This window comes from Bufo gargarizans, chromosome 6, assembly GCF_014858855.1.
Source record: "Bufo gargarizans isolate SCDJY-AF-19 chromosome 6, ASM1485885v1, whole genome shotgun sequence".
Taxonomy (NCBI): domain Eukaryota; kingdom Metazoa; phylum Chordata; class Amphibia; order Anura; family Bufonidae; genus Bufo; species Bufo gargarizans.
This window is the reverse complement of record NC_058085.1, coordinates 257201289-257267460: the sequence shown is the minus strand read 5'-3', so window position 1 is coordinate 257267460 and position 66172 is coordinate 257201289. Positions and strand designations below refer to the sequence as shown.

Sequence of the window (66172 nt, the reverse complement as noted above, 5' to 3'; positions counted from 1 at the left end):
CACTCTCACAGTATTCGGTGTTAGGTGGGTTATTGCGCACTCGCTTAATGGTAAGATAACCCCGTGCATGTCCCCCTTTCTCTGGGCGGACCTCCTGCGTTCCCGCTGGGTACTGTGCGGCCATGTGATTAGTCACCTTCTGGGCAAACTATGGTATGTTCTACTTCTCTGAAGTTGTTACTGGCCTTGGGCATCCCCCCTTTGGGACGGGCCTTTGCATTCTTACCAGCTGCAGTGTTGCCAGGTACATTTCCCCCTTTTCTGGGGGGCCTGCCTGCGTTTCCATCGCATGCCATACTGATGTCTTGTGCATCACTCCCTTTCAGGTTGCACTTTGCACTTCCGTTGATACTGTTGGGCTCTGTGGCTGATCCCCTTCACTGGGTGACTATTTTTTTGCAGTGAGCGGAATTTTCTGGTGCGCTCTGTCCGTTGTTTGGGCCGTGTATGCCTTCTCCTCCCATAGGTGGGTTGGCCTTCTCACTGCTTGCGGGGCTGCTCGTACGTATGCCTCACTTCCTCCTGCGACATACCCTTTTTTCTCTTGGGATGTGGTGCTGTCACGGGCCTTGCACTCTTCTCTAAAGAGATCATTCTGTCCACCTGTATAACCCTTGGGTGCTGTCATACAAGCATTACAAGTATGCCGTTGTATTCAAAGGTGTATTCTTTAGATATGAGTAGATGGGCTCTACTTGCTCTCTACTTCGCCGAGCTGGGTGGTGCTCGTTTTCTGGTTTGGCCTGTATATTGTGGTCCCGTTGTGTCGGCATCCACCATGTCCGTTGGCCTTTCCACCTGGGGAGTGTTCGTGGTTCTTTGATACGTACCCTTTCGTTCTCCCGTGCACTCGCTTCCCGGCGCAAGTGGTCACTGGGTCGAGAGTGCCGTTTGCAGTGCCACTCGATTTCTGCGTTGGCTCTGGCGGGACTGCTGTTCCCTCGCCTGCTACTGTTTTCCTCCTCTTCGGGTGTCGTGCAGTATGAGTTTTTTCTTTTGGCGCCCCCTCTGCGCTTCAGGCTGGTCCGCTACCGGGTTCGGGCCGCTTTTCTCGGGATGGTCACCCAGCTGCTCTTGGGTGCTCACTTACCCAGGTCCGTAGGACCTCCACCTTGGGTTCTTCAGGGTACTCGCCTTCTGCGTGGCAGTGAACCGGGCGTCTCGGTGAGCGGGGTTCTGCCTTTGAGCTGTCCTATGGCTTCCCTGTTGCCCACTCCTCCTTTCGGTTGAAGGGTGTTATGCCGGCCTCTGTCTCGACTGCCTTTTTTCGCCGGCTCTGCTTGGCTCCCACTCGGTTTGGCTCGGCTCCCTCCGATGTGGCTTTTGCCCCGGCCGCGCTTCAGTGGCTGTTCCTTCGCTGCCCTCCCCTCTGGGGAGAGCTTGGTTGTTCATGTGGATGGTTCTGATGTTCCTCTTGGCCTCGTACTGTCTCCCTTGTTCACTCTGGCTGTAACTTGGGAGGACCCCCATTCGGTCGAGATTGTCATTAGATCTCCCACACCGGGACTGTAGGACGTCTTCCTGTGGTGGCTACATCGGCATGGACTTTAGCCTGTCTTGTCCTGGCGGTTGCTGGGCGGACCCTTCGGTTCCTTTCCGTCTGTCCTTCTGCTCCCCCACTCCGGGTGGTTACAGGACTACGTTGCTCGGGGGCCGACGGGACCAGTTTTGCCGACCGTTCTGCCCGTGTTACTGGTCTGCGCCTGTTCGCATTGGGTTTCACCCGCTTGCCCAGGCGACTCTAGCGGGCTCGCTAGTGTTCGCTCCTGGCCGTGTTTTGTCCAGGATCTGTTGTAGGACTTAGGGGTTTTACCGGGGGTTCTGTGGGAAGCTGGGCGTTCCCCCACTCTGCCTTTCTCTCTCCATGGTTCTGTCTTTCTCCAGTCCGACCTGGATCTGGGACTGGGACTCTGTTGCTTGAAGTGTCAAGTGTCAGCGCTGTCCTTCCCCTTTCGGCGTTCCCCGGCCCTCTGGGCCTGTCAGGACCCTTTTCCGTGGAGCGGCTTTGGGGTTCCCTCGTACTGCCCCTGGGTACCGCCCTGGGCATTGCATACTGGGCTCTTGGCGCTCCAATCTTTCCCTTGGAGCCGTTACAGAAGTTCTCTCTACTCCTTCTGTCCTGTACGGTTATGTTTCCGTAGCCGTCGTGTCTCTGGCGGGTGCCTGGGTGGCGGCCCTTCTTGTTCCGAGCCTTCTCTTTCCTCGGGACAGGGCTGTTCTCCATCCCGTCTCTTCCTTCCTTCTGAAGGTGGTGTTTGTCTTTCATTTTAACGGGGCTTTCGTCCTCCCCTTCCCACCCCCGGGAACGGACACTTCACCGATTTGGGAGTTGTTTGGGCCTTGCGGTTTTTACTTGGAGATCTCCGACTCTTGTCGACGTTCGGTCTCTTGGTTTTCCAGGAGGTCCGCGCAACGGGTTGGTGGCCTCCGGGGTGGCTTTCCTCCGCCTTCCTCCGCTTTCTCACAGTGGTTGTTGCTGTGGTTACCGCACCAAGGGCAGGGTTCTGCTTTTGGTGTCACCGTTCGTTTCACCGGAGCGGTCGGTGCCTCCTGGGCCGGTGGCATTTGGCTTCGGCCATGCGTCTGTGCGCGGCGGTCACTGGTCTGCCTTACAGCGTTCTACAGGGTGCATACTCTGGCTTCGGCAGATGCTGCCTTGGGCCGCCTGGTCTGCGGGCGGCGGTTTCTTGATGCCTTCGGGTGCTTCGCCTTGGTGCTGTGGTCCCTCCCCCTTTTGGACTGCTTTTGAACGTCCCAAGGTCTTCTGTGTCCCCCAAGGAAACTGGGCGAGAAAACGAGATTTTTGTATAACTTACCAGTAAAATCTCTTTCTCGCTCTTTCCTTGGGGGACACAGCACCCACCCATTCTTTGTTTTTTCTCTACACGGTTTCCGAGTTGTTTTACCCGTTGGGTAGTTGGCTTGTTGGTTCCACTTTTGGACTTTGCCTTTTTTTCACTACTTGGACACGCAACTGGCAGCCTCTCTCTCCAGGCTGAGGGTATAGCTGTGGAGGAGGGGCTTAACAGTTTTCACTTAGTGTCACGCCTCCTATGGAGATGAGCTATACCCAAGGTCTTCTGTGTCCCCCAAGGAAAGAGCGAGAAAGAGATTTTACTGGTAAGTTATACAAAAATCTCGTTTTTTCAGTGTGTCCCCGTTTTTGTGCAATTATAACTTTTATAACATGCTAATTAGCCACTTGCACCTGCTCCTAGAGGCTCTGTTCGCCCACCTCCTTCCACTCCCTTCTACTCTTGATTGACAGGGCAAGGCCAGCTTTGGTCTCCTCCTGCTGGCCCTGTCTGCCGGGGAAATCTCGCTCCTGTGCCGTCCCGTTCAGTATTTGGCGCAATGAGGGAAGGACACTCGCCAGCTTCCTCACTGTGACGTATTCAGAGCAGGCACAGTGAGGCAGCTGTTGAGCGTCCTTCCCTCATTGCTCCCCGAATACTGAATGGGACGGAGCAGGCGCAAGATTTCCCTGGCAGACAGGGCCAGCAGGAGGAGACCAACGCTGGCCTGGCTCTGTCAATCAAGAGTAGAAGGGAGTGGAAATAGGAGGGTGAATGGAGCATCTAGGAGCTGGTGACATTTGCACACGTATAATGTCAGCCTGTTTAATAGTGAAAAGTGTGGTGACAGAAACCACTGCTATAGAGCTGCGGACATGCACGGCTAGATCGCCGCTAGCATGTCCGCAATATATCTGTCCTATAGGGCTGTGTGGTTTTAATTTCTTTATAAAAGGATTTTATAGATATGTAAATGAGTCTTGTATGTGTCCAAGGGGCTGTACTAACCTTCCTGGAGCCCAGCCGTGCCCAGCTACACCCGCCTGTGAAGGAGCCCAGCACCGCCTATGTCCTCCGAATCTCCTCCTTTCATCAACTATAGATTGCTGTAATCTCGCGATGCGCGAGCTCGCGCATGCGCAGTTCTTTCCCTGAGGCTGATGCCAGCACAGGGAAGGAACACTATACCGGCACTGCGCATGTGCGAGCTCACGCATCGCGAGATTACGGCAATCTATAGTTGATGAAAGGAGGAGATTCGGAGGACATAGGCGGTGCTGGGCTCCTTCACAAGCAGGCGTGGCTGTACAGCCCCTTGGACACATACAAGACTCATTTACACCACACTTTAAGCTTAGAGTGCCAGTCCAGTAGATGCCAGTTTATCAGAATTGCCGAGCTTTTGCAATCTTTATACCACTAGAACATGCTATGAATCGCATTCCTCCTTCTCCTCCTGGAAAACAGTGGAAAAATCTATAAACTTGTCTTGCGCTATGTGACGCTGAGGTGCCACCCACTTATTCATCACTTCACAGCAGTTTCATAAGTATGGCTCTCGGCCCGAACATAAAATCTGGCATCATTACCTTGATTAGTCTGTCCCAGTGCTGCTTGGTGAGCTGGGAATTGGAGGGGGTAGCACACATGATGCACCCAGGGTGCTGAATCATTTTCTATAAACTATAAAAATAAATCTGTTGTCGGGGGATAAGTCATTGGGTCTTTTATTTACTCCTAAAAAACCAACAATTGTTTCCCTTTAACTTACTATATCAGTGATCCAATATCACCATTAACGGAACAAATACTTAGGCCTCTTTCACACTTGCGTTGTCCGGATCCGGCGTGTACTCCACTTGCCGGAATTACACGCCGGATCCGGAAAAACGCGAGTGTACTGAAAGCATTTGAAGATGGATCCGTCTTCAAAATGCTTTCAGTGTTACTATGGCAGCCAGGACGCTATTAAAGTCCTGGTTGCCATAGTAGTAGTGGGGAGCGGGCGAGCGGTATACTTACAGTCCGTGCGGCTCCCGGGGCGCTCCAGAGTGACGTCAGGGCGCCCCAGGCGCATGGATGACGTGATCGCATGGATCACATGATCCATGCGATCACGTCATCCATGCGCCTGGGGCGCCCTGACGTCACTCTGGAGCGCCCCGGGAGCCGCACGGATGGTAAGTATGCTGCTCCCCACTACACTTTACCATGGCTGCCAGGACTTTAGCGTCCCGGCAGCCATGGTAACCATTGAGAAAAAGCTAAACGTCGCATCCGGCAATGCGCCGAAACGACGTTTAGCTTAAGGCCGGATCCGGATCAATGCCTTTCAATGGGCATTCATTCCGGATCCGGCCTTGCGGCAAGTGTTCCGGATTTTTGGCCGGAGCAAAAAGCGCAGCATGCTGCGCTATTTGCTGCGGCCAAAAAACTTTCCGTTCTGGAACGGAAGACATCCTGATGCATCCTGAAGGACGGACTGTCCATTCAGAATGCATTAGGATAATCCTGATCAGTATTCTTCCGGCATAGAGCCCCGACGACGGAACTCTATGCCGGAAGACAATAACGCAGATGTGAAAGAGCCCTTAGATATATAGATCAAAACTAGTCACAAATCATAACTCCATCAACAATTATATTTAAATAATCCTCAATTTTATGAGGTACTTCTGGAGTACCTAATAAAGTTGAGGATTATTTTAATATAAGTTATGAGTTATGATTTGTGACTAGTTTTTATTTACTCCTCTCCCATAATGTCCTAATTCCTTCTAAAGGACTGTATACGGTTTTGTCTTTCAGAACGCCGAGCTACAACTACGCCCCAAATCCAGACAAGCACTGGATCATGAGGTACACAGGCCCCATGATGCCCATCCACATGGAGTTCACCAACATGCTGCAGCGCCGGCGACTACAGACCCTGATGTCCGTGGAAGACTCTATGGAGAAGGTGTGGTGACAGCAGATGACCCACAGCTGCTGACCTCATCCTACTCACACAGCTGAGTGTTTGTTACAATGTATCCGGTCACTTAAGATGCATCAGCCTGGAGTCCAGCACAGGAAAGAAATTTGTGCTGCTGCCTTGTCTATACTGATACATAGTAACAAAACAGGCACGTACAAATAAACATATTAACCGTCGGGTAACCACATTTGTATTCAGAGTCAAGTGTAGTCTCTATGGGTTCATCTTTTGTTCCATGCTGGAGTAATGTCGATACATGAACGCAAGGTCTCACCACCACATACCTTACATGATGCTTTGGGGAGCTCTTTTGTGAGTAACGGGAGCTCTCTAAAATGTAATGTAGTGAGGTGTGAAGTGGAGAGACATTCTGGTGCAGTAGAGTGAAGCTCTCTAAGTGCTCATTCAGACGGCCGTATGCTGTCCGCAAAAATGCGCATCTGTTTTTTGTGGACAGTTCAACATATCTGCAAAAGAAAACGGATTGCATTCCGTTTTTTTACTGATCCATAGACTTCAATAGGGCCATGTCCTGATTTTCACGGACAAAGTATAGGACATGTTTAATTTTTTTGCTGAGCCGTGCAGTGGAAGAAAAGGGCCCCATAGAACTGAATGAGACAGCATCTAATCCGCAAAAAAACAGATCCGCATTTTTGCTGACAGCATACAGCCGTCTGAATAGCATGAGCCCTAATAGTGGGTTTTCTCTTACATGTTCTGTGTTGGAGGTTCAATTAGGAGCCTCCATCACAGATTCCATTAAAAATACCACGAGAAATCCAGTTATTGTAAGAGAGGTCACTTGGGCTCCATTTTGTTTCCGTCAAGTAACAGATCCGGCTCTTATTTTAGTTATTCGACACCTACAATGGAATAGAACAATGCAAAAAAACAATGCAGATGTGAAAGAAGCCTTAAAGACTGTATTAGACTGGCAGTGTAATCAGGCTTAAAAATCATTGTTTGCTGGCAGCAGATTGTGCTGTCTAATTACGATCTGCTGCCGGCAAACAAGAAGTCAGTATGGAGACGAGTGATTGCATAATCGATTGCACCACTGCATGTAATAGCAGTGGTCTCCTCCACTAACGAGCAGGCTATTGCTGGGAAGAAGCACTTCCCTTCTGACAATCTCCTGCAAATCTTTTAAAGTAATACAGCCCTTAGATCTATTAGCTGCTGCACTGGGGTATTTGTTTTTTTAGCCTCAGATTGTCAGTAACAATCTTTTCATTAGCCAACATCAGAGTTCTTTAAAAGGATGAGAACTTGTAGCACAGAGTCCAGATTGTTTTTTTTTTTCTGCTCTGTAATCTGTGTGCTATTGTTTTCAACAGGAATCCATGCTGACGCTCATACAGCTGTGGATTATTTCACATGGTTTGAAATCCTTGTTAAGAAGGAACATGCCCATTCTTGACCGGGAAACCCTATCTGGTATCAACACAGACTAGCCCCATTGAATTGGGCTGATCCATGTGCGGCAGTGCAAACTGGAAATCCACAGCAGAAATCAAAGTGTCAGCCGTGGCTTTCTGTCATGGATTTCCTGTCTGAGTCCTCCACACAATCTTAGAGGCGTGGAGACATACCCGAAGGGTGTCATGTTCATGTGGTTTCTATCTCCTCTGTACTGATATTCACCTGGACACCTATTCCTGTTTATCAATCTCTAGATCACTGATCCCTAGGATCTCAGAGATCCCACACTAGGAATACTGTGACCGTTTGGGCCACTTACAATGATCCCACTATTACTGGATGGTGGGAGGTGCCATTGTCTCTTAGTGTTTAAAACCTCCAATCCCGGAGCATTCACTATAGCATTGCATTTATTTACCTCTTACTGATCTGAGGAGGCATGTCTCCAATCACTTACAAAGCTGTCTGCTCTTACATACTATCTTGTACTCCAGCCACATCCAGAGCTGCACTCACAGTTCTAGTTACATTATCTCTTATATGCCAGTCATATACAGAGATTCAGTTCAGTCAGTCTGCTGTTACATCATTTCTTATACACTTACAGTTGTGTCATTACATTATGTCTTATACTCTTTATATCCAGAACTGTGTTTACAGTGTTGCTAGTTGCTCTTGGAATTAGCAAGCAGTTTATCTGCACTTTATTCTCGGTTGTGTGACCTTATAGCTTCATTATGAATGTGTAATTATCTGAGCTGCTGCCCTGCTCTTTGGTAACAGCAATCCAGAAGAATTGTGGTATAAGACATAATGTAACAGCAGAATTAAGATTGCAGCTCTGGATGTGACTTATAATCAGTTCAAGATAATTTACTTATTTAATGTTACATGCAGACTTATTTTTTGAAGCGTGTATAATTCAGTGTATTTAACTCATTATTTCATGAATGCTGCATGTTTAAGATTTTACTCTGATTTCTCCATTTCTATTGCTACAGCTCTGGATGTGACTGGAGGTGGATGAGGGGAGGGGTGTATGTGGAGATAACTGTGATTGTGGTCTTCTAGATCTATGACCTGCTGGTGGAGCTGGGTGAGCTGGACAACACGTACATCATTTACACGGCTGACCATGGCTACCACATTGGCCAGTTTGGCCTTGTGAAGGGAAAGTCCATGCCGTACGAGTTTGACATCCGGGTGCCATTTTATATCCGTGGACCAAATGTGGATGCAGGTTCCCTGTGAGTCCTTCTCTTCTTCATAGCCTGACATAAACCCCACAATTCCAACAGAGCGCCATAGCAGACACTTTCCTCCACAGACACTGAACCAGCAGGGGGCAGCAGTCTGACAGATGTGACAGGAGTATAGGATAATGAACAGCAGAATTGTGACTCCATCTCTGGATATAACTGAAGTATAAGGCTTGATGTAACCGCAGAATTGTCATTGGAATATAGGACATGATGTCACAGCAGATTAGTGAATGCAGATTTGGATGTAACGGCAGCATAATAAAGCCCCTGATCTTTCCTGTCTTTGCATTCATCTGTAGGAACCCACACATTGTGCTTAATATTGATCTCGCCCCAACCATCATGGACATTGCTGGACTGGACATTCCTGCAGACATGGATGGGAAGTCAATACTGAAGCTACTAGACACGGAGAAACCTGTGAATAGGTGAGGGCTACATGAGATGCCGAATATTCAGACATGACATATTTTACAAGATAAATGTTCATGGTGAGCGGCACCGGAGAACACACAATATAATCAGTAATCCCAGTTACATTTCCATGTCTTGTGCGAGGACACAGATCCGCCTGGATCAAAGGTTCATATGATTCATGCGATGATAGTAACCATGACAACGCACTGAGGAACCTGCACAAGCGGCACAGGAGATGTTAATTAGCCTCTTTTCTGGCGCCGCTGCTCCCTCTGAGTGACTGGTTCTCCCTTAAGGTCCCCTTTCTGAGTCGATCTTTGGGCTGGATGTCACGGGTGCCCCGGCAGCAAGCTCTACCATTAGAATCTTCTGTATAAATGCCGTCCATCGCGGCTGCACATGTTCCTCTCTTGGCGTCTGCTCTTTGTTTATTTGGGTGTAGTTTTTTTTTTTTTCTTATGAAAAAGATGTCAGCACTGCCAGGCAGCTACAGCTCACACTCTTAAACCAGAAACAGAAAATCAAGGTGGTGCTCTACACTGAATAGACATCCAGTATTCTGGTTTTTTTATTTTTTTATTTTTTCTCTTCCAGGTTCCAAGTTCAGAAAAAAGTTAAAGTCTGGAGAGATTCGTTTCTTGTGGAGCGCGGGTGAGTGCTGCTGCATTCCATAAGTGAGAGTAACACTGATTCTGTAGAGGGGAATATACAAAGTCATTTTTTTTTTTTTACACAGATCATATAGAATCTGCACATGTTCTTATGTTATCTCTTGGGACCTGGATCTATGTGCCGTCCTCATCAATCATTGTATAAATACTGATTATTAACGTCCACTGTCCATATTGTAGGAAATTGCTTCATAAGAGAGAACCCGATAAGATGGATGCTCAGGAGGAGAACTTTCTGCCAAAGTATGAGCGCGTCAAAGACTTGTGTCAGCGAGCGGAGTATCAGACAGCCTGCGAGCAGCTGGGGCAGGTGAGTACAAACCAAGAGCAGTGCCAGCTCAGCAGCGGCATCTAGTGGTTGCTGCTCACATTACCCAGCCCAGATCTCTGTGTAAAAGCAGGATGGATAAAAATAAGTCTTAAATCTTCTACATAGCTCCCAGCTGTATAAAAACTGCAAAATATGAGCCAACCCCCAAACACTGATTCTTGTGTATATATAGAGGGACCTGATTGATATATGCTGCTTCCTGTACCTACAAATATTTAGCACTCAATTGCTGATCATTTCCTACTGACATGGGAGAACACTGCTAACCTCCTAAAGAGCAGAGCTCATTTATGTATGCAGTTACTACACCAGCAGAATAGTGAATGCAGCTCTGGGGTATAATACAGGATGTAACTCGCGATCGGTACAGGATAAGTAATGTATGTACACAGTGACTCCACCAGCAGAACAGTGAGTGCAGCTCTGGAGTATAATATACATGGGATCATTCAAATATAAGTTATGTATATGGAGGTTGTATCTGTAGGTCAGACCCGTCATACAGGTAAACATCTTATTAGTCATGTGATGTTATAACACTGACAGAGCCTGGCTTCTGCCTCATGCTCTTTAAGGTTACTCCTGTCTATTGACTTTTTTTCTTGTTCTTGTTTGTACTGTCCTCAGAAATGGCAGTGCGTGGAGGATCCCACCGGAAAGCTTCGGCTGCATAAGTGTAAGCGGCTGGCTGGTCTGTCTGCAGCCCCTGACAGCAAGAAGATCTCCCCGAATCTTATGAGCAGTTATTACAATGCGGACAGTGATGAATGCGACTGTGATGCCATCAGCTACAAGATCTCTCCACTTGGCCGCCGCAAGAAGCTGATGTCCAAGAAAAGTGAGTTGTCGAGCAGCAGATTGTGTCTGTCATTTTTATGGGGGAACCAATAAGCATGGGATTTCCATGTCACATTTGAGGCCTGTGCTACTTCCAGGTTTTACTCTTGTGCATGAAAAATCCAAACAAGTAATATTACTCAGAATCCTCTGCATCTGGAGGAGACTTCAAAGCTAATTAGTCCTCTTCCTTAATACCCATTTTTTGGACTGAGATAATAAAACAAAGTAACTAATTTGGATAGTGGAGCAGAGGACGTTCAAATCTGGTTTGCCCTAACACATACAGTGCACATCATGGACAATCACAGGAAGCTTCCTGTATGTGTCACACAGGTTGGAGATGAAGACAGTGGTGCTGTGCTGTGTCCTTGCACCATCTAGTGGCCATTTTTTTATATTACAGAAGATGAACATGACTCATACAGTACATGCTCCTCTGACTGCACAGGGAGCAGTCTTACTTCATTACATTCCTTATTAACCTTATTCCCTCCTTGTTCTTGCAGAATACAAGACCAGTTATCTGAGGAACCGTTCCGTCCGCTCTGTGTCTGGTGATGTCCTTAGTATGTACATAGAGCAGGAATACGAGCCGGTTCTAAGAAATAATTTAACCAAGTGGCAGCTGCCTGAGCTGGACAATGAGGATGAGGAGGATAAGGACACTGACAACTTCAGTGGGACTGGAGAGATCACAAATGAACTGTTTGTGCCCAGTGCGGTTAAAGTGACTCATAGGTGAGAGGTTAGGGGCCAGTGAGGCGGCAGCTGTAGTTATTGTTGGGTGGTCCCTCTGTAAAATGTCCTGTCCCATACACAGGTGCCACATTCTTCCTAATGACACCGTGCAGTGCGACCTGGACCTCTACAAGTCTCTGCAGGCTTGGAAGGATCACAAGCTGCACGTTGATCATGAGGTAAGAACAGCAATAATTCATAGACTACAGTCTCCGGCCAGTTAGCTGTGGTGCCTTGCAGCACTAGGGTCCTGGATTCGAATCTGACCAGGGACAACATATATAACTCAGGATCAGTACAGGCTAAGTAATGTGTGTACACAGTGATTCTACCAGCAGAATAGCGGGTGCAGCTCTGGAGTATAATACAGGTTGTAACTCTGGATCAATACAGGATAAGTAATGTATGTACACCACCAGCAGAATAGTGAGTACATATTTTGGAGTTTAATACAGGTTGTAACTAAGGATCATTGCAGGTTAAGTAATCTATGTACACAGTGACACCACCAGCTGAATAGTGAGTGCAGCTCTGGGGTATAATACAGTATATAAGATCAGTACAGGATAAGTAATGTAAATAGACATGAAATATATTTCTCTTATGGGTGAACATGCGTGTGACATTAAGGGATTCAGAACATGGGCATTCCGGATGGTGTTTAGCTGTGTAGCGATCAGCACCCTCCCCTACAGCAGTAATGACCGTCTCATGATTATGTTATAGATTGAAACATTACAGAATAAGATCAAGAACCTGAGAGAGGTCAGAGGTCATCTGAAAAAAAGGCGACCAGAGGACTGTGACTGCAGCAAGATAAGGTATCTCCTTCTGGCAGAGCAGACTTAACGTGTAGTGTTACCTGAGGTCCTGAATTCTTCTGAGCATGTGTATATGATTGTTTATAGCCACGTTTCTATCTCTTCCAGTTATCACTTCAAACATAAGAAGGGGAAGCTAAAGAGCGGGGGAACCCTCATGCATCCCTACAAGTGAGTGCACACAAAGACTGCCTGTAAGGTATGTAGTTGGTGAATCATGGATCCTGACATGAAGTTTGTACCCAGGAAATCGCTGAACGAACATGACAAGATATGGCTCCTGCGGGAACAGAGACGCAAGAAGAAGCTGCGCAAACTGCTGAAGAGGCTGAGGAACAATGACACATGCAGCATGCCAGGCCTCACCTGCTTCACCCATGACAACCAGCACTGGCAGACTGCCCCCTTCTGGACATGTAAGGTTTCATTACCAGGTGTAGGCAGTAAGGTATGAGCCATCAGTATGGAGTCCAGAACAGGAGAGAAATTTGTGCTGCTGTTGTGTTTAACTGATGATCAGGAACATCCTGCACTCCATACTGTGGTATAAAATATAAAAGCTTCAGTCCTCACTTCATTACATCAGCAGGGATACAGTCTTCAATACAGGCTGACGCGTTTCGATCAAAAAGATCTTAGTCATAGCAATAGCATAGTTCCTGATCATCTATCATTGAGTTCTCCAGCTTGTTCCCATGCACCTAACTGATGGCTGTCTGAGAACCAGGTGAGCTGACTATATTTTTATTTATTTATTCATCTATGTTGTGTTTAAGACTGGGATAACATCACGTTTTTGCCATCCATTTAACGTATACAAAAAACATCTGCGTTAACAGATGCCTAAGTTCCATTATAAAATAAATAAATGAAAGTATACATTAATGTATGTAATGTTTTTTTTAACAGAATCTGAAAGATAGAAAATAGAAAAATGTGGTATGCTACGCTTTTGTATCCTTCACCTCCCCCTCCCAATGTATATGTTAAACGGATGGCAAAAACATGTTAACCCAACCCTTAATCACCAAGAATTGTCTCCATTGATACATTGCAACAAACCCACAGCTGTAAGGGCTGGACTAGATTAGGTTACTTTTTTCATCCTCTGATTGTAAACAATTGTTCCCTCACCTCACCACTGTCCCACTTTTGGTGTCAAATCCTCTATGTAGGAAGTACAACATGCCCCTTAAAATTTTTATTTTGGAACACTTATCTGATGTCACCAACCCGAACTACAGGAATATTTCTAGTGCATCTAAACAGTTCATAACAGCGCACACCAGCTCAGTTAATTATTTTGAGAGATTTGCTACTGATTCATGGTAGATAACAGAGCACGCCTGTCACATCACACAGAGGCGTTCTAGATTTTCCAACTGAATACTGGATCACTCCATGGGCTTAACCTTAAAAGGGAGATTATAAAAGTTTATAGGTTTTCTTATATAGGGTAAGACTGACATCCATATGACCACTGCTACTTAATAGTGAAGATATGTTGTATAATCTAGGTCCACATTCACACGTGACATCTGAACTGTGATTTTTACTTTATTTCACTGCCAACTAACAGTTTAGATATGTTGCATTATCTAACCCTATGTTCACATGTGATTTATATAGGTTAGGATTGATACCTATCTGATCATTGCCAATTAATAGCTAAGGCTTATATTACAGGCGTAGATCAGGCAGGCGATTGTCGGTAGGGAAGCGTTCCTTCCCGGCAATCGCCTGCTGATTAGTGGAGGAGAGAGCTACTATTACATGCAGTAATAGTAGCACTTCACTAATGCCATCACTCTTTCCTATACTAAATTGTTGTTTGCTGGCAACAGATCATGAATAGACGGCACGATCTGCTGCCGGCAAGAAATTATTTTTAAACCTGCTGAAAAATCTCTATTGCCGGATGAACGAGCATTTACTCCTTCATCAGGTAATTGGTGGCAGGATTACACTGCCAGATCATCACTAACGAGCTTGCCACTCAATAGCTAAGATGTGTTGTATAACCTAAGTGCATGTTCACACGACACCTGAACTATGATTTCTACTTGATGATATTTTCATGTTATATAGGTTAGGACTGATGTCTATCTGACCACTGCCCTGAATTGTGATTTACGCTTAGTTCTACTGCCACCTAAAAGTAAAGAAATATTGTTTTAACCTTTTTTCTACCGCCACACAACTAATGTTGTGGCAGTAGGCTCTTAACCGTAACCTAATGTATAAAAGCGTTGGGTTAGATTGCGATATGCCAACATTGCAGATCGTTGTAACCGTGCTGTCATTTGACAGCTCCACTCACAGTGAGGATCTTGGAGACCAACAGAAGCGGTCTCTCTGCATGGCATCGTTGTAGCAGGGGAGCACACTTCTTGATGTGACAGCGACCCCTGCTGGCTCTAAAATTAACTGTGATCCAGCAGTCTGTGAAATGACTCCTTCCTGCTTGTGTTTAATGGAAGTTAATAATATCAACATACTTCAGTGTTAGGCTACATGCACACAACCGTTCCGTTTTTTGCGGATCCACAAAAAATGGAAGCTGCCGGTGTGCCTTCCGCAATTTGTGGAACGTAACTGGCCTCCCATTGTAGAAATGCCTATTTTTGTCCGCAAAACGGACAAGAATAGGACATGTTATATTTTTTTCTGTATTCAGAATGCTATTATTTTCCCTTATAATCTACAGAACACTGATCCCAAGCCCGAACTTCTGTGAAGAAGTTCGGGTTTGGGTACTAAACATGCATGATTTCTCGCCCATTTTCCTTGGGGGACACAGACCTTGGGTATAGCTCAGCTCCCTAGGAGGCGTGACACTAAGTAAAACTGTTAAGCCCCTCCTCCATCAGCTATACCCTCAGCCTGGAGATAGAGGCTACCAGTTTTAGCTTGGTGTCCAAGGAGGCAAGACACTCCCTGCTACTGCAGGGCTGTTTTCTCCTTGTTATTTTTACTTTTTCTTCTAATTTTGTTATTTTATTTTTTCCTAGGGATACCAGAGACGCATTAGACCTCTCTGCTCTCCCGGGGTTGAGCTGCGCCAGTGCCAACTTATCTGCACTGCTGCCTCCCCCACAGAAGCAATAGGAGGATCTGGGCAGCAATGACTCCCCTACATCCCGCCAGCTAGGGGGTCGCCCGCACGCCAAGCCCCTCTTCCAGCTTCCTGCCACTGCGGTGCCAGTGGCTGAAGGGGCGACCCTGCTGGAAAGGACTGAGGGTGAAGACGTCGGACGGTGAGATGGCTATTCCAGCCCATACCCCGTCCCTATCTGCAGCATCTACCCCTCTGGGTAAGGGGGGCACCCGTGGTCGCTCATTCTGAGCGCTCATCTGCAGGACAATGCAGCACAGCAGCATCCTCAGCACCCCCACGCCGTTCCCCCCCACGCTGCTATCTTTCTCCCCCCCCCAGTGGCGACTCTAGGAACAATATATAGGGGGGGCACAAAGATACCACAGTCAAAAATGGGGGGGCAAAAACAAAATAAGTATATAGAAATAAGATTACAAAATACTAGAGAGTTGCGGTATGCAGGGATACATTTATAATAAAACAATTTACTTACAAAAGAAGCTATTCAGTCGTCTGCTGTGCCGTCCTCTGCTTGCTTCCGCGGATTCTTTCCCCTTCTTTCTGTCTCTCGTCAGTGCACAGGCGCACTGTTATGGTGGATCTGTGGAAGACACACTGTTATGGGGGCATCTGTGGATGACACATTATGCCTCTCATTAGCCCTCATTATGCCTCTCATTAGCCCCCATATCAGCCCTTATGCCTCATTAGCCCCCATTATTCTTCATATTAGCCCCATTATGCCTCATTAGCCCACATTATGCCTCATTAGCCCACATTATGCCTCTAATTAGCCCCCATTATGCCTCTTATTAGCCCCCATATGCCTTCAATTAGCCCCCATATGCCTCCTATTAGCCCCCATATGCCTCCTATTAGCCCCCAATTAGCCCCCATATGCCTCCAATTAACCCCATATGCCTCCAATTAGCCCCATAGACCCCATATGCCTCCAATTAGCCCCCATATGGCTCCAATTAGCCCCCATATGCCTCCAATTAGCCCCCATATGCCTCCTATTAGCCCCCAATTAGCCCCTATATGCCTCCAATTAGCCCCTATATGCCTCCAATTAGCCCCCATATGCCTCCAATTAGCCCCCATATGCCTCCAATTAGCCCCCATATGCCTCCAATTAGCCCCATAGACCCCATATGCCTCCAATTAGCCCCCATATGCCTCCAATTAGCCACCAATTAGCCCCCATATGCCTCCTATTAGCCCCCAATTAGCCCCTATATGCCTCCAATTAGCCCCTATATGCCTCCAATTAGCCCCCATATGCCTCCAATTAGCCCCATAGACCCCATATGCCTCCAATTAGCCCCCATATGCCTCCTATTAGCCCCCATATGCCTCCTATTAGCCCCATATGCCTCCTTTTAGCCCCCAAATATGCCTCCTATTAGCCCCCAAATATGCCTCCAATTAGCCCCCAAATATGCCTCCAAATGCCCCCATATGCCTCCAATTAGCCCCCAAATATGCTTCCAATTAGCCCCCAAATATGCCTCCAATTAGCCCCATATGCGTCTAAATGCCCCCATATGCCTCCTATTAGCCCCCAGCAGCCACATTTTTTATAAAATAAAATAAAAAAACACTTACCTCTCCTGCTCCTGGACGGACGCCGCCTGCCATTTTCTCCCTCCTCAGTCGACTGTGCTCTAAACTGGCGCGCACAGCGTGAGGTCACAGAGCGACCTCACGCTGTGCGCAGCCCTGCACAGCCGACAGCCGAGGACCAGGAAGTGGTGAGTACAGAGCGTTCACCACTTCCTGGTTCTTCGGTACTAATGAGCGCTTCCATAATGGAAGCGCTCATTAGTATTCACTCAGGGGAATCAGCGGGGGGGCACCCGGGGGGGCAAGGAACAACATAGGGGGGGCAATTGCCCCCCCTCGCCCCCCTCTAGCGACGCCACTACCCCCCCCCCCCTCATTCAGGGCTGACTCCATTTTTCTCTTCTCTCTCTCCCCCTTCCCGCCGAGAACGGGGGGCGGGGCTTAGCGGGGCCGGTAGGGGGCGGGGCTTACGCGCGCGTCATTTTGGGGGCGGAGCTACGTTCTCCTTCACAGGAGACATTTCAAGCGCTGGAGGGGGCGGAGCTTGTTCCCCGTGCTTTCTGCTGAGGTTTCCCGCGCTTCCTCACTCCTGACAGGAAGCTGGGACACGGTGGGGGACTCTAACCTCCTGTGTACATCGCTCGGCTTCTGTGGGTGCTCTCTGCTGCTCACTGCTGTTCACTGCTTCTCTGCTGCTGCTGATCTGGGCCATCTCCTGACGTTCTTCTGAGGCACTGGTAGGACAGTTAACCCTCTCCTAACCCTCCTGGTCATAGCTGCTATAACCCTTTGTGGTCTCTATATTAGAGTACAACCACACTTCAGCATGTCAGATCCCACAGGTGCCCCCAAACCCTGGTACCATGCCTGTACCGCCTGTAAGGAACTTTTTCCGCGTGGGCAATCTGAGCCGCATTGCCTTGCATGTCAGGCCCCGGTGCAGGGCCCGCTTCCCGCTGCGCCCCCCGGTGCCTCTGAACCCCCTGACTGGGCTAGGTCTCTGTCTCAGGCGGTGGAAAGCCTTACACACGTAGTGGGCCGTCTCGTGGATAGACCGCCTCTCCCGCAGGCTGCCACAATCCCTGTCGCACCCGCTGGGACTACCGTTTCTGCCGCCCCCACTGGTTCCCTGCCTCGCAGCGAATCTTCCAGGGCCCGGCATACTCAGAAACGTTCAAGGGTTGAGCGCACATCTTCTCCAGATGCTTCGCTCTCTCCGCCATGCGTGCGAGCTCAGTCAAGTCTATCCTCTCAAAGGGATACGCTTTCTCAGGGAGAACTGGCGGATTCGGACGTGGACATGGACTCAGAGCTTCCGTCCAAATTGGCGTCCGCGGTGGGGCATCTTGTCACTAGCATCCGTGATACCTTTCAGCTACACGATGACCCCCCCAGCTCTGAACAGGCCGGCGTGTCCTTTCTCCGCCCCAAACAGGCCTCCAAGGTTTTTCCCATACTCGCTGATTTTTCTTCTGTGGTATCCAAGGCTTGGACTCGGCCTAACGTCCGCTTTATTACACCCAAAAAGCTGGACATTTGTTATCCCTTTCCAGCGGATTCTGTGACCACGTGGACATCCCCGCCTAAGGTTGATCCTCCCGTGGCTCGCCTGTCCAAAAGCACTACTATTCCTGTACAGGACGGATCTTCCCTCCAGTCTGTTGAGGACCGTCGTACGGAATCCCTCTCCAAGGCCATATTTACTGCCTCTGGTTCGGCCCTTAGACCGGTCTTTGCCTCCGCCTGGGTTGGCAAAGCGGTCTCTGAATGGGGTTTGCAACTGGAACGGGAGTTAGGGTCGGACGTCCCTGTTCAGGACCTCCGTTCCTTAGCCCAACTAATTGTTCAGGCCGGAAAATTCGTCTGTGAGGCCTCCCTTGATGCGGGTGCCCTCATTGCCCGTTCCTCTGCCCTGGCAGTTTCTGTCAGGAGGGAACTCTGGCTGAAGGTTTGGGCGGCGGACGCCGCTTCCAAACGCTCTTTGGCCGGCCTACCATTCACGGGTTCCCGCCTGTTCGGAACCCGTCTGGACGAACTTATATCAGAGGCCACGGGTGGGAAGAGTACTCACCTCCCCCAGTCCAGGCCAATGGGCGCCCCCCGTGGTCGCGCTGGTTCGTCCCGTTTTCGGTCCTTTCGCAAGCCCACCGGGTCTAGACCCGCGGCCAGTTCTTCTTCCTCTGGCCCAGCCCAGAATAGACGCAAGAAGCCGTTTTTTCGGACGCAACCTACCTGGCGCAAGTCCCAGCCTGCACGGGCTCCCACAGGCCAGCAGCCCTCTGCCTGAAGGTGCGCCCCCACCCACCCGGGTGGGGGGCCGCCTTCTCCTATTCAGGAACGTATGGCGGGCCCACATCTCAGACGCATGGGCGCTCGAGATTGTATCTTGCGGATACAAAATCGAATTTGCGTCCATTCCGCCAGACCGTTTCTTCCGATCCCGTCCTCCGTGAGATCCCGTACGAGTGGCCGCCTTCTTCGCGGCCATTCACTCTCTAATGGACAAGGGTGTCGTCGCCCCCGTGCCTCCGACGGAAAGGTTCAGGGGGTTCTACTCGAACCTCTTTGTGGTTCCCAAGAAGGAAGGCTCAGTGCGTCCGATCTTGGACCTAAAACGCCTGAACCGTTTTCTCCGACTGCAGAGATTCCGGATGGAGTCTCTCAGGTCCGCAGTGGCCTCCCTGGAAAGAGGGGATTTCATGGCCTCAATCGACATTCAGGATGCATACCTCCACGTTCCGGTTGCTCCATGTCATCACCGCTTCCTGCGCTTCGCGGTGGGGGACGATCACTTCCAATTCGTTGCCCTTCCCTTTGGTCTGGCGACGGCTCCTCGAGTGTTCACCAAGGTCCTGGCCCCTGTCTTGGCCCTTCTACGTTCAAGAAGTGTTTTTCTTCTCCCATACTTGGACGACATCCTGGTCAAGGCACCCTCCTTCTCTCAGACATCCCGCAGTGTGGAACTCACTCTGGAGACCCTGACGCGGTTCGGTTGGATTATCAACCACCCCAAATCTTCCCTTACCCCCTCCAGACGGCTGATCTTCCTGGGGATGCTCCTGGATACAGAGTTGGCGGAGGTCCGCCTTCCGTCGGACAAGCGTCTGGCCCTTCGCGGGTCGGTTCGCAGTCTCCTCCGTCATCACCGCCCTTCCCTCAGATCCAGCATGCGGTTGTTGGGAAAGATGGTTGCCTGTTTCGAAGCGGTGCCGTTCGCACAATTCCGATCCCGCACCTTTCAGAGGGCAATTCTGTCGGCCTGGGACAAATCACCGAGGAGTCTGGACAGGACCTTTCTTCTGCCTCCCCTGGCTCGGGCTTCCCTCGGCTGGTGGTTGCATATCCCTCTAAGGGGGAAGTCCTTCCTTCCACTGAACTGGCTGGTGATTACCACAGATGCCAGCTTACGGGGGTGGGGGGGGGTTTTCCCTCCCCGGTCCGTCCAGGGCGTTTGGTCTCTATCGGAGTCCAGACTTCCAATCAATATTCTGGAACTGAGGGCGATTCTTCTGTCCCTCAGACACTGGACCCATCTGCTGAGGGGCCACCCTGTTCGGATCCAATCGGACAATGCCACGGCTGTGGCATACATAAACCATCAGGGAGGCACTCGCAGCGATGCAAGAGGTGACCCTCATTCTCCTCTGGGCGGAGACGCACGTGCCGGCCTTATCTGCGATTTACATCCCGGGGGTGGACAACTGGGCGGCGGATTTCCTCAGCCGGTCCACCATCGACCCGGGAGAATGGTCCCTGCACCCAGAGGTGTTCGAAGCCCTTTGTCTTCGCTGGGGTCGCCCCGACGTGGACCTCATGGCCTCCAAATTCAACCACAAGGTCCCCCTATACCTGGCCAGGGCACGGGACCCGAAGGCATACGGCGCCGACGCGCTCGTCCTTCCGTGGCGCGAATTCTCCCTTCTGTACGTCTTTCCTCCTTTTCCCCTCCTGCCACGGGGTCTTCGGAGGATCGCGGCAGAGGGCGTCCCCGCGATTCTAATCGCCCCGGATTGGCCCCGCCGGTCTTGGTACGCCGACCTAATGTTGCTGTTGGCAGACGCACCGTGGCCACTGCCCTCCAGGGAAGACCTTCTCTCTCAGGGACCGATCTTCCACGAGCATTTAGGCTCGCTACGTTTGACGGCGTGGCTATTGAGACCGCCGTCTTAACGCGACGGGGTTTCTCCGCGGACGTAGTCCGCACCATGATCCGGGCTCGTAAGCCCGTATCCTCTAGGATCTACTATCGGGTTTGGAGGTCCTATCTGGGGTTCTGTGAGTCCCGGAGCATCCCACCTCTCCGGTTTTCTCTTCCCACAATCCTGTCCTTCCTCCAGTCGGGTCTGGACCTGGGGCTGTGCCTCAGTTCTCTGAAGGGTCAGATTTCGGCGCTGTCTATTCTTCTCCAGCGTCCCCTGGCCCCTCTAGGGCCAATTAAGACCTTTTTACAAGGGGTGGCTCACTCTGTTCCGCCGTGCCGCCCTCCAGTTCCTTCCTGGGACCTGAATGTGGTGCTCTCGTCGCTCCAATCAGCCCCCTTCGAGCCTTTACGGGAGGTCTCCCTTCGCCTTCTGTCCTGCAAGGTCATCTTTCTTGTGGCCGTCACGTCTCTCCGACGGGTGTCGGAGTTAGCGGCTCTTTCTTGCTCCGAACCTTTCCTGATCTTCCACCAGGATAAGGTTGTGCTTCGGCCTGTCCCGACTTTCCTGCCAAAGGTGGTCTCCGCCTTTCACATCAATGAGGACATCGTCCTTCCGTCGCTCTGTCCCTCTCCTTCCCACCCCAGAGAACGGGAACTGCACCGTCTGGATGTGGTCAGGGCGTTGAGGATTTACTTGGAGGTCACCGGGTCCTTTCGGCGCACGGACTCCCTGTTTGTGGTTCCGGAGGGTTCGCGCAAAGGGTTGGCGGTCTCCAAGGTGGCTATTGCCCGTTTCATTAAACTGGCGGTGTCTGAGGCTTATCGAGCCAAGGGCAGACCTCCGCCTTTCGGCGTCACTGCTCATTCCACCAGAGCAGTCGGAGCTTCCTGGGCGCAGAGGCATCGGGCCTCGGCTGAACAGTTGTGCAAAGCAGCCACTTGGTCCTCTCTGCACACTTTCACAAAGTTCTATAGGGTGCATACGCATGCATCAGCGGATGCTGCTTTGGGCCGCCTGGTTTTGCAGGCAGCGGTTTCCTGATGCTCTGGTGGTGTTCCGCCTTGGGTTTGTGGTCCCTCCCTTCTTGGACTGCTCTTGAACGTCCCAAGGTCTGTGTCCCCCAAGGAAAATGGGCGAGAAAAGGAGATTTTTGTATAACTTACCAGTTAAATCTCTTTCTCGCTCTTCCTTGGGGGACACAGCACCCACCCTTCTGTGTTTGGTTACAGGGTTATGGTCTGGCGCCCCGTTGGGTTGCTGGCTGGTTGTTTCCGTTATTGGTTGTTATCCTTTCACTACTTGGACACGCAACTGGTAGCCTCTATCTCCAGGCTGAGGGTATAGCTGATGGAGGAGGGGCTTAACAGTTTTACTTAGTGTCACGCCTCCTAGGGAGCTGAGCTATACCCAAGGTCTGTGTCCCCCAAGGAAGAGCGAGAAAGAGATTTAACTGGTAAGTTATACAAAAATCTCCTTTTTTCTCATGCGAGTGGAAAACGCATTACAATGTTTTGCACTTGCGCGGAAAAATTGTGTGTTCCAGCAATGCACCCGCACATTTTCCCGCAACGCCCGTGTGAAACCAGCCTAAGTGTCGAACACGACGCAAAAACACCTGTGCGATATTGTCACATGAGAGTTTAAAAGATGCAAAAACTGAAAATGCATTTTTTTTTTTTTTTTTTTTTTTTTTTACTGGCATAACGCAGTTCATAAATGACCCCCCCAGTGTGTGTCCAAGACGCATAAGCATTGTTTGGACTGTCCTTTGGTTACATGTATGGGTAAGGATTTATGTCTGAATAAAACCCCAATTTTAGGATCCTCAAGACGCTTGACACTTCTTTTTGTACCCTGTATAGTGGGGCCGTTCTGTGCCTGCACCAGTGCCAACAACAACACCTACTGGTGTCTGAGAACCATTAATGAGACCCACAACTTCCTCTTCTGTGAATTCGCCACCGGATTTCTGGAGTACTTTGACCTCAACACTGACCCATACCAGGTAACAAATGCTATTCCTGGGGATCATGTGGCGGACTATGGAGGGGTGGGGTGCTCCATTTGCTTGTTGTAGGAGGCTGGCTATTGTCTACTGTTATCAGTCTGACTCTTCCTTTACTCTTGCAGTTGATTAATGCAGTGAACACTCTCGGCCGGGATGTCCTCAATCAGTTACACATTCAGCTGATGGAGCTGCGCAGCTGTAAGGGCTCCAGACAGTGCAATCCCCGTACGCGGAACGTGGAGCTCGGTATGTTACCTTTTAGAGAACTGCAACTCCCAGCATTACTGTAAGCTGAGGGAGTTGTCGTTCTTTCTCTACTCCTGAGGTAATTACTGATTTTGGTATGCAGCTGTAGCTGTGTACACCAGGGGTATGAAACTACCGACATTGACATGCTGAGAGTTGTAGTCTCCCAATAGTTGCAAATTCATAGTGGGAGATTTATCAAAACTGGTGCAAAGGAAAACTGGCTTAGTTACCATAGCAATTAATCAGATTCAACCTTTCATTTTTCAGAGCTCCTTTGGAAAATGAAAGGTGGAATTTGGTTGCTATGGGCAACTAAGCCAGTTTTCATTTGCATTTATTTAGTATGCCCTCTTCTGGTCTAGTGTTACATTGATACTGGCACCGTTTTGGATGCCATTTGTTTCCGGGGATATTTGCATAATTTTTCTGTCGTGCACAGTATTCTATGTCTACCTTGGTGCAGTCTTTTTGCTGTGCACTGGAATTTCCAATATGCAGCCGTAACTTTCTAATTTTCTTCTTGCATTTAGATCTGAAAGATGAGAGCTTTGAGCAGTACAAGTAAGTGTCATCTTGTGTGCAGGGAGGATATGCTGCTGCCAAAATCCTCAGTTCATTTCATACTTTCTGCTCTGAATGTTTCTTGGAAAATTAACATCTTCTGTTTAGCTGCTTCTGAATGATCTTTGTCTCCTCTGCAGAAAACAGATAGCCACTGTTAGGCCCCTTTCACACGGGCGAGTTTTCCGCGTGGGTGCAATGCGTGAGATAAATGTATTGCACCCGCACTGAATCTGGACCCATTCACTTCAATGGGGCTGTGCAGATGAGCGGTGATTTTCACGCATAACTTGTGCGTTGCATGAAAATCGCAGCATGTTCTATATTCTGCGTTTTTCACGCAACGCAGACCCCATATAAATGAATGGGGCTGCATGAAAATCGCATAGCATCTGCAAGCAAGTGCGGATGCAATGTGATTTTCACGCGTGGTTGCTAGGAGATGTTAATAAATTGATAAGTCAATTTACTGTCTTATTTTCACTTATAACATGGTTATAAAGGAAAATAATAGCATTCTTAATGAAGAATGCTTACTAAAATGTTGCTTGAGGGGTTAAAAAAATTAAATACTCACATCATCCACTTGATTGCGCAGCAGGCACCGTCGTCTTTCTTCTTCTTTCAGGATCTGCAAAAGGACCTTTGACGTAATTGTGCTCACCGTGTGGTTAGCGCGGTGACATCAGCGCAGGTCCTGCTGAATGAAGACAGAAGATCTGTATTAAGAATGCTATTATTTTCCCTTATAACCATGTTATTAGGGAAAATAATATCAGTTCGGGTCTGGGTACCATATTCCGTTTATCACATGCGTGCAAAACGCATTGCGCCTGCATTCCCGCAATGCACACGCAACGTATCCGGAGCAAATGTGGGACGCCCGTGTTAAAGAGGCCTTACACTCCTCTTGGGGGTTGTCGCCCAACTTGCTATGCACCTTGAATGGCATTATCATTCATGTGCATGCTTAAGTTGATTTTTACGTTATGGTCACACATCACTCATTTGCAAAGCATTTTGGCACAGATTCTGTTCCTAAATCCTCATTAAATCTGCTAACATTTAGCATACAATGCATGTGAATATGTAACCCCCCATTAACATGCTCTGGAACAAAACTGGGCAGATTGTTGTCGTTGTCGAAACAAAACAAAAAAATAAAGGATACATTGGATTTGTCATCCGTTACCTGTAGAGGAGGCCAGGAGAACCCAGTGTGCTGTGGCCTGCGTCTGTCATTAACATGTCACTGCCTTTTACTTTTGGTGATGGGTTATCTTTTCTTTTTTTCTCTCTTTCCTGCTTTGAATCAGACAACTTCAGCGTCGAAAGTGGCCAAAAGCAAAGAGACCATCGTCTAAATCTTTGTGAGTTGTCAGATCATTGCGTGTTCAATGTTTTAGTCCTGTGTAACACATCATTTTCCTTATAGGGGAGTTGAAAAAAAAAATATGGCACTTAAAATGTTATAAAATAACAAGTGGAGTTATACTCTCCCCGTTTTCTCCCATGCTACTTCCTGTGTTGCACTTCAGTCCTATAGTGGTGACGTCCCATACACACCAGGTCACCCTCCAGCCAATCAGTGGCCTCAGCAGAATGGAAACAACTGCTGAAATCTGCAACTGGTAGTGTGTAAAGCCTCATGCAGACGTCCATGGAACATGGTCCGTGAGATACCGGACTGGCATTGCAGGAGCGCACGGCATCATAGCAATCTCACGGACAGTGTTACACGGATGTCTGCTTAAGGCAGTGTTCCTCAGCTCCAGTCCTCAGGGCCCCCCTGCTAATCATGATTTGAGGCTATCCCACAGAATGAATACCTGTGGTAAGTCCTGATGCATTGACACTAATTATGTTGCCTGCTCAATACTAAAGAATTCCTGAAAACATGACTGGCAGGTGGGCCCTGAGGACTGGTGTAAGGGACGTCTCTGCTGCAGCCAGGAAAACCAGCAGCGGTGGTGTTTATCACATTTAGGGTCCATTCACACATCCGTATGTGTTTTGCGGAACCGCAAAACACTGACAAAGGTAATGTGCGTTCCGCATTTTACAGACAGCACATCGCCAGCACTGTAATAGAATATGCCTAATCTTGTCCGCAATTGCGGACAAGAATAGGACATGTTCTATTTTTTTCGGGAACGAAAGTGCGGATCCGCATTTCCGGATCCGGGCAGCACATTGTGCAGCCCCGTAGAAATGAATGGGTCTGCAATTTTGTTCTGAATTGCGGACGTCTGAATGGACCCTTACTGCTGCCCAGGTTTTTATTAGTCAGACAACCCCTTTTAAAGGGAATCTGTCACCTGGTTTGAGCATATTAAAGTGTTACTACTGCCATGTACAATAAAATACCTCATTTCTTGCTGTAGTTCTTTTTGTTTCATGGTTTCATTAGCGATAAAATCCACTTTAAGAAAAGGTGGACCAGGGCAGCCTCGCTCCCCTGCTTCCCGCCAGCCAAAGGGTCACCTGGTTCTGTGAAGACCCTCCCGCCATACCAGTCTCCTGCCACTTCAGGTGCCAGCTGCTGAAGAGGTGACCCTGCTGGTCCGTTAAGGGAGAGAGAAGAGAAGAGGTTGAAGATGGGGTGAGTAATCGGGAATGGGTGAGTATTTTACCCCGCCCCCTTCTTCGTGCCAGAGGTATCACCCTGATTCCATATTTGGACGACATCCTGGTCAAGGCGCCGACCTTCAGAACAAGGTCAGTCTACGTATCACTCTCGACACCTTGACACGCTTTGGCTAGCTGGTAAACTTCCAGAAGTCTTCCCCACGCCCAACCAGGCGGATCACCTTTCTTAGTTCGCCTTCCTCTGGACAAGCGGCTAGCCCTTCTGAAGTTCGATCGATCCAATTTTGCATGGGGTCTTGGGTGCAATGGTCGCTTCCTTCGAGGCAGTCCTGTTTGCACAATTTCACACTCGTCCCCTTCAACGAGCAATTTTTATAGTCTTGGGACAGTCACTGGAGTCCTTGGACAGTCACATCGTCCTGTCCCCAAGGGTGCGTTCGGCACTCAGGTGCTGGCTCTCGGTCCCGACCTTGGAGGTGGGGGAAGTCTTTTTCTCCCGATCTCATGGATGGTCATTACCACCGATGCCAGTCTTCAGGGTTGGGACGGAGTCTTCCCACCCCAGACAGTCCAAGGCGTATGGTCTCAGTCGGAGTCCAAACTCCCCATCAACATCCTGGAGCTCCGGGCCATTCATCTGTCACTTCTCCATTGGACCCCTCTCCTTAAGGGCCAGCCGGTTCGGGTCCAGTCGGATAATGCCACGGCAGTGGCATACATCAACCACCAAGGGGGAACCCGCAGTCAAGCGGAGATGGAGGACTCGGCTAAAATCCTGCAGTGGGTGGAGACTCGTGTAACAGTGTTATCGGCGGTCTACATTCCGGGGGTGGAGAATTGGACGGCGCATTTCCTCAGTCGGACAACCGTGGACCTGGGAGAGTGGTCACTGCACCCGGAAGTGTTCAACTCCATTTGTCTCCGTTGGGGGCCTAAAGAGGTGGACTTGATGGCGTCCAGACTCTGCAACAAACTTCCCGCCTTCTTCTCTCGAACAAGAGATCCTCAAGCATGCACCGTAGACACACTGGTGGAACCATGGGATGGGTTCTCTCTACTGTACGTATTCCCTCCCCTTCCCCTCCTGCCCCGAAGAAGAAACGAGACGGTGAACTTTACGTCCAACGTATGGACCTTTAAAGGGCGCACTGACACAACCGGTCGTAGACAGTATTGGGGTTTCAGCTATTTTTTTGCTTTATTCATAGACAACGCGTTTCGGGGTACTAGGGACCCCTTTATCAAGTCTGAATCGGATCAGCAGAGCGGTGCCGCTGCTGAATCCGAGAAGCACGAGGGGGACGCTGACCACCTGCCCCGAGTCCTGCGCAGAATCAGGTTGGAGGGCATCCAGACGATTCTCATTGCTCCGGATTGGTCCCGTCGCGAGTGGTACACAGATATCATGCTCCTTTTAGGAGACACGCCATGGCCTCTTCTGCTCAGTCGATTTTCTCTCTCGGGGTCCTGTCTTCCACAAGCGTTTAGAGTTGCAACGTTTTGACAGCATGGCTGTTGAAACGGCCATTCTGAGGCAGTGTGGTTTCCCTGACAGGGTCATCCACACCATGATTAAGGCCAGGAAACCAGTGTCTTCCAAGATTTATTATAGAACTTGGAGGTCCTTTCTGCGCTTCTGTGCAGAACGTGGCCTCCCTCCACTGTGCTTCTCACTTCCCACCATCCTTTCCTTTCTGCAATCGGGTTTGGCGCTTAGTTCTTTAAAGGGCCAAGTGTTGGTGCTGTCAGTTTAGCCGGACAGGCCCCGGTTAAGACCTTTCTACAAGGGGTGGCTCACATTGTCTCGCCCCCCCCCCTTTACCCTCTTGGGACTTGAACCTTGTCCTAGGTTCCCTCCAATCTGCTCCTTTTGAGCCTCTAGATGCGGTTTCCCTCCGTCTTCTTTCCTGGAAGGTTGCTTTCCTGGTGGCAATCACCTCCATTAGGCATGTGTTGGAATTGGCAGCGCTCTCTTGTAAGGAGCCCTTTCTTGTTCTCCACCAAGATAAGGCGGTGCTCAGCCCGGTTCCTTCTTTTCAGCTGAAGGTGGTCTCTGCCTTCCACGTCAACAAAGCCATTGTTCTCCCTTCGTTCTCCCCCTCTCCCTGACATCCTAGGGAGCGAGCTCTCCATCAGCTGGACGTGGTTGGGTCTTTGAGGAATTACCTGTCCATTTCTAATTCATTCCGCCGTACAGACTCCCTATTTGTTGTTCCTGAAGGTCCCCACAAAGGCTTGCCACCCTCTAAGGTGACGATTGCAAAGTGGATTCGTTTGGCGATTGCGGAAGCATATCGCTCCTGGGGCAAGGTACTGCCCCTCGGTGTCACGGACCACTCTACCAAGGCAGTGGGCGCTTCTTGGACTTGGTTCCACCATGCTTCCGCTTCACAGTTGTGTAAGGCAGCGACTTGCACACGTTCACTAAGTTTTACCAGGTGCATACTTTTGCATCAGCGGACGCTGTGCTGGGCCGCAAGGTTTGCAGGCAGCGGTGTCTTGAGCTCCCATGAGGCAGTTTTCATCAGGGTGTGCTCTTCCCACCCCATGGACTGCTTTAGAGCGTCCCACAGTCCTGTGTCCCCCCAATGATACGAGCGAGAAAACTAGATTTTTGTGAACTCTCCTGTAAGATCTTTCTCGCTTAGTTCATTGGGGGACACGGCTTCCACCCATTGGGTCTATTATTACCGCAAGTGATGGCAGTTGGTTTGCCGGAACGGTCCTCAATTCTGGTTAGGTCCGTCTGGCATTGGGTATGTTATGGGTTGTTTCCTGTATGATTATTTTTTTTTTTTTTTTTCTCTCCTACTGCTTGGGCACAAACTGATATGCTCTCTCAAGGCTGGAGGGGGTATAGCTGGCAGGGTAGGAGTTATCACTTTTCAGCCCAGTATCGCCTCCTAGTGGCTGCAGCAGATATACCCACGGCCTTATGTCCCCCAATGAACTAAGCGAGAAAGAAATTTTACAGGTGAGTTCACAAAAATCTAGTTTTTATGTTATGCAAATGAGTGTCCGAGGTGCCTAGAGGGGCATTATCCTACTCTGGAGCCCATTATATCTCTCTCTCTCTCTCGTGACAAATTTGAAGCTTCTACACCGCGCAGGCAGCCCACGGTACTGCACCTGCATGAGATTTCACATAGCGGAGGGGGGCTGGCGGCATAGAGTTCGGGTGTGGGCAGTTACTTGCGCTGGAAGAGGCGTGCTTGGGCTCTAAAGGAAGGCGGGCTGGGCATTGTAGGGGGGGAGTTACTGGGCTCCAGAGAAGGATATTAACGCCCCTCTGGGCACCTTGGACACTCATTTGCATAACATAAAAAGTGAATTTTATCGCTAATGAAACCATGAAACAAAAAATGAAGACTACAGCAAGAAATAAAGTATTTTATTGTACATGGCAGTAGTAACACCTTAATATGCTCAAACCAGATGACAGATTCCCTTAAGTCCTACAGACAGATGGTATTGTTACTTAAATATTTAAGCTTGGACGTAGCTCCACTAGACCCTTTTCTTGGGAAAGTTAGACAAAAGAGGTGTTTTTACCCTGCCTGCTTTGTGGTGGGGGGATATATTATATATATATATATATATATATATATATATATATATATATATATATATATATATAATTTTTTTATTTTTTTTCTTGTCAGGGATGTTGTCCTGTAAGTGTAGGAAGGCATTTTTCCAGGGAGGAGACAGAAGCGAGACTGAAAGAGAAGAAGCCTGATTTTATCATTTATTTCAGTAATGCAACTTAAAAGGTGAAACTAACATATGAAATAGACTCATTACATGCAAAGCGAGATATTTCAAGCCTTTATTTGGTATAATTTGGACGATTATGGCTTACAGCCTATGAAACCCCAAAGTCTGAATTTTGAGGTACCCTTTGCTCAGGGGGTATGGATTAATTAGATGACTAGAGTGCGACACTTTGACCCTAGAATATTAAACCTTTTCACAAAACTCTAATTTTAAGTTGCATTAATTAATTAATTTCTTTTAATTTGCATTACGGAAATAAATGGACTTTTGCCCGATATTCAAATATTTCGCGTTTCACCTGTATGAGATCCGTGGGTCATTAATATAGCCCATTTTGGCGGCTCTGATGCGGACTCATTCACTTCAATGGGGCCACAAAAGATGCGGACAGCACTCCATGTGCTGTCCGCATCCGTTGCTCCGTTCCGCGGCCCCGCAAAAAAAATATATAACATGTCCTATTCTTGTCCATGCTTTGCGGACAAGAATAGGCTTCATATTGAAGGCCGCCCGTTTCGTTCCGCAAATTGCGGAAGTCACACGGGCAGCTTCCATTTTTTGCTGATCCGCGGTTTGCAGACCGCAAAAACCGGCATGGTCGCGTGCATGAGGCCTTACTATATAGATTTCATCTGCCTACTTTCACAGATTCATAAAATCTCCTGTTCTTGCTCTTTTAAATTAAGAGGAAAGGGACATTATGACCTCCCTCAACTTAAAGGGGTTGTCTCATTTCAGCAAATGGCATTTACCGTATTTTTTCGGACTATAAGATGCACCTAGGATTTGGTTTAGGAAAATTAGAAACAAATATTATCCACCACACCTCAAAGCAGACCCCCAAATCAGATCCCCTGTCTCCATCAGACCTCAGATCAGCCCCCATGTCTCAGGGTCTGATTGGGTGTCTGATCAGACTCCCCCCGGGTTCCAATCGGCCTCAGAGCGGACCCAGCCCCCATTAGGCCTCAGGTCAGACGTTGCCAAAAATCAACCTACCTAGCTTGCTCTGGAGGGTGCTGCAGATTCAGGACACACTGCTCCATCACTTATTACGGGTTTCGCTGTGTACTGTGACTCTATGGCGCACAGTATTAGGGTAAACTATGTACTGATGCTTTGTGTGATCAGGACACAGTGCGGCACAGAAGACGACGAGGGAGGGGGAGTACAGCCAGCGCAGCGCTGCCTTCACATCCCCGTGTCGCTCACATGCTAATTACCACTTCCATAATAGAAGTGGTCATTAGCCTTCGGACTATAAGATGCACTGCCACTTTTCTCCCATTTTGGGGGGGAATTTTTTTTAATCTTACTCTGAAAAATACGGTATCTGTCCATCCAGTTCGGCCCGTTATCCTGCAAGTCGATCCAGAGGAAGGCAAAAAAAAAAAAACTAAAACTGTGATGCCAATTTTCTCCACTTAAGGGGCAAAAATTTCTTCCCAACTCCAATCAGAATAACTCCCTGAATCAACGACCCATCTCTAGTAGCTATAGCCTGTAATATTATTACACTCCAGAAAAACATCCAGGCCCCTCACTGCTCTTACCGTAAAGAATCCTCTTCTATGTTTGTGTGCAAACTTTCTTTCCTCCAGACGCAGAGGATGGCCCCTCACAATTCTGGAGATAGATGATGGGAGAGATCTCTGTACTGACCCCTGATATTTTTTACATAGTTATTAGATCTCCCCTTAGTAGTGTTTTTTTTCTAATGTGAATTACCCTTATTTTTGTAATATTTCAGGTACTGTAGTTTCCCCCCCCCCCCCCCCATTCTAGTTATTACTTTAGTCGCCCTCCTCTGAACCCTCTCCAGCTCTGCTATGTCTGCCTTGTTCACAGGAGCCCAGAACTGTACACAGTACTCCATATGTGGTATGACTAGTGATTTGTAAAGTGATAGGACTATGTTCTCATCACAGGTATCTATGCCCCTTTTGATGCAACCCGTTATCTTATTGGCCTTGGCAGAAGCGGCCTGACACTGGTTTCTACAGCTTAGTTTGTTGTTCACTAAAATTCCTAGGTCCTTTTCCATGTCAGTGTTACCCAGTGTTTTACTAGTTAGTATGTACGGGTGACTTGCATTATTCCTTCCCATGTGCATGACCTTACATTTGTCAGTGTTAAACCTCATCTGCCACTTCTCTGCCCAAGCCTCCAATCTATCCAGATCCCTCTGTAGCAGTATACTGTCCTCATCAGTGTTAATTATTTTACACAGTTTAGAGTCATCTGCAAAAATTGATATTTTACTGTGCAAGCCTTCTACAAGATCATTAATAAATATATTGAAGGGAATGGGGCCCAATACTGACCCCTGAGGTACTCCCACTAGTGACAGTGAGCCAATCTGGGTATGTACTGTTAATAACCACCCCCTGTTTTCTATCACTGAGCCAGTTACTTAACCACAGACCTTTTCGATCAGTCCAAGCATTCTCATTTTATATACTAACTTTTCATGCAGTACAGTGTCAAATGCTTTGGAGAAGTCCAGATATATGACATCTATTGATTCGCCGCTGTCAAGTCTAGAACTTATCTCCTCATAGAAACTAGTTAAATTAGTTTGACATGACCGAACCCTCATGAAGCCATGCTGATATGGCGTTATTTGCTTATTTTCATTGAGGTACTCTGAAGGTTTTCTAAGAGATGCTATCTTTAACAGTTTACCCACAACAGATGTTAAACTTCCTGGCCTATAGTTTCCAGACTCTGTTTTTGGACTTTTTTTTTTTTATATTGGCACCACATTTTCTATGTGCCAATCCTGTGGAACACTGTCAGTATAGAGTCCTTAAATATCAGAAATAAGGGTCTGGCTATGACATTATTTAATTATCTTAGGATACAGGGGTGTATGCCATCTGGTCCTGGCGATTTTGTCCATTTTAATCTTTTTAAGACGCCGCTGTATTTCTTTCTGGGTCAGACAGGGCACTTTTAATGGGGAATTTACTTTTGCATTCTGCGTTTCATCTGACAGTTTATTTTCTTCGGTGAGTACAGTGGAGAAAAAAAATATTTAATAGCTTGGCTAAATTTAGCTTTTTTGAAGTTTGCTATTTTTGTTCCTCTCTGAAGAAACACTCTTTTGAATGACAATTGGAAGGTTATTACTTTATGGTCACTATTTCCCAGGTGTCCCACAACCTGCACATCTGTTTTTCTGTCAGGTCTGTTGGTTAAGGCTAGTTTCACACTAGCGGCAGGGGACTCCGGCAGGTGAACAGCCTGTCGGATCTGTCCTGCCGCTAGTTCACGTGTGCCTCCGGACTGCCGCTCTGTCCCCATTGACTATAATGGGGCGGAGTTCCGACAGCAGCGCACGCCGAGAGGCAGCCAGACTAAAAGTACTGCATGCACATGTTCATGTCCCTCACATATCTTCTCTGACTGTGGGTTTTAGTCAGGACTTTACATAAAGGCAAACCCCTCATCCTCTCCTGTTTTGTAGAGAAAGTTAATACAAGACACTAATGTATTGTCCATATTGCCTTTGCTGGCTGGATTCATTTTTCCATTGCATTATACACTGCTTATTTCCAAGGTTATGACCACCCTGTAATCCAGCAATGCAGATACAAGGTGGCTGGGACAGGAACTGCTGCTCCACCAGAGAGGCCATCGCTTTTTCCTGTAGCGTACAAGCACGGCCACTGCTGCTGGATTGCAGGGTGATAAAAATGCTATTTGCGGAAGTGAGACAACCCTTTAAGGAAAGCCTTCCTGAAAATCCCTAATCATTCTCCCAGAGAAAATTCCTGTGTGGATAGCTGTGTTCTATGGAAAGTTACCACCCTTCCCTTTGAGATCTTCACAAATGTGATAGTGACATTGGCAACCAATCTTCGAAACAGAGGTATTTCAATAATCATTTCTCTGTACAGTTGGCTATTAAAATCTACTTGCAGAGAAATGCTGCATAAAGACCAGTGTAGCTCTCGTCCAGCATCTGGGTTGAATAATAAAGCAAATTAAGCCTTCTTTGTTGTCTTACTACCTGTATGCAGAATTTTGGGCTGGGATGTGATGCGATGCTCTAGGCACTGATCTTGTCTATTCTTTGCCCTATAGAGACCAGTTATGGGAGGGCTGGGAAGGTTAGCACTCCTGAAGACCCTTCAAATAAACTTGAAGCGTTGTTAACACTTGAAGACCTTCAGGATTTTTGGACTGTGTGCCCTATGAGTAGATAGGCTGTGGAGGACAAATGTGACTAATCACCCAACAAGGGTGCAGATTCCTCCCTAAAAAAAAGAAAACTCCACTTTTGCACCAGTAATTTTTTTTTTCATTTTGCCTCATACATTCCTGCTACTGGAGTGAGGAAGGGATCTTACAAGCACCACTATCCTGCCTGGAGCTGACAAGAGGTACAGAAGCGTGCCTCCGCCAACAAAAGGGATACACTACCCCTCCCCTGCAGAGACATACAGGATGATGATACTACTGCTTGAGGAAGGGAGCAAACCCCATAACACGAGCATACAGTTTGTAAATAACGTCTGGCTGCGACACAAGAAATTACAGGATTAAAAGTGAGAAGATGTAACTGGCGATTTGATGGTTAATTCTTGATACATAATAAAGTTTCATTACTGATTGACTTTTACCTGGTGGTGATCTCTGCGGATGATGATCAGGGATGGGGACAGTTCAACCTCTGTTACACCTCAGAATGTCCAATAGGAAAGAAGTGCAAATCTGCTTCAAGTAGCTGCTATTATATTTGTAGAAAATCACCGAAGTACGACCACCTAAAATTTAACTTTTATTCTGGTCAGTTAAAAAATATATATTAATTCCCTAAAGGAAGAAGAATACTACAACAAAACACGACAAAGACAAAATACAATTAACACACGAAAGAGCAGGACCAGGCAAGCACATCAAAATTGGAGGGAGAAAGGGGAGAAACGCATCAGGGCAACCCGTGCCATGACCATATCTGTCCCTGCGATGTCCCTTTAAATCTCCTCAGCCCGGAGATGTGTCTTGATGGTAGACACACTCCGTCCGCGTGCCTGTGCTGTCTGTCCTTATAATGCCCTTTATATACTATCCCATATAAAAATTGGATATTGGTTTTACATTTACGTGTCCCGACGCGTTTCCCCCCTTCCTCTCATTGAAGGGGTTCATCAGGGGACAAAGAATCGATGTCAATCAAACACATTAAGTGTTAAACAAGTATCCGCAAAGATGGATCATTAAACTGGAGGCCACATCCAAGAAAAGTACACTAGATAGAGGTCCGCACACAATTATAATGAGATAAGCAAACTCACCAGCAGCAACAAACATATATAGATATGTATACTTAGCTGATCCACTAGATAAAGATCCAAGTAAGCGGTCCTAGATGCACATCTTGCGAGGGCCTCCAGGGGGCAAGAATATGTTGTAGCTCCAATTTGTGTGAGGTTCCCACCTTCCCTAAATAGCTAGATGGGGCCGTCCCTGTTAGAAGGGACCAATCAGAAGTGCTGGTATCCATCATGTGATGTTGCTATAGGGGACGGCCAGTAAAGATAACAGTGATCCCCTAATACCCCATACTAAGTTGGAAGAACAACACCCAGTACTGGATAGACCCCCCCTTTCCATTTTTAACCAATGTATACATATAAATCCCCAGGGACAAATTACCTTAGGGATGGCATATTTATTTTGGGCTACTGAGGAGAAGATCCGGTCACTCAAACATAGGTGGAACGCACGCCGACCGATAATATGGCCGTGCGTTCCACCTCCGGCCAATAAGGATAGTCTCCCCTGCTCGTCTGCTGCGCGTAACCGGAAGTAATGCAAGTGAAGCGTACGTCACATGGAAATGAACGCGCGCTCCACCTGCAACCAATGGGGACCGCCGCCGCAGCCGGGAGTATGCCGTTGGAACGCACGTCACGAGAAGATGATCGTGCGTTCCACCTACAACCAATAGGGGCCGCCGCCGCATCCCTTGTAGAGGCGATTGCAGCAGATACGCCGGTGGAACGCACGTCACATGGAGATGATCGTGCGCTCCAACAACAGCCAATAGGGGCCGCCGCCGCACCCTCAGAGAAGGGACCCAGCCATATCCGTTATATTGCCTCATTATATCGACAAATGAGCAGTATGTGATGCCAGCCTCTATTTAATTTAATAAAAAATCAGTAAATATATATTTACATTTGCAGGGCCAGTATATAATAAGCCCTGTTAGTCCCAGGGTATGGGGGAGGGGTCAAAAAACAAAAAACACCAGATGGTTACACACTGGATTAGTCAATGGGTGTATACAAGTATACTCATCACACATCACGGTGTTGCTGAATACACTTTCACAGTTAGGTGAGAACCTTTTTGGAAAACTCCAACATATAAATGCATAAACGTGTGTTGTCAATAGTTGTTATGTTAAAAGTGCTTAATTGGATGCAACACGGGTGGTAGATAAATATCACCCCTATGATACGAAATTGACACTTTGTGTGTCGATAATTAATTCTATCCTATGTAGTAGGATCAAGTATAGGGAGGTACCGGACAACTCCAATTTAACTGTTATAAACCCCAAAATAACTCTCTAAAGGAAGCATGTGTAAACAAGTTTCTCATTCAGGCCTCTAGGGGACTGAGACCGCAGCCGATGAATCCATTCAGCTTCCTTTTGTAGAATCCTGCGGTCCCAGTCCCCTCTCCTGGGAGACGGTCTGATAATTTCCAAGGCCGCGAATTTAAGTGATTTAGGGTCACCCTTATGGCATTCCCAGATGTGGTTGGCTACCGGGGTTTCTTTTCGCTTTTTTATATCATTGGTATGTTCTAAGATGCGCCTACGAAATTCTCTAAAGGTTTTACCTACGTAGTCAAGAGGGCATGTGCATTGTGCCAAGTAAATGACACCCTTGCTCCTGCAATTACAAAAATCTCTGATGGTATAACTTTTACCAGTTGCTGAACAGATATTAATTTTTGTATTGTTGATGTAGTTGCAGGCCATACATGCCCCACAACGGAACATGCCCAATGGTTTACGCTCCAACCATGAGCCCTCAGGAGTTGGTCGTACGAAATGACTATGTACCAAGCGATCCCGAAGGCTTCTGCCCCGTCTAAAAGTAATGCTGGGGCGTGCGGGCAGTACATCTGCAATTCCAGGGTCCATGAGAAGGATCGGCCAGTTTTTAGTTATAATTTCCCTGACCTCTTTGTTCATGGTGTCGTAGGTGGAAATGATTCTCAAAATGTCACCATCTCCACCATTTGATTCCCTTGGTATCAACAGTGTCTCACGATCCCTGGAGACCGCACTCTGGAAAGCCTCCCGGAGTACCCTCTGTGGGTAACCCCTCGTTTTAAAGCGGTCCTGTAAATTTCTTGACTCTTTATGAAAGCTATCTTGATTGGAACAATTTCTTTTCATACGCAGATATTGCCCTCGTGGAATACCCCTTTTGAGGCTCATAGGGTGGTGACTCCCCCAGTGAAGGAGACTATTGGTAGCAGTTTCCTTCCTAAATGTGGAAGTGGCCAGTCTATCTCCCTTCTTGGTGATCATAATATCCAAGAAGGTGAGAGACTCACAGTGGAATACCGATGTGAACGAGAGACCCAGGTCATTGATATTCAGCTCCCTGACAAATGATGTAAATTCTTCTTCATTACCATTCCATATTATGAACACATCGTCGATATATCTTGTCCACAATGCGATTTTATCCACCCACCAGGTCTGTATGTCTGGAAAAACCACTCTGTCCTCCCACCAGCCCAGGAAGAGATTAGCATACGACGGGGCACAAGAACTCCCCATCGCTGTCCCCCTGAGCTGGTGGAAGACACGCGTATCAAAAAGAAAGAAATTATGAGTCAGAATGAATTCCAAAAGCGTCAATACAAAGTCGTTATGCAATCTGTGTGAGATTGCTCTGGTCTTAAGAAAATCAGATACCGCCATCAGCCCCCTATCATGCGGAATGCAGCTATACAGAGATTCTACATCTATGCTAGCCAATGAGCAGGTTGTTTCAATGGTGATGGACTCGATCTTTCTTAAAAAGTCCATGGTATCGCGGGTGTATGAAGGTAATGCCGATACAAAACCCTTGAGTACTTGGTCGATATAGATACCGCTATTTTGTGTCACCGAGCCAACCCCAGACACAATCGGGCGACCCTTTAATGGAGAGGTGCCCTTATAGATTTTAGGTAAGCCATAAAAGGTAGCAATCTGGGGGGTGCTCGGCAACAAGAAACGGTATTCTACATCTGAAATGACCTTTCTGGAGAGACCATCCTTCAGAATATTCTCCAGTTCTTTAAGGAAGATATCTGTAGGGTCTGAAGGCAGCACTCGATAACAACCATGATCGTTAAGTAGACGTTCGCACATATGTTTGTATTCTATATGACTCATAATCACCAAATTCCCACCCTTATCTGCCGGTTTTATTATTATTGAGGTGTCTTTCTCAAGGACACGAAGAGCCTCCATCTCGGGGCCGGAAAGGTTATGGAAATGTGGTGAATCAGCGGGTAATCTTTCAATTTCCTCTGTGGTCATTTGCAGAAATATTTCTATGTGATCGTAGTTCATAGGTGGAGGAGGTTTCTTACTCTTAGGTCTAAGGTCTGTAAATGGACCCTGACCCGGTATCCGTGTGCCCCCCTCCATTAGATCACAGAGGATCTTGAAATCCGCATAATCTCCTTCCTGTAGGCCCAGTTCTTCACATTTGGCTTTGGTATTGTTCCTCATGAATTTGTGCCATTTAAGTTTCCTCGAGAATAAATTTAAGTCCTTGGTCCACACGAAAGGGTTAAACCTAGTGGTAGGGACGAATGATAGACCTCTCTTAAGCAGACTTTCTTCCATTACACTAAGGGGTCGTGAGGAGAGATTGATGATTTGTAGTTCATCAATGACCTTCCTGGTTACCCTACCTATACACGATTGCGGAGGTCGTAAGGCCCCCCCCCTGGCTAAAAAATTCCCCTGTGATGTAAGAGAGGGATTGGAGACAGAGGAAGAAGAAGTAGATGTAGAGGGTAGATGGGCGGAGTAATCCCCCCCTTTCCCCCCTTTGTTGTCTGGTTTTGGCCATTTCTTGTTTTTGTTATACCGGCCTCTACCACCCCTTCTCTGACCTCCTCTGTAATTACCTCTTCCCCTGTTTTGTGAGGGTTCTGAGTCAGAGAACTCCTGCTCAGATGAAGAGACGTCGGTTTCCGAGAGGGCTTGAGATCCCCCGTTAAACAAGTAGGCCTTATTCTCCTTAAATTCTTTGAGGTCCTTATTGAATTGTCTATGTTTCCTCTCCTTTATCAGACCCTGAAACCTTTCAACCGCCGTTTGTAGTGATGCCTCCCTTCTATTGAAGTCTGGGTCCGTTTTATAGGAAATAGCCAACTCAATAAGGCCTTTAAGCTTTTCGGAGGATCTCTCAAAATACAACCGTTCCTCTGTCAGCAGAATGTTCATATTATATTTGTAGGACACAGCAAGTGCAATAACACACAAACCCTGTAAAATGACATCCTGGGTGGACAAAATGGAGGCGTTTTATTCTGGATATCATAGCATTGATCAGGGTCAATGAAAAAAATAAATAAAAATTATGTATATTTAGGACCCTGGAAATAAACATGAACCAGAAATACAAAAATAATTCATTCTTTACATTGCAGGCTGCACTCAGAACAGAGTATAGTAGAAACAAGCTTCATTTTACACTGTGACTGACTGGATGTGCCCCCGCCTGTGGCTCATGAACACTTTTCTTGATGACATCCAACACCATTTGTGGCTTTAGCTGCACAAGGGGTAGATCATGTGCTGTACCAGCAAAGTGAATGAGATTTAAGAATTATTTTTTTTCCTTCTTCTTGGTGTGCAGAAATTGACCTGTTATGCAGATTTTAAAATCCGCAGCATGTCAATTGTTTGTGCAATTCCTCACCTTCTGTAGAGTGTTTTTTCCCCATAGAATTCAATGGGGTTGTTAAACAGAAAATCCGCTGAAAATCTAGCACCAAAAAATACACAGAGCAATAAATAGTGCAGATTTCATAAACATTTTCTGCACCCAAATCTGCGCTGTGTGCAGCCATCCTTAGACCAGGGTAAAACGTAAGTGATTAGCGGTGGATGTTAGTGCAGCAAATCCGCAGCACAGTACCTGAAAATTGGGTGAGAATTTCAGAATTCTCACCCACATGCTGTATTAAAAAAAAAAAAAAAAAAAAAAAAACACAGAAAAGCTGTACAGTGGATTTCACCCTTCTCAATGGAGAGGATGAAATCTGCTAGCTTTTGCCTCAGCACAAACTGCATGTAATACATGGTTTTCTTGAAGTTTTTTTTTTTTTGGGGTGGAAATGCAGCAGAAACCACAGCAGATTTTTTCCTTTGGATTTTCATTCACATGTGAACCTAAGCCTTAGAGCGGGGATGGCCAACCTGAGGCTCTCCAGCTGTTGCAAAACTACAACGCCCAGACTGCCTACAGCTATCAGCCTACAGCAGGGCATGGTGGGAGTTGTAGTTTTACAACAGCTGGAGAGCCACAGGTTGGCCATCCCTGCCTTGGAGGATAACTCTAAATCCAGTTGCATGTTCCTTCCTAGAGATGTATACAAGTATCAAACCCAAAGTCCATTGCCCTTGGGAAAAAAAAAAAAAAAAAAAACTGGCAGATGTTAAGTACTAGTAATGTCTGAAGATGCATCAATCTAACTCTATACTGGGGACAGACAAAGTGCTGCATTGTAACTTCCAGCCCCCTGGAAATGGAGCTTCACTGCAGAGTAAAATGTTCTTCTAGAGACTGATTTACATTGAATGCTCAGTCTTTATTAATCCATAATGATATAAGGAGAAATGGCAATATTTCACTGGGTCTTTGTAAAAGAGCCAGCTGTAATAAGGGATAGAAAAATCTCAATTTCTTTATATATAATTTATGGACTAATAAAGACTGACCATTGAAAGTGGATGCTATAGGTACTACACCTGTTATTCCTGGACTGTTGAAGTGTGAGTAGGCCCCAAATCTTCTCTGTGGTCTTTGTTGTCCTTCATTTATCATTGTACTGTACCCTGATAAATGTGGGCCTCTCTCTTTAGGTTACTTTCACACTCGTGTTTGTATTATCTTTCACATAGCCAAGACTGATCCATCTTGAACACCACTGAGAGTCAATGGAGGACGGAGTTTTCTATTGTGCCAGATTGTGTCATAGATAACTGATCCATCCCCTGTTGACTTACATTGTGTGCCAAGACGGATCCGTTTCATCATACAGACCCCAAAACTGTCCGCCTCCAAAGCGGAATGGAGACTAAACTGATGCATTCTGAGCAGATCCTTTTCCATTCAGAATGCATTAGGGCAAAACTGATCTGTTTTGGACCGCTTGTGAGAGCCCTGAACAGATCTCGCAAACAGAAAGCCAAAACGCCAGTGTGAAAGTAGCCTTACTTTGAAAATCTCTTTGTTAGTAGTGAATGATATCATTCATTATTTACTTCTACTGGATTAAAGGGACACTAAACCCTGAAAAACAAATAACACAACTGCATTTAATTTAATCCATTTATCCAGCTGTCTACAAGGTGATCCCCAAATTGCTGCCATAAGCATTTTAGGAGAGATCTTACAGACAAAGCGCTCGGTCCTTCTCCCACTCCAGCTACAGAACTGCTAGATGCACATGACGGAAACAGAATGCACATGTAGTCATTTCTGTTTTTATTTTTTACTGCCCCCTTGAAGTTTTGTACTTACTGTAAAATCCCTTTCTCATTCAATTCATTGATCCCACTCTTTGTTTTTCTTGTTCCTGAGCTGCTGTTCTATTTTCCCTCCTGGTCCAGGACACGTTGGTTCCTAGCTATTATTTTTTTCTCTCCTGCTGCTACAGGTACAAACTGATTAGCCTAGCATCTGTGGAGAGGGTATAGCCCACCTGGTTGAAGCAAACTTTTTGTTTTGTTTTGTTTGTCACCTCCTAGTGGCAGCTGTGTCCCTCAATGAAAGGGATTTTACAGTAATTACAAAAATCCATTTGCAGACACAGCACTGTGGGATGTAATAAACTAGTCCCAGAGGGTGGAAAGAGAAAAGCTGTGTAAATGGTTTAGAATGGATATGGTAGATCGGAAAAACTAAGCAAATGGGTCGCCAGGATCGATCCAAAGAATTGTGGGAGACCACAAGGTAAACACTCAGCTCCATCCACAGCTATGGAAAAAGAAAACTAAAGTAAAAGGAGCAGAGCAAGGCAGATATCCTGCATGAGAACAGAAGTGAGCAATCACCTACTGGAGAGCCAGGGGAAGGAGTCTGGAAGAACCAGAGTGCTTCACTTAGTGAAAAGGAGTGCAGCACAACTGATAGGCGTCCGCTGAAAGTGACCTAACCAGACTGGATGGAGAAGGATGCTCTAGGAGGAGGATCTATAAAAAGAACAAAACCAACAGCAAAAAAAACTAAAACAGATGTTATGTTCAGAAAGGCCCCCAACATAAGAAACTCTGAACAAGGTAATCTTTTATCTACAAAGAAAGATAAAGTTAATAAACATCTGTTCACATTTGCCATGCAAAAACCGCATGTCAAATATAAGGAAGCCTAAATGTATAGAGGTTCTATCGAAGACTAAAGGGATAACATAAGGCCTCATGCACACGACCGTGTTCCGCGGCCGAGAGCGGACCGCGGAAACCCGGCCGGGATTCCTGCTGACAGCATGAGCGCACGGCATCATTGGTTGCTATGACGCAGTGCGCTTCATGCAGCCGCTCATGCTGTCAGCAGGAATCCCGGCCGTGTTTCCACGGTTCGCTCTCGGCCGCAGAACACGGCCGTGTGCATGAGGCCTAAAGTAGAGGGGGAGCTTACGTGCAAAAACTCTGGGGTGGTTTACATGCTGGAGTGCCCTTGTGGACTCCAGTATGTGGGACGAACAATGAGAAAATTAAAGACTAGAGTGCAGGAACATATTCAAAATATAAAAAAAATAATAATAAAAAAAAAAAAAAAAGGGAGCTCAAGTCAAAATAAAGCCCCTTTCAAACGGGCTTTGCAGACAAGAATAGGCCTTTATATTGCTGGTGCCCGTTACGCAAATTGCGGAAGGCAACACGGAAGGCTTCTGTTTTTTTGCGGATCCGCTGACATAAAAAAAACTGCACGGTTATGTGCATGAGGCCTAAGGCAGTCATAAAAATCTGGTGTATACTCTAGTTGCGAAGGCAGCTAGACTATTAGAGCCACTCTCAGGTCTGGACTTTTGTCATAGGAAGATACAAAAAAAAAAAAGTTGGTGTATACCCTAGTTGCAAAAATAAAAAGCAGCTAGACTCCCAAACCTGAACTGCTGTTAAGGGCAGACACAAAAATCTGATTTACATTCTAGTTGCAGCAAAGCAGCCAGACCATTAGGGTCACTCCCAAGCCTAGACTGCTATTAGGCAGATACAAAAGGCTGGTGTATATTCTAGTTGGAAAAAAGCAGCTGGACTATTTGGGTTACTCCCAAACCTTGACTGCTGTTAGATTTAGAAACTAAGCATGAGATTCGATCTAAGCATGTGAATGAGAAGTGATAGTGGGAGTCCATTTGTGGATAAATGACGCAAGTCGATTTAAAGTGTAACTGCCTCAGGGATTCTCAGCTATGCTTAAGGAATGAGGAAATAAATAATTGGGCTCTATGAGAATAATCTCTTGGAATATTAGGGGTCCGAGTAGGGGAGTAAAGAGGGTGGCGGTTTTTGATGCAATACACAGATCTTTACCTGCTATAGTTTTCTTGCAAGAGACACATTTGACAAGCGAAACAATAGATGGACTGTTTAGACTGTGGATACAGCATTCCTTTCACTCAGTCTATTCATCATATGCTAGAGGTGTGAGCATTGTAATACACCGTGACAGATATCAAAATAGGGAAAACTGTTCTAGATGAAGAGGGCCGATACGTTTTGATCGACTGTATATTGGAAGGAAAACCATGGATAATAGCAAATGTTTATATTCCGCCACCCTTTAAAATAGATGTCCTATAAAAAATTTACGATTTTGTGTTAAAGGTAGGGGATAAATCACTTTCCGTTATGGGTGATTTTAATAATATCATGGATAGTAAAATAGATAGATGTAGGGTAGGTAGCACTCAAAACCTTTGCACGGGATCTAAAGACTTAGTGCCAATAAATATAGTATGGGAGGCCGCAAAGGCTTATATAAGAGGGATTTTTATTAAATACACTGCAATATATAAGAAAGGGACAAGAAAAAAAAATAATGGATTTACAGCAGGAGGCGGATAAACATAAGGAAAAATATATTGAAAACCCTACAGAAAAAAAATTATGATGAGTGGATAGAGAAAGTTTCCAAACTGGAAGATGAGCGGCTCCTAATCGTAAAACAAAAAGAAAACCATGTAAGAGACAATTATATTTATGCTCATATACTGGGAAAAAAGTTAGTGGCTTTGGTAGCGACCCAGATAAAAAAAAAAAGTAGATAAATCAGGACATAATATTACTCAACAAGTGGCTAAAATAGAACTGTTCAAAGAATATTTTGAAATATATATATATATATATACATACACACACACACACACACACACACACAAAATAAATAAAAATCTGGCACAAATACAACAGTTTTTGGAGAAAACAACTATCCTTACGCGAACAATAGATCAAAATAAAAAGCTGGAAGCCCCCTTGAATGCCCTGGAAGTGGATAAAATACTATCTGGAGTCACAAAGAATAAGACTCCCGGAATAGATGGTACCCCGTTTGAATACTAATTCTGAGGTTGTTGACAATGTGGGACGATTCGAGAAGGGTAGGGAAACTGCCAGATTCATTGAGAGAAACTCTAATTACATTGATACTAAAACCTGGAAAAAACCCAACCTTTGTGGACTCATATCGTCCCATTTCGCTAATAAATACGGATAATAAAATAGATTCTGGCAACTAGACTTACAAATTGGATTCCAAAAAAGTTGGGACACTATACAAATCGTGAATAAAAACTGAATGCAATGATGTGGAGATGGCAAATGTTAATATTTTATTTGTAATAGAACGTAGATGACAGATCAAACGTTTAATCCGAGTAAATGCATAATTTTAAAGGAAAAATATATTGATTCAAAATTTCACGGTGTCAACAAATCCCAAAAAAGTTGGGACAAGTAGCAATAAGAGGCTGGAAAAAGTAAATTTGAGCATAAAGAAGAGCTGGAAGACCAATTAACACTAATTAGGTCAATTGGCAACATGATTGGGTATAAAAAGAGCTCGGAGTGGCAGTGTCTCTCAGAAGCCAAGATGGGTAGAGGATCACCAATTCCCACAATGTTGCGCAGAAAGATAGTGGAGCAATATCAGAAAGGTGTTACCCAGCGAAAAATTGCAAAGACTTTGCATCTATCATCATCAACTGTGCATAACATCATCCGAAGATTCAGAGAATCTTGAACAATCTCTGTGCGTAAGGGTCAAGGCCGTAAAACCATACTGGATGCCCGTGATCTCCGGGCCCTTAAACGACACTGCACCACAAACAGGAATGCTACTGTAAAGGAAATTACAAAATGGGCTCAGGAATACTTCCAGAAACCATTGTCAGTGAACACAATCCACCGTGCCATCTACAGTTGCCAGCTGAAACTCTACAGTGCAAAGAAGAAGCCATTTCTAAGCAAGATTCGTTAATTTCTAACGATAATTTGTTTTCCCTTAGTCCTAACAGTGGCACAGATGGGGTATTCTGCCCCTGTGGACTGGTTAGGACAGGTGGAAGTTTAATGAACAAATAAAAAACACTGGCATGTACACGCCCTCCCTGCCCCCAATAAAGAGGGGCGTAGCCCTCATGCAGTTGTGTAATAACAAGTAGACAAAAAATACTAATAATAATAATAATAAACAAGGGGGGGAAATTTGTGTGCCACTGTTAGAACTAAGGGAAAACAAATTATCGTTAGAAATTAACGATTCCCTTACGTCCTAACCAGTGGCACAGATGGGGATTTAGCAAGTAGAAACCCCCATGGGAGGGTCCTCATGCCTGGCGGAAGATAACACTGTCCGGCCAAATGAGGAATAACCATGTATTCTAGTATCCACTCTATAGTGTGAGATAAAAGTGGAGTGAGAACTCCAAGAAGCTGACTTACAGATCACATCCAATGGGATCGAGCTTCTCTCTGCAAAAGAAGTGGCCACTGCTCGAGTAGAGTGGGCCCTTACAAATTCAGGGGGCTCCGAGCCCTGAGACATATAGGACTCCCGAATTGCCTCTTTAATCCAGCGACTGATGGAGGGCTTAGAGGCTTTCCTCCCCTTATGGGTACCGGAAAAAAGGATAAGGAGGTTTTCATCCTTCCTAAATACCTTGGAGCGTTCCAGGTAAATCCTAAGACATCTCGCAATGTCGAGGGTATGGAGCCCTCTTTCCTCAGAGGAGGGGGATGGAGCCAATGTTGGTAGGGAGATCACCTGGTTAATATTGTCAAAGGAGGGAACCTTTGGGATGAAGGTAGGTAAAAATTTGAGGAGTACCCGATCCTGCAGGAACTTTGTATAAGGCTCAAAGGCAGAAAAAGCCTGGAGTTCCCCAACTCGCTTTGCAGAGGTAACAGCCAACAAGAAGGTGATCTTCCAGGTTAGAAACCTGAATCCCGCCTCCTCTAGGGGCTCAAAGGGGGGAGATGATAACCCCCTGAGCACGACCGATAAATCCCAAACCGGGATGGGTCTGATTACTGTAGGCTTTAATCTTGAGGCTCCCTTCAGGAATCTCTTGATAAGGGGGTCTTGAGAAACAGCTCTGTTGAGACAAGCAGAGATTGCTGAGATCTGCACTTTAAGGGTAGCGGGTGATAGCCCCCTGTCCAGACCGTCCTGTAGAAACTGTAGGATCATCGGGATGGAAGCTTCAGCGGATGTTTGCTGATGCCTAGCACACCAGGACGAAAAAATCTTCCAGATTCTGGAGTAGGCCTTGTTGGTCGCTTCTGATCTGGAGTGCTCCAGGGTTCTCAAGACAGACCCCGATAGCCCTTCTATCCTTGGAAGGGACTGATCAACCTCCAGGCTGTCAGGTTGAACATTTGAGGAGACCTGGGTGCCCCCCGACACCAGTACTCTCTCTGGGGGAAGCCTCAGAAATTGACCCCGACTCATCTGTAGGAGTTGGGTAAACCAAGCTCTTTTCGGCCAGTATGGGATAATGGCGATAACTGACGCTTGGTCCTGCCTGATTTTCATCAAGACCCTTGGTATCAAGGAAATTGGAGGGAAGATGTAGGCCAGCCTGAACCTCCATGGGATTGACAGTGCATCTATTGCCACCGGGTTGTCCTCCCTGTAAAGGGAGCAATACCTCTCCACCTTGGTGTTGAACCTCGTTGCCATGAGATCGATCTCTGGCATGCCCCACCTGAGTGTTATCTCCTTGAAGACCTCTGGATGAAGTGACCATTCTCCGGTTGGAAGACCTCGGCTCAGGCGATCCGCAATCACATTGTGAACTCCGCGAATGTGAACGGCTGATAAGTGGGTGAGGTTCAGTTCTGCCCAATCCAAAATCACCCCTATCTCTCTCAGGAGACTTTGTGACCTCGTGCCTCCCTGCTTGTTGATATACAACACAGCTGTCATGCTGTCTGACTGTACCTTCACTGCCTTCCCTCGGATGATGGGAGCAAAATGAAGAAGAGCTAGTCTGATTGCTCTGATCTCCAGGAGATTCGATGACAATAACCTCTCCTGAGGTGTCCAAGTTCCCTGGACTGTTTTGTCCTGAAGATGCGCACCCCAGCCTACTAGGGATGCGTCTGAAGTAAGTATGATCCAAGAGGGCTGGATCAGGGACTTGCCGTCCATGAGGTGGGACCACCACCTCAGAGAGGATCGGACTTTGTAAGGCAGGGAGAGCACGGAATTGAGTCCTACCGGACTGTGATTCCACTTGGCTAATACTTCCGACTGGAGCGGACGTAGATGCCATAATGCCCAAGGTACCGCCTCTGCGGTTGAAGACATTAGTCCCAACATCCTCATCCACGTTCGGATTGTTACCTGTTTTGGTACAGAGAGGGAACGGGCTGTCTGTTGTACGGTTTGCCTTCTTTCGGGAGTGAGATGAATCGTCATCCTGACTGAATCCACCATGAACCCCAGGAACCTTACTGAGGTGGCTGGCTGGAGTTGGGATTTGTCCCAATTGATTATCCATCCTAACAGATGTAGGAATGTAACAGCCTGTTGGATGTGTTGGGACAGGATCGCTTGGGAAGGAGCTCTGAGGAGCCAGTCGTCCAGGTATGGAACTATGCTCAAGCCTTGAAGTCTTAGTGCGGCCACCACAGAGACCACCACTTTGGTGAAAGTGTGTGGGGCTGAAGAAATCCCAAACGGGAGGGCCACAAACTGAAAATGCTTTAGGACCCCCCCGATGTTTACCGCGATCCTTAAGAATCTTCTGGACCCAGGATGGATGGGAATATGGAGATAAGCATCCTTGAGGTCCAAGGTTGCCAGGAAATCTCCCGGCATAAGAAGATTGGTCACTGACTGGATAGTTTCCATACGGAACTTCTTTTGTCTTATGAAACGGTTGAAGAACCTCAGATCTATAATCATTCTCCACCCTCCGGTACTCTTGGGTACCAGGAAAACTGGGGAGTAGATACCTGTTCCCCTCTCTTGGAGAGGAACCTCCTCTAAGGCCCCCTTCTGGAAGTATTCTAGTACGTAACTTTCTAGAATCTTCTGCTTGTTGCTGGGAAGAAGCCTTGTCTGGACAAATTTGTCCAGAGGCCGACTGCTCAAGTCTACCAGGTAGCCCTGAGAAATTACACGCAGGACCCAACTGTCCTGGATATGATCCTGCCAACAAGGTAGAAAATGTTGTAGGCGACCGCCTACGGGAATGTGGGGAGAAGGGGGCCCGAGATTTCCAGTCAGACCGGCTAAATACCAAGAGCCTCGAGGAGGCCCGCAATCAGAGCGCCGAGGACTTCTTGGGGGGTCTAGAACCCCGAGAGGATTTTCCTCCTCTACGGGAACCCCAATTCCTCTGGGGTCTGGGTTGCGGTTCCGCTCTGGAACCATACCCCCTGCCCCGACCACGAAAGGACTGCTGGGGAAGGGACTTGCCCTTCTTGTCCGACAGCCCCTCCATTATTTGGTCCAGCTCTGCACCAAAAAGCTTGCCGGGTTCGTACGCCATGGCACACAGATTGTGCTTTGAGGTCGTATCGGCCTTCCAGGGTTTCAACCACAGCGGACGCCTGCCCGCGGTTGAAAGGGCCATCGACTTAGATGCCAGCTTCAGTTGTTGTGGAGCTGCGTCGCACAAGTAATCAATGGCAAGGCTGGCCGTCTTGCATGAGGCCAGAATGTCGTCCCTAGAGACCCCATGGTCCAGGTCAGACTCAATTTGGGAGAACCTTGTTTTCAGAAAATTCGCCACTTCGGACGACGCAATCGCGACTGAGGCGGAGGCCGAGGAATAGGCGCGCCTAAGGGCGCAGTCCGCCTTCCGGTCCATCGGATCCAACAAACTTGACCCGTCGTCTGAAGGGATCAGGGTCCTCCTGGATAATTTTGCAATTGCCATGTCCACCTTCGGGACAGGCCCCCAGGAAGATACCTGATCCTCCCTGACCGGGAACACGGCCTTGAACCTTTTGGTCAACACTGGACCCTTTTCTGGCTTTCTCCACTCTGTTTTCATCAGAGATAGGAGAGAATCATCCGCTTTAAAGGCCCTAGGCCCCCTAGAGGCAGAGGATGAGGCTTCCCCCGGGTCAACGTCCTGGTCCCCCGACCGGACGGACTTTAGTAGCCGCTGGGCCTTCTCCAGCGGGAAAAAATAGGAAAATCCATCCTCCTCGTCCGAGGAGGAGGCGGAACCTTCCCTCGCCTCCTGACCCCCCGAGACCTCCATCGCACGATGGGGGGGGGAGGAGGGACGATGACGCTTGGCGACCAGGGCATTCTTCAATTCCTGGATGGAGGCGTTGACCTGGGTCATGTTGGACTCCATGTATCCCTTCACCCAATCAACCACGTCGTGGACAGATGGCTCCAACTGGGGGATTGACTTGGCCCTACAGGGTGGGCAGCGGGAGAAGTCGTAAGAGTCCTCCAGGACAATCTGGCAGTCATGGCACTGCAGATGACACCTCTTGCCCGCGGATTTCCTGCCGGGGTCTCGCTCTCCGTCACCGGTCGACGACATGGCTGAAAATTAAAGAAACATGAATTTAGCAAAATTCAAGGAAACAAAGCTTAATCGCAAGTTTCAGGATCTTTACCCAGAAGATCCTAACAAGCTTTTTTATAGAAATAACGATTTTCAGCACAGAGGTAGCAAGACTCTCTAGCACCAAACACCAAACCACACTCAAGGTTGACAGCAAGCTGCGCTCCAGGAGACTGAACTTGGAGCTTCACCAAGTTTAAATAGGTCGTTTTGGCGCCAAAAAGAAAGTCCCGCCCCAAAGGGGGCGGGGTAATCTTAAGGTTTATAACTTGGTCTACAATGACCAAAATATAACTATGTGCCCCAGAGAGGGAACCTAAACATTCAAAAGGGCCCCCCACGGCCCTAAATAATCAAAAAGAACAATCCCGGCAGCGCGGCAGCGCAGCAGCGCTCCGGAGACAGACCCGGAAGTGACGTCACCCGACGTCACTTCCGCAAGATGGCGGCGCCCAGCAGAACATGCGGACGCCGCTACCGCAGCTCCCGCTCCTGCCCCGGCCACACCACCTGGCAAAGAGGTAAGCCCAAGCGTGATAGGGCTCAGTGCAGGAGCGGAAACTTAGCCAAGGCCCGAGACACGTCCTCCGGCCGCATAGAAGGAGCGGCTTAGTTCCCAAAGGGAACAAAAATATCAAAAAAGGCGAAAATAATACACTCTCCCCCCCGAGGGGGGGGGGGGAGTGCACCACCCGTCCCGTCCTGTCCGCAGGACAGAAAAAAACACAACTGCATGAGGGCTACGCCCCTCTTTATTGGGGGCAGGGAGGGCGTGTACATGCCAGTGTTTTTTATTTGTTCATTAAACTTCCACCTGTCCTAACCAGTCCACAGGGGCAGAATACCCCATCTGTGCCACTGGTTAGGACGTAAGGGAACCACAAGCTCAGGCGTTTTCCCTGGGCCAGGGATCATTTAAAATGGAGTGTGGCAAAATGGAAGACTGTTCTGTGGTCAGACGAGTCACGATTCGAAGTTCTTTTTGGAAATCTGGGACGCCATGTCATCCGGACCAAAGAGGACAACCCAAGTTGTTATCAACGCTCAGTTCAGAAGCCTGCATCTCTGATGGTATGGGGTTGCATGAGTGCATGTGGCATGGGCAGCTTGCATGTCTGGAAAGGCACCATCAATGCAGAAAAATACATTCAGGTTCTAGAACAACATATGCTCCCATCCAGACGTCATCTCTTTCAGGGAAGACCCTGCATTTTTCAACAAGATAATGCCAGACCACATTCTGCATCAATCACATCATCATGGCTGCGTAGGAGAAGGAGCCGGGTACTGAAATGGCCAGTCTGCAGTCCAGATCTTTCACCTGTAGAGAATATTTGGCGCATCATAAAGAGGAAGGTGCAACAAAGAAGGCCCAAGATGATTGAACAGTTAGAGGCCTGTATTAGACAAGAATGGGAGAGCATTCCTATTTCTAAACTTGAGAAACTGGTCTCCTCGGTCCCCAGACGTCTGTTGAGTGTTGTAAGAAGAAGGGGAGATGCCACACAGTGGTGAAAATGGCCTTGTCCCAACTTTTTGGGGATTTGTTGACACCATGAAATTCTGATTCAACATATTTTTCCCTTAAAATGGTACATGTTCTCAGTTTAAATTTTTGTTCCGTGATTTATGTTCTATTCTGAATAAAATATTAGAAGTTGGCACCTCCACATCATTGCATTCAGTATTTATTCACGATTTGTATAGTGTCCCAACTTTTCTGGAATCCGGTTTGTAGAAGTGTGATCTCGGGGTTTGTTCATGAGGATCAGGCGGGATTCATGACAGGTAAGACTACAATTGATAAAATCATGCGCTATTTTGTGAACACCCAGCTTGAACCCGAAAATTGTGGTGAACGATTGATTGTAACCATAGATGCCTCAAAGGCGTTTGATACTATAGAATGGCTTTTTCTGATTGCAACATTGAATAAGATGGGATTTGGTGATAATTTTAGATCATGGATAAACCTCTTATATACTGAAAATTCAGCAAAAGGTGATCGTAAATGGGGAATAGTCTGACAACATACATATTCGTAGGGGGGATAGACAAGGGTGCCCCCTTTCCCCCCTGCTCTTTGCAGTAGCTATGGAGTCGTTAGCCAATATGATTAGGCAAGATGAAGAAATTGAGGGGGGGGGTTCAGGTTTGGGGGACACGAGGAAAAAAAATAAAAAATAATCGCTCTGTATGCGGATGATGTTATGCTGTTTGTGGGTTCACATATATCATTGGTCAAGATCTTTCAAGTTTTTTGACCAATACGGTAAGCATTCTGGGCTTAAGATAAATTGGTCCAAATCGGCCTGTGTCTTGATTGATCCTCAGAACAATTTCATCCCGGGAGCACTGAAAATTAAGATCAATGAACCTGTGAAATATCTGGGTATCCAAATAACCCCAAACCCTAAGGACTATGTCCATTTAAATTTGATCCCTAAAATACAGGAAATTTGGAAAAAAATTGATGTATGGAAAAGATTACATGTCTCGATGGCAGGTCGCATCTTCTTGGTGAAAATGTGCTTGTTACCATCTCTTAACTGTGTGTTGTGGAACTCACCGTTAACAATCCCCTCAAAAATATTTCAAATAACTAGCCTCTTAATGGACCTGATATGGCGAGGGGAAAAAACCAAGTATAAAAGCACAAATATTGTGTGTCCATGAGAGGGAGGGCGGACTATCAGTCCCAGATGTGGAACTGTACTATATTTCCTGCCATATAAAAAACATGATAATGTAGAGTAACACGCAAAGATATAGATCTATGATTGCAGGGATAAATGAAAGGTTAAATAATTGTACTATCAATTAACAGAAGCAGGGATTTTTGCACATCAGGGTAGCAGGAAGGTTCAGTTTTTTCAGCTGATGGATACAGTTTGGAAGCAAGCAAGAGAATTATGGAACCAGACTGGACTCCATGCTGATGCCATACTGTGGGGGATTACCCAACTCACAGAATTAAATTTAATTGAACAGAAAATTTGGTGGAAACATGGAGTTTACAGACTGGGCCAGGTATGGAGACAGGGAGATATAATAATATATGAAGACCTTAATAGGGAGTATGGATTGGGCAATATAGGATTGAGGTTCTTTTACCTACAATTAAAGTATGCTTTATGAACGATGTTAGGTAAGGGTACACAAATTGTTGACTTTCCGCAGCCGCTATTTAACATTTCTAAACAAACAGCATGGGGAAAACTAGTCTCTAAAATATACAAATCTTTGTTATATCAAAAGACTAAGAAAAGAGCAACTAATAGCTTAAAGCATGAATGGCGAGATGTTATAGAGCCCCAATAAGAAGAGTTTTGGGAATTGGCAATACAGGGAAAAAACAGGGTTTCAAATAACTTTTCCTATAGGGTTACCCAATTTAATATATTATACCGTCTCTACTATTCACCTAAGATACTAATGAAGTATTATAAACCTAAAGAGTTTAGATGTTTAAAATGTGGGAAGGTAGGGGCGGATGATGTCCACATACTCTGGACATGTATAAAAACTCAAGAGTTCTGGGGGAAGGTTAATGATAAAATAGAGCAATATCACCGGTTTAAAATTCCCAGGAAATTTGAGACTTGTGTATTGGGCGTGATGGACAAAACGGACACCCCTCGACATCAAGAAATAGCATCCAAGCTCCTTTTTCAAGCATGGAAATATATTATAGGACATTGGGGAGGGAATGGGAGAGGTTTACTAGAACTTCACTTGCCAGAGAAAATTACCATCTGACAAATACTAAGGAAAAAAATTGATTTGTTAATATATGGCAGAGATGGCTAACATAGCGATCTTTATTTAATTTTTTTTGGAGACTTGGGTAGTGTGGTCTGGGATCGTGGGGGGTGGGAGAGGGAGAGAGGGAGAGGGAGAGAAAAAAAATTATTTTAATTTTTTGTTGGGAGCAGACAGCGAATAAGGAAATGGGGGGGGGGCGTTATATAATGTATCATATCAAATGTTTGTCATAATAACCTTGTATGATGGGGAAAAAAACTATAAAGATAAAAAATAAAATAAAAAAATAAGTGTAACTGCCATTTCACTACCAAAAATGAAATTCCTAACATATGTGATGCTGAAGGGAAGATATTCATGAAGCTGCATTTTTCAGCTAATTTTACCTTTCTGATGTCTGTATTCAACCCTTAACAACAATCTGTGCCTCTATTTCAGCAACTTCCAAAAGATATGCATTTCCCTAACTTCCCATAAGCCCTTGCTCTCCTCACATGAACTAGCAAAACCAATCAGAACGCAGATAACCTCCCAGAGTACCCAAAGCAGTGTGTATACTCACATACAGTAAGCATTTCTTTTAACTTCTTAATAGCCAGCTGTCCCTCATTCTCTTCCAGACTGACAGGTGGTGGTGGTGGTGGGGGGAGCTGCTTTAGCTGCTTATATCTCTGGTTCGGAACCAGATAAAAAAATATGGGCTTTGTATTGTCTGAAAGCTGACATTACAAGCTTTCAGACAATATCAGAATGACATATCTGTTCAGTACGGGGGAAGACATCAATGATAGAAATAGAGTCGGGAATAATCATGGGTAAAATCTGCTTTTACTTTCAGCTTCATTCACAGAATCCCGATTTCTAACAGTGATTTCTCCTCTGTTGCTTGAACTAGAGCTGTCATTCTGTGCTTGTATGGACTGGACTGTCAGCTTTCAAACAAGACCAGTTGCATATTGCTAGCTGATACCATTGAGAAGATATCACCATCTAAAGCAGCCCTCCCCCCTCCACTTTCTGCCTCAGTCCAGCTCCAGGCTGTCAGGGCTGAGCTCCTCCTCCCAGAGCTCATCCATCTCTTGTTATAATACTGAGAAGACGGACTGCATATGGCAACGCTGTGAGATGAGAGCTGCTGAATAGGAAAGTAGCATGCATTTGTGGGAGTTATTAGCAGGTAAAACTGAAAATGATAAAATTTTAAATCACAAAAGCACTTATACAGCAGGATGTACTATACTATTAGGGAATAAAAAATGAACAGGCAGTTACACTTTAAGAATAGAAATATATGACTAATTTGTGTTTGGCTGGGTAATAAGTGGGATCCTGTATAAAATATTTGAATATGGATCTTGACTAGTGTTCACACCCATTGTGATTGAAGAAGGGGAACTAAGGAATTTTAATAGTTTTGGGGTATTAACTCCTATTTGTACATGGAAGTTTTATTTTATATTTTTTCTTTGTACATTATGAATTAGATTTGGTTATGCAATTATGTATGAGAAGGTATGGAATGAATTAAAATAAAAGTATGAAAGGTAATTTATGTAAATAGAGGGAGGAGTTACTTCTAGCAAGGCATAAGAGACAAACCCCCGAAGGGTGGTACATATGCCCCTGACGAAGCAGAGGCGAAACCCGGGTCGGGCGAGTGACGAGAGACAGATTTAAATTTTTATATGTCTATGTTTTATGGATATTAAATACTCGTTAGATATCAAGTGCTAGCAGTACTCACTATTCTTGGCTATTCTGTCCTTTCCAATACAGGAGGTGCAGACGAGAGTTATTGTGGAGTCCACGCTTGACATAACAGTGATTGGTTATACCGAGACAGTTGTCTATCTACTACAATTTGGTCAGATCTGTATCTGTCGGGAGCTGCTCGGTCTATATGACTATTAATTGGACCTTGGTGTGAATTGGACTCACTACTCAGGAGACCATTTGCGCTCATAGTAGTAATAGCAATTGGGTAACTAAAGTTTTTATTCCAACAGCAAAAAAAATAAATAAAAAAAAATGGCCCCACGGCCAGAAAGAGAAACTGTCAAGAGAAAAAAATGCCTGGAAAAAAGGACAAAACTGGTCCTAATCCCAGGAAAAAAAAAAAAAAAAAAAAGCTAAAAAAAGGGAAGACCTTGAGGAATATCCACTGGCAAGAGAAAAACAATTTTGTGGAGCATAGGTGGAAAGGAACCTTACCAGGAAATGGACTGGGCAAGGAAAAAAAATTGTGAATTGTCCTAGACCAGTGGTGGCGAACCTATGGCACAGATGCCAGAGGCGGCACTCAGAGCCCTCCCTCTCTGTGGGCACACACACCCTGGAAGAAGTCTATGGTGTACCAATATGCCTTAGACTTTTCCTGCCAGTCATCAGCGCAGGGCACACTATGAACAGGACAGGCAGCGTAGGCAGGCTATTATAGCTAAATGATAAAGTACATGGAAAATATATAAATTGGTATTCAGGTTAAATTGCCGTGTTGGCACTTTGCGATAAGTGGGTTTTGGGTTGCAGTTTAGGCACTTGGTCTCTAAGGCCCCTTTCACACGGGCGTCATGGAAGAGGTCCGGATGCGTTGTAGGAAAGCCGAACGAGTGGGCACGCAATTTCAGTCAGTTTTGTCTGCGATTGCCTTGTTCAGTTTTTCCATGTTTTAATGCGTTTTGCATGCACGTGATAAAAAAAAACAACTCAATGTTGGCACCCAGACCCGAACTCTGACTTCTTCACTGAAGTTCAGGTTTGGGTTCGGTGTTCTGTAGATTTTATTATTTTCCATTATAACATGGTTAGAATGGAAAATAATAGCATTCTTTAATACAGAATGCTAAGTAAAATGTCCATTAAGGGTTAAAAAAAATATAAAATAAAAAATACCTCATCCACTTGATCGCGCAGCCGTTATTGTTTTCTTTCTTCTTATTGCAGGACCTGCGCTGATGTCACCACACTCAGTGGCCAGCGGGGCTCAAGAGGCAGCTGGCTTGGACACCCCAGGAGCAACTGGGCCCGGGGCAGCTGCCCCGCGTTAAAGACGGCCCTAGTGGTGGCAGTCAGTGTTTTAAAGGGGAATCAATTGCCCCCTGTAGCGATGCCTATGCCTGGGGGAGAAAGGAGTTGGAAGAGAAAACTATGGACAACCTAAGGAGGAATAATACCCATACAGCGAGAAAGTGCCATCCATGAGTGGCCAAGCAGAATATAAAACAGAATCTGAGTTTGCAAACTGGATGAAGAAGCTCCCAGGTACTAAGACCTGATTCTGAAGAGATGGGGATACAGATAAGATGTTCAATAGGGAAAGAAAGAAGCCTATGGGGAGGCAGGGGAGAAACTGAACCAAGCGGGTCAATGATACAGCTGTTATAAAAAAAACTGGCAAGTTAGATGGCCTCTAGGTCAGCCTGAATTCTTAAGATGCGGGAGCGTACAAAGTCCACGGTCTCAGAAGAGGCAACAGCCAACCGACGCGGAGGCTGCCGCAGCGGAGTAATTGCGCCTTAAGGTGCATTTAACCCTCCGATCTAACAGGTCCTGGAGGTTACTGCCGTCATCTGACGGGACTAGGGTCCTTTTAGACAATTTGGAAATCGCCATGTCAACCTTTCGGAGGCGCTACCCAAAGGTCTGACTCCGACTCCTGGAGGGGAAACATTAGTTTAAACCTCTTGTTGAGGACTTAACCCTTTTCCGGATGCTTCCATTTGGTTAGCATGAATCGCTTAAAGGTTCTCGTCCACTTTGAAGGTTCTTAACCCCCTAGAGGTGGACGGCGGAGCTTCCCCTTGCTCAACATCACGACCCCTTGACCGGGTGGAGTGCAAAAGTCTTTGGGTCTTTTCGGCTGGGAATAAGTACAGTGAGTCTTCATCGTCCAAGGAAGAGGAGGAATGGTCGTCCACGGAGATAACATCCTCCGCCATAGGCACCGGACCGGGTGAAGATACTCTTGCTCTCTTGGAGGTGAGGGAACTCTTAATTTCGGAAATGGAATTTCCCATAAAGTCTTTCATCCAGCCAAACATGTCGCTTATGGTGGGCTCCGACTGAGGAGGACGACACAGCGGACACTTATTATACTCATAGGAGTCCGGCATTGGTTTCTCGCAAGAAGCGCAGACTAGATGTCTCTGCTTGTGGGAAGCTTTCCCGCACTGATCACCGTTAGGAGACGCCATCTGGAAAATAAACTTTAGTAGTACTAGCAGCCACAGGAGTGTAGCAATAGATCTCTGATCAGAAAGAGGAAGTGCCCCACTTGTTTGTGGGTTTATATAGGTGGAGAAAAACTCCACCTTCCCCCTTACCTCCACCCCTCCGATAGTCCTGCCTATATACCAATATTCCTTATAATTCCACAGGAATATCTGGCCTTTCTATATATAATATAGATACACGCTGACATACATTAGCACCTAGGGCACCACTACTTAATTATTCTTAAAACTATAGGATTGACCGGTGCAAGACCCGGAAGTCGTCATCTGATGTACTTCCTGCCAGGCTGCACACCGATCACAGAGCAGGCGGAGCCGCGATGGGACGCAGGAGGCCCGATGCCGCCCAGGCAAGCAGGTAAAACTGCCGCGTTTGACTCCGCCAATCCCGCTTGGACCGGTGAAAAAAAAGGCGGACCGCAACAGCCAGCAGAAGCAGAAGGTTGGGGGGATAAAAAGTCGGCGGGGACGAAGCTGAGGAAAGCCAACAAGGGTTAATTTGGTAGGAAATTAAAATTAAGGAATGTCCTTTTGAAGTAACAGGCACACAGCCTGACCCGTCCTACTGTCCACAGGGACAGAGAAAGAAAAAAAAAGCACTGGGATGTGGGCAGTCTGGCTTTTATAAGGGTGGGTTTTACCAATTATTTAATTAGTGCTTGGTAGGGAATTTATTTTCAACAAAAATTCCACCTGTCCTACCAGTATCACAGGGGAGAACTCCCCACTTGTGCTGCTGTCAGGACTAAGGGAAAACAAATTTATGTTAAAAATGAATGCTTGTTTGGTGTTATCGCTTAAAGCAGGCATGCTCAATCTGCAGCCCTCCAGCTGTTGCAAAACTACAACTCCCATCATTCCCTGACAGCCTACAGCTATCATCCTATAGCAGGGCATGGTGGAAGTTGTAGTTTTACAACAGCTGGAGGGCCGCAGGTTGAGCATTCCTGGCTTAAAGGGGTTGTGTCACTTTCGCAAATGGGATTTATTATTTAGAGAAAGTTAATACAAAGCACCACGGAAGTGCTTATAGGCTGGTGCTTTTTCCTATAGTGTGCAAACACTGTGACAACTGCTGAATTGCGGGGTGGTCGTTATGGAAACAAGCAGTGTATAATGTGATGGAAAAATGAATCCAGCCAGCAAAGAAAGCAATATGGACAACACATTAGTAAGTGATTTATATTAACTTTCTCTGCATAATAAATGCAACTAGCTGAAGTGATAACCCCTTTAAATAAATCACAATTGAGAAGCAGTATTGCGGACATGCTCAACGACCAGCAGAGCACAGTTACAGGTATACACTCAAGAAGAGGGAAGAGCTGACAGGTGCGTACAAAAAAGCCCAGACAAATTGAGTTTCTGTCATGTAGCGCAAATACTCAAAGGAGTACAATGGATGTCGGGAGTGTGGAGTAACTACAGGACCACCTCCAGGATCCAGCAGTTGAAAATTCACCCCACCCACAGGTGTATGGTGCATGCAAGACCTGTCACACCCATGTCAGACAGGAGGTCCAGCGATGAGCCAAGGATTTCAAATGTGGTTAGTACTCACAATGTTGCGTATCCATGCCAGATAGAGCATCCATTGGTGATGCAAGTACTCCAGCAGGACTGGAGCCTGTAATAGTGTGAAAATAAAGCAGAGACAATAACAAAAGTGCAATTACTCCATCCATTAAAGGCGGTAATGCAGGACTATCAGGACTAAGCAGTCTTGTCAAATATCACATCAAGCAATGAAGTAATAATCGTGCCGAGTACAGCAGCAATGTGCGACCCTGGTGCACATCAGAACTGCATAGGTTTGACAGATACAGTGTCTAGCATAACCTAAATACGCCAGCCTAATATGGGGGGCACTATGGGAGCCTGATGCAGGCTGTACTGCATAGTCTGTAAGATGCTGCACCCAGCACTACTATTGATAACCCTCATAATGAAGAGGAAATGTGACACCTGGAATATGGCAGAACTGCAAGGGTCTAACAGCACACTGCAACTGTGCAATTACACTGACAAAGACAGCTCTGCCCAGGAAAGCGGAAATATGGTTACCTGGAACACACCAGAACCAGGAGAGTTTGTTGGATACAACACGTGGAGATGGTCCAAGTACACCACCTGAAGGAGGGGGTAATGGTCCACACTAGAACCAGGACAATATGATAAATACAGCATTTGGAGATGGTACAATTACTCTGCCTGAGAAAGGGGTAATATAGTTGCCTGGTACAGGTAGAACCAAGGAAGTGTGTTGGATACAGCACTTGGGGATGCTACAATTACTCGGCTGAATGAGGGAGTAATATGGTTGCCTGCCACACACCAGAGGTGTATGGGATACAGCCCTTGGTACCATCTCAGAATCCACTAGGGGAGACCAACCACTTAGAGAGGTGGAGTCCCCGATTGGAAATTCGTCCTTGACCACCCAGATGAGATTCTGCATAGCGGAAGTCTGGTACCCTGCACTGATTCAGAATCGGCATCAGAGGAGTCCCCCAACAGGACAGAAGGAAACTGAGGTGTTTCCACCAGAGGTAGTCCTGTCCTAGGAAGGAACCGGGATACTGGGGATGAGAGGAACCTATAACTAAAGATCCTAGGTTGCTAATGAGACTTACTCCTGGATATGGAGCGAGTTATGAAGCAAAGGGCTACCAAGGAGGTGCCAATGCTGCTATAAAGTGGCAGGGAAGAGATCCATAGACTCAATAATAGCTGAAAATGGGCACCTGGCCATGGGGGAGAAGGAAAACACGTCAGCGGCAGCACCCGTACCATGGAGTGTGGGGAATCCAAATGGAGCTTGGGAGATGGGCACTGCGTTTAGGCAGACCTAGGCTGTCCTCTAAGAAATCCCATACCACGGCGGGGGCATGCACCCATGAAGTGCATGTGGGAAGGCAACGCCCCTAGATAAAACTCAGAGCCAAAAAACAGGGCAAAATGGAACTTGGCCTAGGTTCTGGCAAAAGCCGGGGACTAAATAGAAGCTGTGGCCAAAATGATGCACCCCCTGTGGGCTGACACCGCTGGAGGGAGAAAGAAAACCTCAAAAAAGCTTCAAAATAATATCTGCATGTGAAAGGGTAGGTCAAAACAGCCAATACTGTGAAAAAAAAATAATTGCTCAATAGCACCCCTGGATACTAGAGAAAATGAAGAACCCTAACAAGCCGACATTGCAGGAGCCAGGTGAAGGGGGGAAAAAGTTTCAAAAGGGCATGCCCTGAGTCGGGGGGGGGGGGGGGGGGAGGCGCTATAGGAAGGGGGGGGGGGGGTCATAGCGATCCCCAGTTAGGGACTACACGGAGAAGGCAGTAACTAGAATGGTCTAGTCCTGGCAGAAGCTGGAGACTAAAGCGGAAAGGAAACCCGAGGGAGGGATAGGGGACCCATGGAGAGGCAACCAGGGACCAGAAGGGACAGAGGGGCCCCCGATGGATGGGAGGCTAAGGAGTAAGCCGCATACTCACTGTCCGGCATTTTTGGGTCACCCCTTTGGTAAACTCGCAGCTGAGTGAGATTACCGGAACTCAAATGCAGTAGTGGGAGACTATGTAATCACTGAGGTACGCGCCTGCATGGGGTGCTACTAAAGTGGCGGACCACGATGAAGACCCCCTGCTGCATAGTGAAAGAGAAGAGTTTAGCCTAGTGTCTGAAGAGGACTTAGCCCACCTGGACGGAGCCAACCTTTTTTTATATCTAGTATCTCCTCCTAGTGGCAGCTAGGTGTATACCCACAGTGCTGTGTCACCCAATGACATTAACAAGAAATTTGACATTTTAAAACACCCTTTTACATTAAGCCATGCTTCATTGGATGTGCTAGTACTTTATTTTAGCGTAATTTACGACAAAGTCTAGATGCACTAATAGAAAATGTGGACCACTATGTAGTGGTCATGCCTGGGTGTTATAGCTCAGTATCAAATAAGTGATTGGGAGATCTGCAGAAACCAAACACTGCCACTTAACAGTGTAGAGAGCTGTGGCTGGTTCTGATGCACTACCTATTCTGCAATCAGGTGACTCCTACCATTCTGATATTGATGACCTATCTTAAGGTCTGGAAAACCTCTTTAAACCCCCTCTGGTCATCCAGAACACAGGGGAGGCACTGATGGCTCTTTCTTGGTCTCCAATTAAACTAGAGTTGTGCTCTTTGAATAGCTGAAGATTGCTGGCATAAAACCAGTGATACAGCTGTTATAAACTGGTCCAAGTCAACCTGCAGCTCTCACTCCTGACCATATTTCTAAAGGCCTCATCTCAGATTTATTGGCAGCTAGAACCGCAATCCTGGTCTCGTTTTAAAGCTTAGATTGTCAGTGTAAAGGGAGAATATTAATCACCAATATTTATGCAAATAGTATACAGTACTAAACTACACTGCAAGGTTCCCAAATTCCACCCACAAATCTATCTAATACAGTACACACACACATACATACATTAGCAGCCCACCCAACCTGGCTCTAATCTGTACCTATGGGAAAAACAAAGGGTTAACATATAGACAGGGCAGCAGTGAAGGGGTTAAGGATTACAGGACAGCTACAGGGGTAACTGGGGCTGCCTCAAGAGTTCTGAGGTTAATCCTACAGGAGGTCAGCAGCAGGGGTGATGTAGGACAGGGGACTGCAGGGATAGGGATTGGTTGGTGGCAGGGAAGGGGTTACTATTGTTGGGGATATAGGGGGTATGTGAGGGGTAGGTAGGGGCTAGACAGGTAGGGGTTAATCAGGACAGCAATGAAGGGGCTACTGCTTGGGTATACTTAGCCATTCCAGGGTTCATGAAGCTGCTCTCTCCCATGTGTCTGTGTATAGTCCAGTTCTAAAGTCCCATTCCCTTTGTCTTGGACTGATACAGTACAGACCAAAAGTTTGGACACACCTTCTCATTCAAAGAGTTTTCTTTATTTTCATGACTATGAAAAATTGTAGATTCACACTGAAGGCATCAAAACTATGAATTAACACATGTGGAATTATATACATAACAAAAGTGTGAAACAACTGAAAATATGTCATATTCTAGGTTCTTCAAAATAGCCACCTTTTGCTTTGATTACTGCTTTGCACACTCTTGGCATTCTCTTGATGAGCTTCAAGAGGTAGTCACCTGAAATGGTTTTCACTTCACAGGTGTGCCCTGTCAGGTTTAATAAGTGGGATTTCTTGCCTTATAAATGGGGTTGGGACCATCAGTTGTGTTGTGGAGAAGTCAGGTGGATACACAGCTGATAGTCCTACTGAATAGACTGTTAGAATTTGTATTATGGCAAGAAAAAAGCAGTTAAGTAAAGAAAAACTAGTGGCCATCATTACTTTAAGAAATGAAGGTCAGTCAGTCCGAAAAATTGGGAAAACTTTGAAAGTGTCCCCAAGTACAGTCACAAGAACCATCAAGCGCTACAAAGAAACTGGCTCACATGCGGACTGCCCCAGGAAAGGAAGACCAAGAGTCACCTCTGCTGCGGAGGATAAGTTAATCCGAGTCACCAGCCTCAGAAATGGCAGGTTTACAGCGGCTCAGATTAGAGACCAGGTCAATGCCACACAGAGTTCTAGCAGCAGACACATCTCTAGAACAACTGTTAGGAGGAGACTGTGTGAATAAGGCCTTCATGGTAGAATATCTGCTAGGAAACCACTGCTAAGGACAGGCAACAAGCAGAAGAGACTTGTTTGGGCTAAAGAACACAAGGAATGGACATTAGGCCAGTGGAAATCTGTGCTTTGGTCTGATGAGTCCAAATTTGAGATCTTTGGTTCCAACCGTGTTTTTGTGCGACTCAGAAAAGGTGAACGGATGGACTCTACATGCCTGGGTCCCACCGTGAAGCATGGAGGAGGAGGTGTGATGGTGTGGGGGTGCTTTGCTGGTGACACTGTTTGGGATTTATTCAAAATTGAAGGCATACTGAACCAGCATGGCTACCACAGCATCTTGCAGCGGCATGCTATTCCATCCGGTTTGCGTTTAGTTGGACCATCATTTATTTTTCAACAGGACAATGACCCCAAACACACCTCCAGGCTGTGTAAGGGCTATTTGACCATGGAGAGTGATGGGTGCTGCGCCAGATGACCTGACCTCCACAGTCACCGGACCTGAACCCAATCGAGATGGTTTGGGGTGAGCTGGACCGCAGAGTGCTAAGCATCTCTGGGAACTCCTTCAAGACTATTGGAAGACCATTTCAGGTGACTACCTCTTGAAGCTCATCAAGACAATGCCAAGAGTGTGCAAAGCAGCAATCAAAGCAAAAGGTAGCTACTTTGAAGAACCTAAAATATGACATATTTCAGTTGTTTCACACTTTTTTGTTATGTATATAATTCCACATGTGTTAATATTTTTGATGCCTTCAGTGTGAATCTACAATTTTCATAGTCATGAAAATAAAGAAAACTCTTTGAAGGAGGTGTGCCCAAACTTTTGGTCTGTACTATATATACATACACATCAAAGAAGGGGCAGATATAGATATATAAATATTATACACATACATACATACATACATACATACGCCCACCTGACTTCCCTCTACAATCCCCCTGTTGTCGAATTACACAACAATAACTTGAGGGAAGGGTTAGGATTAGGGATGAGCGAACTCGAACTGTATAGTTCGGGTTCGTACCGAATTTTGGGGTGTCCGTGACACGGACCCGAACCCGGACATTTTCGTAAAAGTCCGGGTTCGGGTTCGGTGTTCGTCGCTTTCTTCGCGCTTTTGTGACGCTTTCTTGGCGCTTTTTGAAAGGCTGCAAAGCAGCCAATCAACAAGCGTCATACTACTTGCCCCAAGAGGCCATCACAGCCATGCCTACTATTGGCATGGCTGTGATTGGCCAGAGCACCATGTGACCCAGCCTCTATTTAAGCTGGAGTCACATAGCGCCGCCCGTCACTCTGCTCTGATTAGCGTAGGGAGAGGTTGCGGCTGCGACAGTAGGGCGAGATTAGGCAGATTAACTCCTCCAAAGGACTTGATTAACTGATCGATCTGCAGCTGTGGATCATTGAGCTGCTGATCCTCAATTGCTCACTGTTTTTAGGCTGCCCAGACCGTTTGTCAGTCACATTTTTCTGGGGTGATCGGCGGCCATTTTGTGTCTTGTGGTGCGCCAGCACAAGCTGCGACCAAGTGCATTTAACCCTCAATGGTGTGGTTGTTTTTTGGCTAAAGCCTACATCAGGGTGAAGCTGTCACACCAAGTGCATTTAACCAGCAATAGTCTGTTTATTTTTTGGCCATATACTACATCAGGGGCAAGCTGCGCCTGTCGCCAAGTGCATTTAACCCTCAATGGTGCGTTTGTTTTTTGGCTAAAGCCTACATCAGGGTGAAGCTGTCACACCAAGTGCATTTAACCAGCAATAGTCTGTTTATTTTTTGGCCATATACTACATCAGGGGCAAGCTGCGCCCGTCACCAAGTGCATTTAACCCTCAGTAGTGTGGTTGGTCAAGCTATCACACCAAGTGCATTTAACCAGCAATAGTCTGTTCATTTTTTGGCCATATACTAAATCAGGGGCAAGCTGCGCCCGTCACCAAGTGCATTTAACC

At 46.6% G+C, this 66172-nt stretch overlaps 1 protein-coding gene across 1 annotated transcript; it reads left to right on the top strand.

Annotated features, from left to right (window-relative positions):
* The first annotated feature begins 5606 nt into the window (after positions 1 to 5606).
* LOC122940777 (extracellular sulfatase Sulf-2-like) lies at positions 5607 to 34893 on the top strand. The gene is made up of 16 exons (XM_044297528.1): positions 5607 to 5754; positions 8269 to 8444; positions 8759 to 8887; positions 9471 to 9527; positions 9728 to 9857; positions 10506 to 10716; positions 11225 to 11456; positions 11539 to 11635; positions 12183 to 12277; positions 12386 to 12448; positions 12524 to 12693; positions 22945 to 23087; positions 23213 to 23336; positions 23870 to 23900; positions 25217 to 25270; positions 34356 to 34893. Exons 1-16 carry the CDS (start codon positions 5650 to 5652, stop codon positions 34384 to 34386), a joined length of 1848 nt encoding a protein of 615 aa, XP_044153463.1. The 5' UTR covers positions 5607 to 5649; the 3' UTR covers positions 34387 to 34893.
* Positions 34894 to 66172: the final 31279 nt, after the last annotated feature.

Coding starts and splice junctions, on each gene's coding strand:
- LOC122940777 (XM_044297528.1), top strand. CDS start 5,650: ATGAGGTACACAGGCCCCATGATGCCCATCCACATGGAGTTCACCAAC. Junction 8,888..9,470: donor ACGGAGAAACCTGTGAATAG/GTGAGGGCTACA, acceptor TTTCTCTTCCAG/GTTCCAAGTTCAGAAAAAAG. Junction 9,858..10,505: donor CCTGCGAGCAGCTGGGGCAG/GTGAGTACAAAC, acceptor TACTGTCCTCAG/AAATGGCAGTGCGTGGAGGA.